Source organism: Salvia splendens, chromosome 7 (genome assembly GCF_004379255.2).
Source record: "Salvia splendens isolate huo1 chromosome 7, SspV2, whole genome shotgun sequence".
Taxonomy (NCBI): Eukaryota; Viridiplantae; Streptophyta; class Magnoliopsida; order Lamiales; family Lamiaceae; genus Salvia; species Salvia splendens.
Window position 1 is genome coordinate 25,815,101 of NC_056038.1, and position 72,089 is coordinate 25,887,189.

The 72,089-nt window shown below is 38.3% G+C and overlaps 2 protein-coding genes, 1 long non-coding RNA gene and 2 pseudogenes across 3 annotated transcripts; 2 read left to right on the plus strand and 3 right to left on the minus strand.

Annotated features, from left to right (window-relative positions):
- Window positions 1–2,598: 2,598 nt before the first annotated feature.
- Window positions 2,599–6,611, minus strand: LOC121811272 (annotated as a pseudogene).
- Window positions 6,612–9,725: 3,114 nt separating this feature from the next.
- On the minus strand, window positions 9,726–11,091 carry LOC121741444. The gene is made up of 3 exons (XR_006037869.1): window positions 11,045–11,091; window positions 10,909–10,958; window positions 9,726–9,861 (listed from the first exon to the last, which is right to left on the minus strand). It is a non-coding gene; the product is annotated as an uncharacterized LOC121741444 (long non-coding RNA).
- Window positions 11,092–34,442: 23,351 nt separating this feature from the next.
- LOC121810627 lies at window positions 34,443–42,094 on the minus strand (annotated as a pseudogene).
- A 4,051-nt stretch (window positions 42,095–46,145) lies between these two features.
- Window positions 46,146–47,079, plus strand: LOC121810628 (B3 domain-containing protein REM1-like). Its single transcript, XM_042211385.1, has 3 exons — window positions 46,146–46,211; window positions 46,302–46,566; window positions 46,646–47,079. The coding sequence occupies exons 1-3, from the start codon at window positions 46,146–46,148 to the stop codon at window positions 47,077–47,079; spliced, it is 765 nt and encodes a 254-aa protein (XP_042067319.1).
- A 2,978-nt stretch (window positions 47,080–50,057) lies between these two features.
- On the plus strand, window positions 50,058–50,687 carry LOC121810629. Its single transcript, XM_042211386.1, has one exon. It carries the CDS (start codon window positions 50,058–50,060, stop codon window positions 50,685–50,687), a length of 630 nt encoding a protein of 209 aa, XP_042067320.1.
- The last annotated feature ends 21,402 nt before the right edge of the window (window positions 50,688–72,089 follow it).

The window sequence follows — 72,089 nt, forward strand, 5'->3', positions numbered from 1 at the left end:
TCTGGCGCTAGATAGAACTTCTGGTTCGATCTGCTAAGTTGGAGGAGATCTCTATGGTTTTTGTTGTGAGTTTCGATAGTTTACTGTGTTCTTGAGTCTTGACTCTCGGGTGTGATTTTGATACGCGGTGTGATTGTGGGTTGAGTTGACAATCATGTGCAACATTACTGTGAAACCTTGCGACTAGTCGGTGCTAGTGCGAGCTTAGGCCACATTACAGTTGCATATTCGTGTGTGGTTGTGATGAATCGTTCCTTACTTTCTTGTTTAACTGCTGTCTTGATATCTACTAATTCGTGTATTAAATGTGCAGGTGATATCAGTGAATGACTTGACGTTAGATTAGTGATATCTAAGTGTAGATAGGGTTCTTGTAATATCTTGTACTTTCAATACTTGTTTCTCTTTTGTATTGGCACGTTGTTTGAGATATTGACCATCTATCACCACTCGATTGAAAAGAGGTCTCGATAATTAGTGAATCTTCGGTGATTTGATCCTTAAAATATACTTCCTCCGTCCCATATTACTTGTACTTGTCATTTTAAGTCGTTAATTTGTGATTGATTTTTTAGTGTAATTAAATTAGTATTTTAAGTGTAATGAGAGATCACTTAATAATGGAACACTTAATTAACTCTAATTTAGTATTAATTAAATACCCTAATTCTTACTTAAAATATAAATAGTGTAAGTAGTTTGGGACGAGCCGAAATAAAAAAGTGCGATTAACATAGGACATAGAGTATTTCATATGCTATAAGCTTCCTAGTGTGACTAAAATTATGACTCTCTATGTTTGGCATCGCTCTAAACGTAGATACACATTGCATTAAACAGAATAAACAAATTCGTGTGTTTATCTCTTCTATGTTTGTGATATTTGTGTTTATTTTCCAAAACAAGGAACATAATCCAATTCAGAACAATATAAAGCTTCAGTTGAGTCACAAACTTCAATCAAATATTTCCTCATCCTTCGATACTATGTATGATTTTTTCTAATAAATACTGAGAACTAAAAATTACAACAGTATACTATATATTAATTGGCTGTTTGGTTTGTTAGATAAAATAATTATGAGATATAGTCTGAGATTATTTTAGTTAGAGAAGGTGGTCATGACTAATTTTTATATAATTATCCATCTAGGATTGAGTATGAGATTTAATCTCATGAATTAAACATAATACATATTTAATCAAGATATAATCTTGCAAAATGAATAGTACTAAATATAACTATAAATTGATAGATTGTCAATTTCGATTAACGTGTTCACATTTGATGTTTGCCATTTTAAATAATTTGACAATCGATTGAAAATCAAAACCATCTTAGTAATTGTATAAATATTATTGTCAATTTCGATTTAACGTGTTCACACTTGATGTTTGCCATTTAAATAATTTGACAATCGATTGAAAATCAAAACAACTCTTAAATTGTATAAATATAAATGAATATAAATAGATATAGATGATATCACATAGTTCAATGTTACTGTGCTTCTTCAATGCTCTCACTAAAAAGTAAATTCAATATACTACCTCAGTGTTATAGGGCTTCAATGCTCTCACTAAAAAATAAATTCAATATACTAATACGCGAACTAATTTAAAGTTACAACGTACATACAATCTCGTGCTGTCACGTGGCACGAAACATGCAACATTATAAAACATTAAAATGCAACATTTGTAAAAGTTATAAATAGTTTTCGGCATATTGCATTTTAGTTATAGACAGATTGCATTTTTTATTGTTGAGTTTTGCATTTTAGATATAAACTATTTAATTTGTATTTTATATATAGACGGATTGCATTTATATATAGTTTATTACCTCAGTGTTATAGGGCTGCAATGCTCTCACTAAAAAATAAATTCAATATACTAATATGCTAACTAATTTTAAAGTTACAACGTACATTCAATCTCGCTGCCACGTGGCACGAAAATGCAATATTATAAACACTAAAATGCAATATTTGTAAAAGTTATAAATAGTTTTCGGCATATCGCATTTTAGTTATAGACAGATTGCATTTTTTATTGTTGAGTTTTGCATTTTAGATATAGACTATTTAAATTGCATTTTATATATAGACGGATGCATTTATATATAGTTATTTTGCATTGTAGACAATTTATGTTAAAATGTAAAACTTAACAATATAAAATGTAATTTGCGTATAACTAAAATGTAATTTGCAGAAATCCATATACAACTTCACAAATGTATATTGCATTTTTGTGTTTACAATATAGCATATTTCGTGGCACGTGACATCAAGAGATTGGATGTACGTTGTAAATCTAATTAAGGATGCGCCCTAATGCTCCCCTATAGATGATACTCTCCTTGTCTCAATAAATGCAACATTTGGTTTTCGGCACGAGATTTTATGCAGGGTTTTTTTTAGAGTTAATGAAGAGAGAGTAAAGTAAGAGGAAAGAAAAAGTAGAGATAGTGGTGTTTCCATTTAAGGAAACGTTTCATTTTTATTGGGACAATCTAAAAAGGAAAACATTTCATTTCTAATGGGACATAGGGAGTATTATACATTTCAATGTTATTGTGCTTCTTCTATGCTCTCACTAAAAAATAAATTCAATATACTAAAATGGTATTACAGGTGTAGAAGTTTATATGGATTTAATAAATAAATGATAGGAAAGAAATGAATAAAGAATAAATATACACGGAGCAAAAAAGAATAATCGAACAATATTAAGCTTCTGTAGGTGAAATCCAATGCCTTCCATTGACAAAACTCTTGGCAAGAAATGGATGGGCCGTATCGTAGTCCAATTCTCGGGCCCATGACACTCCACGTACCGCTGCTGCTCCCGGCCCAGAACACTTGTACACTCCGAAAATACAGTCCTACAATTTTTTCAATACCACAAAAAAAAATGTAAGTACCTTTTTTATAAAAATTATAACACGTATCTTTGTGACAATGCATTTAACACAAAGATGAACAATCTAAATTAGTTCTTAATAGCTTACTTGTTTTTGTTGCTGACGTGATCCCAATCGTCCCATCCCCCGCGAGCGACCACATCCTCGAAGTAGGTGTACGAGAAGACAATCCGGGAGTACTGGCCCATTGCACGCCCCACATAAAGTGGACCAGTTCCGGTGACCCGGCAATTTATAAATGCAAACCCGGTCTTTTCATCGGGCAAGTTTCTATCTTGGGCCGCTATGGACCCGAATCTCGTTGCAATAGAATGTAGCTCACAATCCTGTTGCAACAATTATATAGCATAATTAATTTAGTCTGTTTTTTAAGCTACACTTAAGACACACATCCGAAGTGACTTGAACTCTCACTCTATTGATAGGAGGAGAATATCTTACTTCATCGTCTATATAAATCGTAGTTTCTAGTTTAGTTTTTCTACTATATAGAAATGTTTAGTTAACAAAAGAGTATGCTTTGCAAAGACTTGGAATGAATCTAATAATACAACTAGATCCGAATATAACCCACCTATACTAATCATACCACAGGCTCATAGTAAAACATAAGATGACCAATCATAAAAGTTAGGACTAATAATGGACTACTACTTCTTTTGTGAATGAACAAATAAATTAAATGTCTAACCATAGACTCCGACTTATAACTTTATATTAACCATACTACTACCTCTAGACCAAAACAATTGAAATAACTAACATACTATTTCGATGATTTATATTTATGAGATATGAATTTTCAAGTAGACCTTGTACATACTTGATACATGAAATTATTGTACTCCTAGATGATTTATATTTTTGTGATATGAATTTTCAAGTAGCCCTAGTACGTACCTGATACATCAAATTATTGTACACCTAGTATATAGTTTGATAACCTGAGATCTTTAATAAGAGATAACCTACTGGCATGGGATATTTGCATAAGAAAATGGTTTGAACTTTGAATTCAATATACAGACGAATTTGAATTTGAATTTGAATTTGGACTGAGATTGGATATTCCATTTTTTTGGCGTTCCCTCCTAAAGTTTTTAACATACTGGATATTTCAATTATTTATTATATGGGGTTCCATACATACAAAACTTATTTGGAAAAATACAATGTTGAGTCCATTAATGGTTTGTCAGCCTACTCGGAAAAAAATAATAATAGTTCCATCATCAAAAAATATAGTGGTCCGGCTACATGTAAGATGATTTTAAAGATTTATGGAGTTTTAAAACCAATATTATCCATAAGATGGTAATCAAGGCCATAATGTATATGCTATTCTTCAGGATAAATAAAGAATTAAATATGCCCATCCATACATGCTGTGGAGTGCACGCATTCAGCTTAATAGTTTTAATAATTTATGTAAAATCTCAAAAAGTAAAAGCCCTTTGAAATTTCTTATAAAGATGCAAAGACAAAAAGGGACCAGACAAGTGAAAGGGACAGTACACATACAGCTTTTTAAATATCAAAACAACTTTTTTCATATGTTAACAAGAAAAAAGAAAAGTGTGTTTTCTTGGAGAGTTTAAAAATTTTTGTTGGAAATTTGGAGAATTTGGGACACTCCATTTGGATTATAGTTAGAACTTAGATAAGACAATCATGAATTGAATTCCAAAACACTCAAAATGATAGTTATAAAAACGAGATAGTACTATATTGCTTCCAAATTAATTAATCGGTAGCAATTAATTTTGTGCGTGACTAATCATATCAATTTTAAATAAAAATCATAAGCTAGTTAGTAAGCCCTACCATATTCATCACATCCAAATTAGACTTAACATCATTTAATTAAAACTAGACTTCACTTGTAAACAAGTTAGGACAGAGTGTTAGTAAACACTTACTTTGTACATAGACCTTCCATTGCCAAAAATGAAGTCTATGGAACCCTCAATGTAACATTCCTTGAAATAATGGCGGCCGGCGTCGTCGCAAAGAGTATCCTGAGCTCCATAGAAACCGCAGCCGGAGAAGAAGGCCTTGTCGCCGGAAATTCTGAACGCCACCGCCTGCCATCCTTGCATCCCCGGCATTGGCGCCGGTGCAGTATTCTACAATTTACAACTCTATTAGCATTTTTAAAAATTATAAAAATAAATTCCTCTTTATTTTACTATGTTAGATCGGTTGGATGTGCAATTATATTTAAATTATCAAAGGAAAAACATTAGTATGTTGCAAAATATCAAGATTAGAAAAGAAAAATTATTGGACCAGTGCCCTAACATAAGAATATTATTATTAATATAATTATGGTAATTATCATTATCTTTATAGGTTATTGTTAATATTATTAACTGAAAAAATCTCAGTCTGTGAACGGCTATATATAATATATATCTGACTAAATCCGAAATCTAGTAAAGTTAGTCATGCCAAGACAATATGATACAAACAAAGAAAAGAAAAGGTTGAAAATGAGGACAAAATATGTGAGGACAGAAACTTCTTGTTAGTATTTAACAATTAGTGCAATTCTAATTAATCTCAGATGCAAGTACTGTTAATTCCATGAATTATAAATAAATCATATTATATCGTAAAAAACACAAGGAAATAATAATGTATGATATATTACCTTGAAGCTAATATTTCTGGCAAAAAATAATTAGCAAAAACGGATACAGAAGCAGTGTGATAAGTCCGGAGCTGCTGCCCATCAGCTCCCTTATCGCTTGCTCTATCATGCCACTCGATCACCGTCCTCTCTCTTCCCCGCTCCTTGAAACGTTATGTACGGTTTGGACGCCGGAACCACCACCTTTTCTCTGCCATTTGGTAGAAAAAATAGATAAGACAAAAACATGATTATAACACACATTTTAGGTCATATAACTCCTCCAAGACACATGAATTTATCTAACGTAGCAAATATACAGTTTCACTTGTGTGGTAAATTCCTAAATTAAATAATACTCTAAAACATTACTTATCTAAGAAATCAAAATTTATAAACCCTAATTTAGAAAACAAGTAATACTCAACCCTAAACCAATAAAACACAAACATTTGAGTTTAAAACAAGAAGAAGAAAAATAAAGTGAAAATAGTACCCCCCTCCGTCCCCTAACAAATCTTCTCTACATTATTCTCTCTTGCTTGTCATTTTTCCAAAACGAGTGCAAAAAAAAGTGTGACATCTGCTATGGGGCAGAGGAAGTATAAAAGTGATGCTAAAAAGTGGGATATATATAATTATGCAATTTTGTTTAATGATTGCTATATTATTGTGATGAATGAATAATTACATGTAGCAACCAGCAGCGATGAGAATGAGGACATTCTTCATGTTATTATGAGGGACGGCGTCCACCGCCGCCTGAACCGTCGGGTAGTCCGCTAGGCCGTTGACGTCGACTGTGATGACACGGTGTCCGGAGGGGCCCACCCATTTGTGGTGGTGCTTGCCGGAAGTTGAATTGTCGCTAGCTGAATTTCCTGCATTTAGAAAGAGAGAAAGGATTATGAGAATAGTAGTAAAATTAATTAAATTAAAATTGAAGGAGTAGAGCAAGTTAAGAGAAGCAGCCATTTTTATTGAACTTAATTCAATAAAATGGCATGTAAGAGAATGTTTTCACAGAGAGATATTGTATTGCAGGATAAAAAAAATTGTGTCTAGAAAAAATGGTGTAGTTTGTATTATATATATAATATAAGTATACATGTGTGATGGCATGTGAGCAAATAGGGTCACGGCAACGGTCATGTTTTGGTGATCTTACATTTTAATGTTTTGGCAAAAATATAATAGTATAAGGCTAGCTAGAGACGTTATTGCTTGATCTACAGGGGAAAAGAGTGAAGCGAAATTTGATATTATCTGAAGTAATAATTAATTAATTATTACAAGAAGGAATTATTGTGTGGTAATGTAAATGATACAAATAATAATGCCATAATGGCTGTGTCAGTATGCGAATTTTGTACTTTTGCTGGAATGAAGTAATTTGAATTGAAATGTTATTTATTACAGCCACTTCCAGATACATAAATAGGAAGGGTCCAAGTTCAAAAAAATTGTGTACCAACTTATTATTAATTATATCAGAATGGGAAAGTACTAGAGTGATTTATTTATCGAAATTATTTGTGAGAAATTCCGTTGTTAAATACTCCTACTCCGTACAAGATAAATAGTGAGGAAATTAATATTGGAATTATTGTTGTTATGATCAGATGCAAAACTATAAAAAAAATGCAAATCAGTTCAATAATAACAAATGATTACCAAATGTTTCGAAATTTTTTCTGCTTTAAATATCTCTACATGTTTATTTCTCTATTCCGTTGATGTACTATTAAATTACAGTTTCTATAATTATGTTTTTCATTACAATTATCACACATTAGGAGTGTAATACCTAATCAAGCACAGGTGGATAATGGATAGCCTATCATTCTTTTTCACGGGCTTTATATAACTATCAAACATAAAAATGCTCTTATAATCATTTGGTAGACTATTCAGATTTCGGCTTGATAGAATAATGATCATGATGGTAATTTGTGCTAGTTAATTATGTACATTAAATTTGTGTGTTTGGTAATTTTATTAAAAGTTTATCCTATTTAATTCATTTTTGGTCTCCCTTCATCCCTTGCTAAAAGATACATTTTTTTCAGCACGAGATTTAAGGTTATAAGGTTTTGTTAGTAAAGTGAGAGAGAATGACAAAAAAAAAAAACTCACTTATCTTGGGACTTCCTAAAAAGAATATGAATTACTTAGCAAAGGACATATGTAATATAAAAGATAGAATACGATGTTAATTTTTACGTGGACTAATATAGCTACAATAATATATCTACTTAAATAGAGTGAGAAATAGAGAACGGCATTGTACATTCATCCCACTAAGTCCAACGTTTATCTAAGTCTAACTTTTAAAGCTGCTAGTCTAATCCATCAAAACAGAATTAATTAATTTTGTAGGCTGAAACCTGGGCTTCAGTGTGGGCTTTCTCCGCTTATAAAATAACATGGGTTATATATATATATATAGGACTATGATCAATACCAAACCAGTCATAAACCTTAAACGCCGAACAACATCATTATAAGACAACCTGAAGTTCATTATAATGAACTAATAACAAACTTATAATGAACTTCAGATCTTTATATTATGCTAGATGATGTTATTGTTTTTATATATTTGAATTCCCTATAATGAACTACAAATAAAATTGTAATGAACTCCGTGTTGTTTTATAATGATGTGTTTGGTGTTTAGCGTTTAAAATTAGTTTGGTATATAAAACAACCCTATATATATATATATATATTATACCAAAGAGTATATTGAGAAGCTATATTTTCATTACCTGTTCGAAAACGCAAATATATAAAACTAGTGAATTCTACAAAAAGAAGATAAAATAAAAAAATAGTATAAAGAATAACTACTACACATATTTACATTTAGTATATATGGAGAAAAACTAAAAATACATGATAATTACATGTCTCTTATTTAAATTTTGTAAGACAAATTCTTACGTGTATTGTTGTGGGTCAACAAACATTATCAATGACGTTTCTCTATTGATTTGTATCCAGAGTCTTGTAACGATGATGCACATTCTGATGTATTGAAGACTATCAAAATTACGATGATTAAGTATCTCCAATATTGCAAGAGGATCGCATTGAGGCCTAACTTTATGGGTCTTCCAATTTATGATCATATTGTATATTTTGGAAATTGATTTGATTTTTTTACCAGATCATGAGCTGTAGTGGTCAGTGCGATCCACACGCATCATAAATACTACTCCATCCGCTATTACTTGTCTTTAGTTTTCTTTTGATCCTTCCGCTAGTACTTCTCACATTTACTTTTAGTATTTTTGATAATGTACCTCACATTTCACTAACTGGTCATTTACACCTACGTCATTTTATTAACAAAATAGGATTACGTTCCACTATTTTTTTCTACCTACTTTCTATTATATTTTTTAAATCTATGCCCGGTCAAATTATGCCAATTAATGGCGGATGGAGGGAGTAAGAGTTTTCATTTTGATGTGGATTTAAGTTCTCGTGCAAGATTATTGGTATATACTACTAAAAAAAGGTCTTTCATGGCACTCAAAAGTGCAAGTATAAATGCACTTTTTGACATTTTACTTGTTATGGCACTTGATAAAAGTGAATTAATGTAATGTGTATTAATAAATTTAGTGCCAGGATATACCTTCTATTGATTCACCTAAAAGTGTCACGAAAATCCTTGCGTAGTGGCATTAGAAAGTACCACAATATGAGCTTTACAACTACACCTACGTCTAGAATAAAAAATTTACAAAACGTCACTTATAAATATTTAAAATTATAATTTCATCCTATATTTTATGGAATTTACATTTCTAACACCAAATTTCTATAATTTATATTTTGATCCTTCAAATATTTATAAATTACAGTTTCAACATTTAAATAATTTTATAAATATTCAAAATTACAATTCCCCCATGTATTTTATGGAATTTACGTTTCCACCAACATATTTCTATAATTTATTTTTTGATCCTTCGAATATTTATAAATTACAGTTGTATCATTAAAATACTTTAAATTTACTTGTTCCTTTTCAATATACAAAATTTATAAGCATCCAACAAAATTTTTAAAAGCACTTTCGGAATAAAAACGTCAAACTGAATATATATCAAAATTTTAATATGTCAAAAGAACATAACATATTTGTAGTTACATTGGTTCTACTTCAACTACATAAAACATCATTAGTACTAAAATTATAAAATTCTAATCCATCCAAAAGAGCATGGTACATGTGTAGGTACATAGATTGTCTTGTGCTTCTTCTATCATGTGAACAATCTGCAGCCTGTAACAATGAAATTTCATAATTTTAAGAAATCACTAGAGAAAAATGTAAAAAGAAAACAACTGTCTTAACTTATACAAATCCCAAATTCTAGCTACGTATATGAAATATCAAAAACACATTAAAATGACAAAAGTATTGAATGCATAAACAAACTATTTATAACTCCAACATAGCATTTTCCATCATGAACAAAGAAAAGTATAGAAAATACAAGACTAGAAACACTACAAATTAGAAGGATTGGTCACAAGTATAAACTCAACAACAATTTACTTAAGTATACAAGTAACAATTTTTTCAGCATAAATTCAGAAATTTCCAGAATTTTGACACCAATTTGAAAAATCATTCTGAACTTATACAATGTCCAAAATTAATAAAACCAGTGGCAAATTAAATCTATACTTGTCTATGTTATAAAGTTTAAATTTCAAAATCCAAATCATCACCTTGGAGAGGTTATCCATGTTTTAGTGTAGACTGCCAAAAACTGAAAACTCAGCAGAACAGTCATGTTGTAAAACTCATTCCGGACTCATACAATGTCGGAAATTAGTGAAACCAGTGGCAAACTAAAGCTATACGTGTACATGATATAAGGCCAAAATTTCAAAATCCAAATCTTCATCGTTTAGAGGTTATCCATGTTTTATTGCAGACCGCCAAAAACTGGAACTCAACAGATCAGCCATGTTTGTAAAATTCATTCCAAACTCATACAATGTCAGAAATTAGTGAAACCAGTGGTAAATTAAAGCTATACTTGTCGATGTTATAAGGTCTAAATTTCAAAATCCATAGCATTAGCGTTTAGAGGTTATCCATGTTTTATTGCAGACTTGCAAAAACAAGAACTCATTATAACAGAAAGAAGTCACCTATGAGTATCATACTTAGGCTAGTTAGTACTTAGCAACCATGTAAAATGCCACAAACAAAAAATATGGAAATACCTCAAATTCAGTCTATACTATAACATAATGAAAAGCACAAACCAAGATTGATCATATAAACAATATAATTAGTTAATTTAGTTTAGAGTACCTGGAATCCAAATGTAAATCGAGAAATCATCAGTACTCAATAGGCGTCACCTACATATACAATGATGATATCCAATAAGAATAAAACTAAAATGCAGTAGTAAATCATTTGTTGGTAAACCATTGATAAAATATACCAAAGAACGTGGCCAAGCAATCATATGACCAACTGTTTGAGACAACTCTTGAAAGTTCTCGTAGGGCTTGATCAATTGCTCTTGAGGTTCAACTACAACTTTAACATTTATTTCACACCAATTCAATCCTAATGCTTGTCCTCCAACTTTTGCATTTGGATCGATGCTATAAATACATCCTTTAGCAACAACTTTGTTTGTGAAAATACTCCGGAGAGAAACATACGTTCCAACCTCCAAAAAACCAAAATAGATTAATAACCATTTTTAATATGTAATATATTTCAAAATTCTATAAAATTAAAAGCAAAGATACCTGATCAACTTCAGTTGAAGTAGGATTCAGTGAGCTCGACTCAGAAACGTTTCTTACATCTTGCCCTTTGTGTACTTGCGAAGCACAAATTCTTTGTTGTGTCTCAAGCATAGGCTCTAGTCGAGCATTTTTTTCTTTGTATTCCATTAGCAAACGGTTAGATGTACTCTTAGAAGTTCCATTCCATATATCCGAGGGGCACACTCCTTTACCCATCATCCTTACGTGTCCTGGCTTATCTTTCCCCATGACTTGTGCAAATACGTCATTTGGAGAAATTGCATCGTCGGAACCTTCAGGAAGCTGATCACTGCATTCTGCCATTTCTGTCTGTTTACAATGATTTTAAAATTAATGCACACATTAAAATTTCATATATATTTCATAAAATGAACAAATGTATCATTACATACAAGTTTGCTTGAGACATCTGTACTTGAGTTTTCATTCTGAGACACATAACATGAACTAAATAACTGAACACGCGATGGGCACTTTCCATGTTCCTTTGTCTAGGAAAATGTAAATTGTCTGTTTACTAACATATTGTAAAACAATTATGAAATGAAATATATAAGAAAGAAAATATTACTAATTTCGCTTTCACTAGAGCAAATGACGTCTTTCCGGTTCTCTGGTTCATTAACTTCTTTGCTCGAGCGTTTTTGTTTCTCTTGCTTGTTTTCTAATAGCAAGTAAAAAAGTGAATGCATAGCATAAATTGAGTTATCAATATATAGGGAAGATTTTGAATAAAACTTTGAATCTTCTGTTTTCCAATAAGAAAGAAGTTGAATCCATTGCTCTTCTAGAACTCTATCATCCATGTCATGTATTATATACTCGATAGGTACATCATCCCAATACCTCGTTTTCAGATAATGCTTCCAGTTCCTCCATTTAGTCCCAATGGAGGTCAATACCCAATTCTCAGCAATGATGGGAACATCAAATCGTAACTACAATACACAAAGCCCGCCAATATTAAAAATATCAAGATATAATTGACAAACATGTTGTCATTGAAAAAGGTATAATCAATCCCAAAGCATTATCAGACCAAAAAAGCATGATAAACTAAATAACCTTAAATGTTTAAGTATTATTACCTTTACGACTTCAAGCATCTCATCTTTTTTTCCTTTGGCATATCATGCCAATTTTTAACATTTAGTGGACAATGCATACCACTTCTTGCTATTGAACCTAAAAAATGTGTAAGCTTACTATGGTCACCACCTATAGGTTGACCAAATTCATTATATTCAACAGAAATGGGTGGTAGATTTTGTGGGCGGCCCCAAATATCAGTCATATAAGTAGGGCCTCTAGTTTTAGCTTCAGACGCATCACCTTGAAGCACAAAAACCATAATATGATTAGTCCAAACATTAAAGAGTTTATGCAGCTTATTAGAGTGTTTAATTGCTCATTACCTATCTCTTGTTCTTGTTCGGTGCCAACACTCATATCCCCAATTGGCAATGGTAGAACTCTCTCATGACTATGATCCGAGTGCCTGACCGTGTTAGAAGCTTGTTGATGCATATTTATGTTATATGTTCTTCTGCCCACTGCTGTCCTACTTGTGAAGCCTGCACATCATTATTAAACACCAACTATGTTTTGTTGTGAATGCTGAAAACCAACTATGTTTACTTGAACTCCATATCACCATAATATGCTATAATTCTAAGAGAAGATTATATTGTGGATACATAAAATCATAAAAGACGAACTATGTTTCTGAATCTCATCAAGTTATACACAATTACATGAACATCATATAACTAAACGAAATTGTTTTTTGCCTTCACTAGTCGACCTTCGTCCTTTAGAAGCCATAACTGCATACATTAAAGGAAAAGTTAAGCTAAAACAGCCTGACTACTAGTTAGTAAAACGAGCTATACTTTGTCCATTGTGCATAAATAAGTTATGAAACTTATTTATCAATGTTGGAAAAAGTGAATTAGGGTTTAGATAATAAAAGTATACAAGTATAAGAAGGAAATTAGCATAATTCAATAGGTCCTAGTTTCGGGAATCTAAACCTACACAAGTGCTTAATTAGAGGTGTATGTAAAACTATTGTGATTTAATCAAATACTTGGTGGGGAATGGGGATGCAACAAATTTTACAATCAAATACGCAAATTCAACAAGCATGTACAAAAAATTCCGAATTCCATAAAGATGACTCACCTTATAACAGAGTTGGAGTTTATAGATCTCAAATAATATGGAACGACAATAGCTCTTTTCTTCTCTTTTGGAAATACCTGTAGATTACAAGATTAATTGGGGGAGATAATTATGATCTTGGCTTAGTTGTGGAAGTGGTGGACGGTTTTAGCTTTCAATAATTCTACATTTGGCGCTTTAAAGTTGCCGCTTAATTTATGGAGTAGAGTACCTGCTACTAATTCAACTAAACTGTGCATATCATATTACATACATGTTGTAAAATAAAATAATAATATAAGTATTCAATAAAATTGTTACTAATCCTAACAAACATACGTATGCGTACCAAATTATAATTATATACTCCTATCTATCAATAAAATTTATATAGATGATTGATATGCTACATACTTTATGTGAGCATCATTCTCGTTTAACGCACATTTAGTGTCGTTCGTTTTGATTTATATATCTAGTTTGATTCCAATACATTAAAAAATGTTATTCAAATTTCTATTTTCACAATATTCTTAAAAATCAAAGCTTGATTTATTATTTTATTAATTTATTTAAATTATAGAGAAAATGAGCAAATCGAGCTTTGATTATATGAATTTTGTGAAATAAAAAATTTGAATAACATTTTGTGAAATCGAAACGAACAATACTAAACGTGCGTCAAACATGAGTGGTGCTCATATAAGGAGCTCAAATAAGGTATGTAGCATATCATTCCTCAATTTATTTATAGGGAGATGATCAAAATAAGAATGCATTTAAATCCAGAAATGCAGCCCAAATCTTGGCCCTATGATTATATGATCTAATGATCAATAATTAACCAAAAACACAAAAGGTCATAATGAAGCAGTTTTAGGTCATATTATAAGATTTGAGTTTAATGTCATATTAAGATCATTTTAGGTCATACTCTGTTAGAAGACCTAAAAATAAACTAACTACGACTTCAAAAGGTGCTACGCATGATATTGTTTAGCGTTTGTGTATTTAAATATGGTTTTGCATAGATCAAAACAACACTACACAAAATCATGTCCTGAAAATCAAACGTTTCATATTTATTGCGACATAGGGATTATTTATATAAGTATAGTTGTATTAGTTCAAATTGAGCTGCAATTGTTACTAAATCAATATATGATGTTAAATTAGTGTATTTCCCTTTTAACTAATTATTATTACGAAATCATGTAAATTCAAATTATTTTGTCAATAGAGAAAAACTAAAATGAAAGAATATGAAATAATAGGTAGAAATACTCATGAAGCCAATAAAATTTTGTTGAAGTCAAATTGATCTCTTTGTTGGAGGGCAAATGAGATGATTTTTTTATAAAACAATACTCATAAAATCTGTTATAAAAAGTTAAGAATGACAGTAAATAGTCGAGGCATTACATAAATTAGGGGTTAGAATTAAGACTGTTAAATCTTCAAAATTAAGAATGACAGTAAATAGTCGAGGCATTACATAAATAGTCGAAATTGTGTAGGACTGTCAAAGATCGTCTTAGTCATGAGTTCAAAATGCAAGTCTAAATCTATAGTTCACCAAATTTTTCACTGATCAAGATCTTCATCTGTTCTTTCATCTGCTCCTTCATCATTTCCATTTTCCTATCCGACTCTTCCTCAATTTTTCTAACTTTCTCATTCAGCTCGACATGCATTTTCTCATGCTCTTCTTGAAGTCGTTCTTCAAGTTGTTGCTCGATCAGCTCGTCCATCTTGCTAGGATCGCTGCCGGTCGAGCGTACAGATGCATATGCTGAAGTAGCTGATGGGAAGTATAATTTTGTTGCACTTCCTGCGCCGGGAATCTGCTCTCTCTTCTTCACCTTCCCATGAAGCTCCAAGAAGATGGTATCTAAATCCGGATTCTCTTTCACTTCGGCTCTTATATCTTCTGCCCTTATTCTAATATCATCCTTCCAAACGAACCATATGAAACCAACAATATGCCACATAACATCGTACACTCAATTTCTACACACTTTACTGCCAAAAAAGAAACAGTATCTCCACAAGACAAGCCACCAAAGTCATTGTTCTGTGTCAACCTCAATGCCATCGACATCGTCACGAACCCAACCAAAGTCATCAGCATCTACACTATCCGGAGGAACACAGATATTACTTTGTAAGTAAGTATCGACATCAATAATTGGTTCCATGTGATAATTAGCTCGTGCTGTAGTAGATACAACTACTCTCCATTGTGAATCGGTAGGATCCTCTACATAGAATACTTGCTCAGCTTGGGATGCTAGAATGAATGGTTCATCATGACGTGTCATATTTGAAAAATTAGCTAATGTAAATCCATCAGCATCCGTCCTCAATCGTTTACCTTTCGACACCCATTCACAATCAAATAAGACAACTCCACGTCCACGACCATAATCTAGCTGAATGATATCTGTTAGAATTCCATAATAGTCCAACTCACTTAAGATTGGATTTTGATCTCTAGTACTTGAAAAGCTTGACGTTGTGGCCTTCACACGCACTCCACAATTTTGTGTTTCTTCGTACTCTCCAAATCTTTCGTGTGAAACCTAAAACCATGTACAATATACTTTTTATATTTCACTCCAATGAAATTGGGCCGACGAGAAAGTAATTTCAAGTCTTTGAGTGTTGGATTTTCCCCATGGATTGTTAACGTTTCAACCTATTGAAAGAAGTAAAATTAATAACAAGAAACACTATATTCACCATTACTATATTTTTGGGCATATATATGACTTACATGCTGAGCAAACCAATCAGCAAAGGTTTCACTGTGGTTGCGTTCCAGTTGATGGCATCCAACACGAGGATTAGATTGTTCAACTATTGCCCGATGTTTCCTGAAATTATACATTAAACCTTTTCAAAACAAAAAAGTACAAATATTACAATAAATAAAACCAGGTCAGGTAACATACTCAATATATGGTGGTACAGCCTCGGAATTAAACAATACATATTGATGTGCTTTCGTCAATGTTGCGACATCTAATCTCATAGCATCTCCTTTTCCAAGAGAGCGACCTGTAATGGTAAATACATCTACTCCATTTCTTGCATTATCATTCACAGTTTCGTTCCTCAATGATCGGTTAAACTTCGATTCCACATAGTCAGCTAAATACAATGAGCAAAATGTCAAACATTCTTCTGCTAGATATCCCTTAGCGATCGAACCTTCAGGTTTGCTCCTATTCCGCACATAGGATTTCAATGTGCCTAAATATCTATTTATGAAATAAAAACAATATGTATTAGAATTTTCAAATAATTAAAACAGATTATCATGAAAAATCTCATTAACTATATAAAGTTCCATAAAAAAACCTCTCTATTGGATACATCCAACGATAGTGAACAGGCCCACATAACCTCATTTCTGTAGCCAAATGAACAGTCAAGTGCACCATTACATCGAAGAATGAAGGGGATATGATGATTTTGCAGCTGCGGATTTTGAAAATGATTATATCAATTATCAAAACAATATTGAATTAGACGTTTACACAAACAAAGCACAATATTTCTTAAGCTAAAACCAACAAAACAATTCATACAAAACAAATTTCACATAGAAAAACAGGATAACAAACCATTAAATTAAGGTGCATTAACTATAAGAATGGCATTCAAAAACAAAAACAAAATCCAATACACAAAAGTGTAGCGTACTCTGCTTTGCCCCAAATTATAAACATCAAACATAAAAAGCGTTGAAATAAAATTGAAAGGGAGATGATGATGGTGATGGTGATGGTGATGATGATGACGATGAGTTCACCTGAGACAGAGAAGATAAAGCACGACAGTGGCGTGGCGGCACGACAACCCTTCGGCCGAGATAGAGCACAAGAAGAGCGAGATTGAATTCTTTCGACTCAATGGCAATGTGGAGAATGATAGAGCAGCAGGGGAGAGAAACGGTGGGGGTGACGAAGTGAGCTGATTGTTTTGACTCACGTTTTTAATGTAATTTTGGTAATTTGCCGTGAAGCCAAATATTCAATTAAAATGAAATGGCTTACACTAGGTGAAACTATGAAAAGGAGTAAAGTGCAAATATAGAATTACATTGATGTGGTATGAATTTAATAAATAGTCGTGTATAGATGAATTTCATATCAACTCCCTAATTTACGAACGTGCCGTGATTCTGTAAAAAATTTAATCATTACTTTTATTTTAAAAAAATACAGTACGGTAGTTGTTTGTGATTAATTTTTAACTAATTAAATTTAATTATTTTTTATTGAGAATAGATACAAATCTATTTCTATTACGTATAAGAGGCTTTTTTTTATTGTAACAACATTCTATATAAAATATAACACATGCAATTGATAATTTAAATATATTATATTTGTTATATATCATATAAAAACTAATCAAATTTGGTATTTTTCGTCGTGATACATATTCATCTAATATTATACAAACTCAAATATATTTATAGTACTTATTTTATTATCTTACAGATATTTGCAAACATACTATTGTATATTAAAATAATACTGTGAGTATTATATTAAAACATTAAATAAACATTCTTATATTCATATCATTTTGACAATAAAATTAATTTTATGCATTTTGCGGAAATAATGATTTTTAAATAAGAGAATTAACGTAGCATTGATATGGCATTTCATTGATATGACATTTATTAATCAACGTTATGCATTTATAACGTAGCTTTAATAATTAGTTTTATGCATTTATTAATCAACGTTATGTAAGTAAACGAGTATTAATTTGGCATTTTTTGAACATGCAGTATTAGTATTTGATACCAGTGTCATAACATATAAGTGTATAGACAAAGAATTTATGCTGGCATCTTCACCGAAGTGCCACGAACTGAATGTAGTGAAAGACAATTATTCTAGTAGTATAAATTGTGTACCAGTTATTTCTGATTTTGGAATACCGCCCCTATTATAATTTATTGTGCCTTCATGAATTCATAATTTGAGCATGTATCAATATTTATGGGTTTTATGTGAAATCCCTCCCTCCAATTATTTATTATCTGTATTTCGATTCAACCCATGTGACGCGAGGTAACTCATTTACTTTATCACTCACGCAACTTTAAATAATAATATAAGCTATTCATATCATTTTATATTACTTTTAGAGTGATGCTAAATGGCCATAATGTGGCCGGCCATAAAAAGTTAATTTAGTTCATTTACATGTATAAAAAAATTAGAATTACCGATATAAACCTATATGTGTGTGAATGGACTTGTGAGTTGATACTTATCTTTGAATTCCATTACGTAAAACACATTAATATCACGAATTACTGTATACGTTGAGCAACAATCAAGAAATGACAGTAGTAATAAGTTGAGCAAAAACTACGAAAGAGCAACACTAACATGTTGAGCAACATATAATGAAGATGATATAAAAGTAAAATCAAGTAGTATTAAACCAAAAATTTGAAAAAAAATCAATTTTTTTTGTTATTTAATTAATTTATGACTGGCCATAATGTGGCCGCATAGCATTATTCTTAATTTTAACCATCTCAAACATTTGTGTCCAAAAATGTTAATTAGGCATTATAATATGTTAATGAAATTGAGGGAGTATCTTCTTGTGTATTAGCATTTTATTTCAGAAAAGTAGGATGGATATTTTTTTTATTAATCAAAATGCTCAAGCCAAGAGAAGCGTGCTATGGAGTACAAACAGAAATAAAACAACACCAAGCAATAGGAAAAGGAGCAACAAACTCCTCCCCAAACAGAGTTTGAAAAGAAAAACTACGACAAGTTAAAAGTACCAAACACCGCTGTCAAGAAGGCCACGAAAAGCTTACCACCTAGTCTCAATATCACAAGTGTAGGAGAAAACTAGTTGTTAGTTGAAAATAGTAAAAACGGTGTATTCTTTACGTTTGTTACCTTTTAAAAACAGCCAGTTTGCGATCTTATCATGTCTCGTAAGTAATTTTATAATTTTGAGTCATTTTTTTTGTGATTTATTGTGCTAAACCAAAATGCATGTAGGTCTAACACATTGCCCTTCTTTAGTCTCTACTCTCTAACACTCTTTCAATGATATAAGAAAGAAAATATTTTATGAGATTGATAAATTATATTTGTGGATGTATTAAGAGTTATGGAATGGGCTGTGATAATGCAGAACAAATTTCTAGTGTTGAATGGTCAAAGCAAATTATAGTTCATTATTAGATAACACATAGTTCATTTTACATTATTTTAGTTCAGTCTTTCTACAATAAGTAAAATGTAAAATCACCTGTTTGAGTTATTTAGGCTATATATATATATATGGAAGCTATTCCACTCGCTAACTCGTCAGCCTAATGAAAGTCCGTAATTATTGAATAAATAAATGTGGTATTACTAGCAATTAATCATATTTACAAACACCATTCTAAATTGATAGCTATCCATATCGATATCTCTTTTTGTTGTATTCAATCCATCTCTGAATATTACTCCTTATGTCCGTCATTAGGAGTCCCACTTATTGGCGGCACGGGTTTTAAGAAATGTTAAGAAAAGTGGGTGAAAAAAAGTTAGTGGAATAGAGGTCTCACTTGTATATATTAATTTTAAATGAAATGTGAGTGGAATGAGTTAGTGGAAGGTGAGACCCTATTACCATTTATGGTAAAAGTGAACCAGGACTTCTATTCGTGGACGGACTAAAATGGCAAAACGGGACTCCTATTTGCGAATGGAGGGAGTATTAGATAACACCATGCTATTGTTAATGTGTTGTATCAAAATCATAATCAAATGGAGTAGTATTTGCTACAAATGGAGACTAAAAAAATAAAGAATAAAAGAAAAGTAGACGTGGGTGGTAAGTGGTGTGGTGTGATTTATAATTAAGTATGGCTGAATAAGATTATTTACTATGTGACTGTTTTTCTCCTCTGGTAAAATTCCCAAATAATAAATACTATATGTATTAATTTGGTCCCTACTAAATGGGGTAGATCAATTGTGGACATGTATTAAATATGTCTGTATTTTCAGAACGTTGTAAGAAGGAACACATTTTCGAGGAAGTGCTAACGGATGGATGAGACAAAACAAATTTTGTATTTTCCTCAGGCAAATGGCATAAACGATCAATTTCAGATCAATTTCCATTTATTTTAATAATAGATTTAAATTGTTCTATGATCTTAAAATTTGTGAATAATTAAGTTTGATGTGGCAGATAGAAAATACATATAGTCAAAATAATGTCAATTAATACACTTATCCACATAGAATTCACACATTTTAAGGATTAAACTTGGTTTGATTTGATTGACCGATTTTAGTAAGCTTGTGATTATTAGTTGTTTGTGATGGGTGGACGAATTTTTGATGGTAGTGAATGCGGGTAAAAAATATAGATCACGACACAGGGAATTACGTGGTTCGATTTACTGAGGTAAATCTACGTCCACGGGAAGAAAGGAGGGCAAGATTGTATTGCTTGATCTGGTTTTCAGCTTACAAATACAGACTTGCTATATGATATTTGATGTCTAGAGCGCTCTCCCTCTAGTCTATCTGATCTAAGTTCTATTTATACATTGAACTAAGATCGTGGCTTGCATCACCACTAACTAGGTCGTGGCTTACATCACCACTAACTAGGTCGTGGCTTACATCACCACTAACTAGGTCGTGGCTTACATCACCACTAATTAGGTCGTGGCTTACATCATCAGTAATTAAGTCGTGGATGTCGTGGAGGTCATGAGATCCTGCATGGGTCCACTATCTCTTTGTTTGGTCCGCTATGAGATCCTGCATGAGTTGACACCACTATCTCCCAGTTCGGTCGAATAATGAGACCGAACTGCTGAACTATTGCCGAGCAGCTTTTGCCAATCTGAGAGTAGAGCTTGATTGGTCGGCTTTTACCGAGCTGTAGGCTGGGGCCGAACTCTTTGGTAATGCCGAACTGATACTCTTCCTTGGGCTTTGGGCTGATGGGCCGTCACTGCTATTGGGCTTGTTTAGTACGTACCCCATCACTACCCCCCCCGAAAAGCGAAGTGAATCACTTCGGCGAAGCGAGTCACTTCGGCATTCTGGATAAAGGTACGGGGAAGGCTGACGTCAGGGGACGTGCCTTGCGCGTGACTGCATTAAATGCGACAGTAAAATCCGGCCGTTGAATCCTGAAAAGGTGGGATTCGAAACGGTGCGATGATTTTGAAATCTTCTCCGAATCTGATAAATACGTCCTTTCTTCATCATTTGAACACTTTTGCTATTGCTTCTTCTGCATTCTCTCTCTTTTGCGTAAAAATTTCCTTCCGCTTTCAAGAATTTCTTCGGAATTTCTTCAGACTTTCAAAGAGTAAGAACTATGTCTTCTTCTTCTTCTTCTGAGTCAGGTAGCGGTAGGAAAGGGGATAAGGGGTCTTCTAGCCGGAAAGAATCCGGGGAGAAGACCGTAGAGTATTTTCACAGCATCTTGAGTAAGGATACTGTGATATCCCTACACGAAAAATATTTTTTTCCTGGGGGGAAGGTTGCGATTCCCGACGACCTTCATAGGGCTGACTCGCCGCCGGAGGGTTACGCCACCGTTTATGAAGCCGGCTTGGAATGCGGGCTTCGTTTCCCTCTTCCCCCTGCCTTTGTAGAGCTGCTTGATTTTTTTCAACTCCCTTTAGGTCAGGTGACTCCGAACTCTTGGAGGCACTTATCGGCCTTTGCTGCCGAACTGCGTAGGTTAGATAAGGATCTGTCTCTGAGGGCAATCCTTAATTTCTTCCAGTTTAAGAGAAAAGGATCTTGGTTTTACTTGATCCCTTTACAGCCTTTTAGGGCCTTCTGCAAAACCAAGTGGCCAAAGTGGCAACATCGCTTCTTTTTTTATAATAGGACAGCGGCTCCGGGCTTTCCCTGGAGAGGGCCGAAGTCCGTGATTCCTCATCCTCGGTTAGAACCGTTGGACGAGCTCGAGGGCGAGCTCAATAAGATTCCTATGATTAGGAAGCAGTACCTGGAGTCTGAGCTCGTCAAGGGCGACTTCGTGTTCGACTCCTCGTCTTCGGACGAAGAGACCGAGGGTGAGGAATTCTTTTTTGTGCCTTACTGCTTTTGTGGCGAAAACTAACCTTGCTTTCTTGCTTTTTGGCAGTGAACATGCTAAATAAGATTAGCCGCAAATCCTCCGAGCTTAAGGAGCCGGAGAAACAGAAGGCTACCAGCTCGGCGCCTGATGCCGAGAAGAATCCGAAGAGGCAGAAGACCTCTTCTTCGGATCCAAAAGAGCCGGAGTCCACTTCGGCAAAGAGGAAGGGGAAGACCCAGAAGCCCCCAAGAGCGCCGGAGAGAGACATCGTCTTGGCGCCCCCTTCGGAGCATGTCTGTGAGCCTTTTGCATGGCCAACGGACTTTGCCGAGGTAACTTCTCTTCTTGATTCTTTGGCTTTGCTTCTTTCCTATGTTTTTTTGGTGGCCCCTCTGTTGACTCTTTCCTTTTTCCATTTTCAGAGGAATAGCATGCTCAGCAAGCTCGTCGCGGTCGAACTCTCTAAAGCGTCCAGCGACTATGCTGAGATGCAGAGGAAGTTGGCGGCTGCTCGTCACCAGGCCGAACAGGCTAAGGCAGACTTTGAGAAGGCCAGAGCTGCTAGGATCTCGGCCCAGGATGAAGCCCAGTTTGCCAAAAACCAGCTCGTCATCCAGCGAGAGCAGACGAAACGGAGGGATGCTGCCGCCGTGGTTGCCCAAGGGGAGGTTCTCCGTGCTTTCGCGGAGAAACTCTTTCTGAGCAATCAATTTTCGGCCTTTGTCGGTGATCTGCTGAAACTGATGACCGATAATGCCGAGCAGGGGCCCGAAGTCGTCCTGCCGTTGTACGGCCGAGAGATAGCAGCTCGTCTCCAGAGTCTGCCGCTCCTTGAGGAGCTTGCTTCGTCCTCGGTCCTGCTTTCTGCTGACCGAGTTCGTAGTTGCCGAGCTGACCGGGACGAGAATATGGAGGCTATCTTTGCCTCCTTAGGGCCAGTTTCACCCGCTCCAATTTTCCACGGAGAGGGTGAGACCGAGCAGCTTGATCAGCAGACCGGAGACAGGCAGGCCGAGCAAGAGGTGCTGCTGATCGGTGATGGGGGCACCGAGCAGGCTGGGGGGAGCAGGGAGGCCGAGGCTGAAGCTGAGGCAGACAAGGAGAAGGAAGCTGAACCTCACCGAGGAGCCGGAGACGAAGCTGGCGGAGTATGATTTCGTCTCCCTTCTCTTAGTTTAGTTTCTTCCTTGTTGTAAAATGGCCTTGAAGCCCTCCTTGTGTAAAATTTTTTTTCTTATGAATGAAAAAATTCTTCTTTCTACACTTGTGTCTTCGTATAGCTTTTCGTACTCTCTTTTACTCCTGTTGTGGTTTACTACCTGCTCAGTAAACTGAAATGCCGAACTGACATAGCTGCTTTGTATTCTTAACTCTTAAGGAGCTGGAGGTACTTCACTGGAAGCGGCTGTACTCTTCCGCTTTAGACGAAGCTGAGAAAAAAGCCATAGCTGACCAGATGAAGAATGACGAACTCTTGGCTTGTTTAGTGAAGCTGGAGGCCGACAATAAGGACTTAGAGTCCGAAAAGAAAGATCTGGAGGCCGAGCTGAATACTGTCCGTCGCTGAGAGGACTGCGTATGAGGATTTCATCTGCGGACGCGGGGGAATGAGCATATCTGAAGTTCAGAATCAAGTTGATGAACTGTGGGAGGAGCTTCATGTACTCCGGAGGAACAATGCGCTGGAGAGCTCGGCTTACCAACAAGTTGTGAAATCATTGCGGCGCTGGGCTTCTCGGTACGACATCGTTCTTTCCCGGCGTCCTTCAATCTAGAGATTCCTTAGGCATTTCCCGCCAACAGATGCTCACACTCCAGCTCAAACCTCTGATCCACTTGCTCAAAATTCTACTCCAAATCAGCAACGAACTCAGGAGCAACCGGAAACGTCAAGACGAGAACGGACTCAGGAGCAACCGGAAACGTCAAGACGAGAACGGACTCAGGAGCAACCGGAAACGTCAAGACAAGGACGGACTGAAGTTCATAGAGGAGCTGTGATTATGAGTGAGCAAGATCAACAAATGCTTCGTGAAGAGACTCTTCGCCGCCGAGGTGCCAGAACTTCCCGGACTCAAGGAAGAGGCGGTAGGTCGATCAGAGCATCTCGTCGACCTGCTTATTCTTCAGCTGCCCGGAACACCCGAACTCGGCTTCACGAGGATTTTTTGAATAGGTGGCTCAACTTTAGCAACCGTGGACAGTAGAATAGTCCTTTGTAATAGCGTAACGCCTTCTCGTAGGGCAGCGGAGTTGTATGCCGAACAAGTTTTAATAAATGAAATCTTCATTTCGCTTCTATCACTGCGTATTTACAGCTCAGCGAAAAAATTTCATCGTGCTCGTCCTCGGTCTTATGAAGTAAACTTCTTTGACCGGACTCGTCCTCGGTCTTATACAGTAAGCTTCTTTGACCGGACTCGTCTTTGGTCTTATGAAGTAAACTTCTTTGACCGGACTTGGTCCTCGGTCTTATGAAATAAACTTCTTTGACCGGACTCGTCTTTGGTCTTATGAAGTAAACTTCTTTGACCGGACTCGTCTTTGGTCTTATGAAGTAAATTTCTTTGACCGGACTAAGCTTGTGTCCTAATTTGGCGAGTTTTATCGCTCGGATCGGACTTTCCCTTGTCCTAATTTGGGGATCGGACTTTCCCTTGTCCTAATTCGGCGAGTTTTATCGCGTGGATCGGACTTTCCCTTGTCCTAATTCGGCGAGTTTTATCGCGTGGATCGGACTTTCCCTTTGTTGCAGTTCGTTTCAGACGAACTGCTTATTTCTTAAGCTGAATTGTGGTCTTGTATCCTCCTTAGAAGCTTGGACTCACAATCGTTGGCTTATATATGTTCTAAAAAGGGGATCAGCCTTCGAAGAACAAGATACCTCAGTAACATTTGTAAGAGACGACACGCACATAGACAGACAAAACGCACATAGACAAATAAAAAGGACGAACAAGATTTTAAACTTTTATAAAACAAGCACAAAGAACAAGTAAAAAAAAAAAAAAAAAAAAAAAACAAAGAAAGCACATACCTCTAGGACCGAACTAGACACAAGACTGACTGACCGGACTGTCTCTTACAAATGGAACTTCTTAAGGTTGGAAACGTGCCATGTTCGGGGTACTTGTTCTCCTGACACGTGAGTCAATTTGTAAGACCCTTTGCCGAGGACTTCTGACACCCGATATGGACCTTCCCATGTGGGTTCGAGTTTGCCCAGCTTTTCTGCTCGGCTTACTTCGTTGTTTCTCAAGACGAGATCTCCCACTTGAAATTGCAGCCTTTTCACCCTTTGGTTATAATACCGGGCTACTTGCTCCTTGTACTTGGCTGCTTTTATGCAGGCCAATTCTCTTCTTTCTTCGGCCAGATCTAGTTCGGCTCTCAGTCCGTCATCATTCATTTCTGAGGAGAAATTTAGAGTTCGGGGACTGGGTACGCCGATCTCAACCGGAATCACGGCTTCAGTGCCGTACACCAGACTATACGGAGTTTCACCGTTGGAGGTTTTGGGTGTAGTTCGGTAGGACCATAGGACTTGAGGGAGATTTTCTACCCATTGTCCTTTGGCTTGTTCTAACCGAGCTTTTAACCCTTTCACCAAGATACGGTTTGTTACCTCCGTTTGTCCGTTTGCTTGTGGGTGGGAGACCGAAGTGAACCGCTGTTGAATATTCAGCTCTTGGCACCAATTCTTGAATGTCTTGTCGGTGAACTGAGTCCCATTATCCGAAATGAGGATGTGGGGTATGCCAAATCGGCACACTATGTTCTTCCAGACGAAATCCAATGCCTTCGAGCTCGTTATCGTAGCTAATGGTTCAGCCTCCACCCACTTCGTGAAGTAATCCACGGCAACGATAAGGAATTTCATTTGCCGAGGAGCTTGTGGTAGTGGTCCTACTATGTCTATGCCCCATTGCATAAAAGGCCAAGGGCTTTGCATAGCACATAGATCGGTCTGCGGCATCCTTGGGATATTTGCATGGATTTGGCACTTCGTACATGTCTTGACGAGCTGCACTGCTTCTTGTACCAAAGTTGGCCAATAATATCCCCATCTCAGAACTTTTTTAGCTAGAGCTCTAGCTCCGATGTGGCTACCGCAAGATCCTTCATGAACTTCTCTAAGGATGTAGTCCGTCTCTTCTGGTCCTACACATCGCAATAACGGTTGAAGGTAGGACTTTCTGTATAGGACTCCTTCATGAAGTTCATACCGAAGTGCTCGGCATGTGATTTTCCGAGCTTCTCTCTTATCCTCGGGCAGTTGTCCTTGATCTAGATACTGTAAGATCGGCGTCATCCAGTTCGGCGAGCTGGTTACTGAATGTACCTCAGCTTCATCAATGCTTCGGTGTAGTAATTCCTCCACCTTTGAGCTCGGATATGAGGCCAACTTACTTAAAGTATCTGCTCGGCTGTTTTCCGCTCTGGGAATGCGGATTATCCGAAAATAAGAGAAACTTCGGCTAATGCTTTGCGCTTTGTCCAAGTATTTTTTCATCCTCTCATCTCGGGCTTCACTTGTACCCAGCATGTGATTCACTATGACTTGTGAATCACAATGGATTTTGAGAGATTTGACAAATAGACTTTGCGCTAAGTGAAGTCCGGCAAGGAGGGCTTCGTATTCGGCTTCGTTATTAGTAGTTGGGAATAAGAACCGAAGTGAATAAGTTACCTCGTGTCCGTCGGGAGCGATAAGTAGAATACCAGCTCCACTTCCCGTTTTATTCGAAGCTCCATCTACGAATCCACTCTAGCAATCCGGCGGCTCTACTTCGGATTCCAGGGGCTGTGCTAGTTCGGTATTGGCAGAATTTTTCTGTTCGGCAATGACAGGGATTACTTGATCGAACTTTGCCTCTGTAAGAAAATCTGCCAAGGCTTGTCCCTTGATGGCTTTCCGAGGTAGGTATTCGATTGAGTGTTCTCCCAACTCTATGGCCCATTTGGCGATTCTGCCTGATGCTTCTGGCTTGGTCAAAACTTGCCGAAGTGGCAGATCGGTTAAGACGCATACCTTGTGAGCATAGAAGTATGGCCGCAGTCTCCTTGCTGCATTTACTAACGCCAGAGCAATTTTTTCCAGAGGTTGATACCTTGTTTCTGGACCTCTTAATGCTCGGCTTGTAAAGTAGATGGGAAGCTGCTTTAGGCCTTCTTCTCGTACAAGCACCGCGCTAATGGTTTGATCTGATGCCGCTAAGTATAAGAATATCACTTCGGCATCGGTTGGAGCAGAGAGAATTGGAAGCTTGGCTAAATAACTTTTGAGCTCGTCAAAAGCCTTTTTCTGCTCGGCTCCCCACTCAAACTTTGGTGCCTTTTTCAACACTTTGAAGAACGGCAGTTGCTTTTCGGCTGCTTGGGAAAGGAATCTATTCAGTGCGGCTAGACATCCAGTTAGCCTTTGCACATCATGTATGGACTTCGGCATCGCCATGTTCTGAACAACTTGAACTTTTGAGGGATTTGCCTTGAGTCCGTCCTTTGAAACCCAACAACCCAGAAACTTTCCCGAATCTACCAAAAAGGTACATTTTTGGGGATTGAGTTTGAGGTTGGCTTTTTTGAGCACGTCGAGGGTGGATTTGAGGTTGTCTTCGTACTCCGAAGTGCTTCTGCTTTTGACGACTATGTCGTCAACATACACTTCAACCTCTTTTCCTATCAAATGCCGAAAAAGCTTATCTACCATCCTTTGATATGTGGCTCCGGCATTCTTTAAACCGAATGGCATCTTTTTATAAGCAAAGATGCCGAAGTCAGTAATGAAAGCCGTTTTTGAAGCATCATTCTCATCTATTAAAACTTGGTGGTAGCCTTTGTATAAATCAAGAAAACAGAAAATTTCGAAGCCGATCAAAGCTTCTACTTTTTTATCTATGTTCGGAAGGGGATAGCAATCTTTAGGACAGTGCTTGTTTAGATCGGTAAAATCTATGCACATCCGCCATCCTCCTTCTTTTTTCTTGATCATCACAGGATTGGCCACCCAAGAAGGATATTTCACCTCGAATAATACATCCGCTTTCAATAATTGGCGGACTTCGTCATGGATGACTTGATTTCTTTCTGCCGCAAAGAGTCTTTGCTTCTGTTTTATAGGCCGGACTGAAGGATCAATATTTAACCGATGAGTGATTACCTCAGGGGGCACTCCGGTCATGTCCAACGGAGACCATGCAAAGACATCTTTGTACTCCTTGAGGAGCTGGATGGTCTTTTCCCGGAGTAGAGGCGTTCCCGCGAAACCGATCTTGACCGTTCTGGATGGATCATCTTCGTATAACTGAACGGTCATTGAGTTCGACTCTGGTGTGACTTCGGTCATTTCGCTTGCCTCTGACTCCGGCTGCTGTGATTGCTATGCTTGATGATGCCGATCTGATTGCTCGGCACTTTTAAGCGCAATCTGCAGACACTCTTTTGCTCTCTTTTGATCACCTCGGATGACCGCTATCCCACCTTTAGTGGGAATCTTGATGGTGAGGTGATAAGTAGAGCAAACGGCCCGAACTGCGTTGAGCCAGTCTCTTCCCAAGATGATGTTGTACGGGGACCGAGCTTTTACCACAAAGAACTCGATCATCGTACTGGAGCTTGTAGGCGCTTTTCCCACCGTGATCGGAAGGCTGATAATACCTTCAGGGCGGGTGTCCTCCTGGGCGAAACTTTTCAGAGGAAGTGGAGCCGGACTGAGCCGAGCTGGATCCACTTCTAGTTTATCGAAACATTCTTTAAAAAGAATGCTGACTGACGCTCCGGTATCCACAAACACTCTGTGGATCAGTTTGTTTGCCACTCCGGCTTGGATGACAATAGCGTCTTGATGAGGAGAGATGGCCGGGACGGGATCTGCATCTGAAAATGTAATCACTTCGTCCTGCTTCAGCCTTTTATGCGTTGGCTCCTCTCGATTGAAGCCTCTGCGCTCTGACTTCAGGGACGATTTAGTCTTCCCGGCAGGGAGAGCATCAATAGTCAGGATTACTCCATCATATTGCAGCTCGTCATCGTCTTCGGGGTCCTGTTGCTTTTTCAGATCCTGAAGAGCGCAGTTTGCACCTCTCTGCTTTTTGTTCTTTTTCGGCTGCTTGCTTTGGTATTTTTTTTAACGTCCCTGCTTTCACAAGAGCATCAATACCTGCAGCCAAATGTCGGCACTCCTCGGTATCGTGACCGTGGTCTTGATGGAAGGAGCAATATTGATCCTGAGGTCGACGCGCGGCCGATTTCGTCATCCGCTTTGGTTTTTCGAACATATCGGAATGCAGTTCGAAAATTTCCGCTCTCGACTTGTTCAATGGTACGAACTGAGCGGGCGGCTTCTCGGGATTGAGACGTGGCCCCAATCGGTCTTGCACCGGAGTCCTTTGAATCCTTTCAAAAGGAGTTCGGCGAGGATGTCCCTGATCGCCAAAAGGAGTTCGGCGAGGATGTCCCTGATCGCTATGATCGGGCTTCCTCCTGTCTCCTCGGGATGAGCTGTCTAAAGACCGTTTGCGACGGTCTGCCTCATCGGCACGGGAGAACTGGTCCGCAATGTCCCACATCTCTTGAGCTGTTTGCGGACTGCATTCCACGAGCTTTCTGTAGAGAGCTCCGGGCAGGATTCCATTTTGGAATGCCGAAATGACAAGTAGATCATTGAGATCATCTACTTGTAGGCATTCCTTGTGGAATCTCGTCATAAAGTCGCTGATCTTTTCGTCGCGACTTTGACGTATAGAAAGCAGCTGAGCCGAAGTGATTCGGGCTTCCGCTTTCTGAAAGAACCTCCTGTGGAAAGCATCCATTAGATCTCGGTAAGATCTAATGCTGCCTTGGGGGAGGCTATCGAACCACCTTCTTGCGTTCCCGATAAGCAGCTCGGGAAACAGCTTGCACATATGGACCTCATTGAGACCTTGGTTCGCCATGTTATACTGATAGCGTCCCAGGAAGTCATGAGGATTCACTAACCCGTCATAAGTCATCGACGGAGTTCGGTAGTTCTGTGGCAAGGGAGTTCGGGTGATATCGTCCGAGAACGGAGTCTTCAATGCTCCGTACATGGCGAACCCGACATCTCTTCGGTATGGAGGAGATGGAGTTCTCCTGTGATTCCGGTACCGAGGAGGAACAGGAACATGTCGGGGTTGAGGATTCTTCTTCCTGGAAGACACGGCACTACTGCGGTAGTGACTTTCATGTCTGGATGAGGAGGGAGAATCCACCGTTTTCGTCTCCGGCTTTTGGCCCTTTTGCAGGAAAATTAAGAACTCTTCCTGCTTCTCGGCCAAAAACAACTTGACAGCCTCGTTCAAATCGGGCTGCTGGGAAGACTCGGGGCGATGAGTCTTTGAGCGGCTTGTTCCTTCTCCGTGAGAACTGGAAGTAGATTTCTCCCGAGGCTGTTTTCCAGACCTGCGGGCTGGACTAGCTTCCTCAGGGTTATCACGAACGGTATTATGGGTGTTATGTGATCTGGTATGCATTTTTTTTTTTTTTTGGGGTGGAAAAAGGGTCAAAAATTCGCTTTATCACAAATTTGGTTCTCTGTTTCCCACAGACGGCTCCAGTGATGGGTGGACGAATTTTTGATGGTAGTGAATGCGGGTAAAAAATATAGATCACGACACAGGGAATTACGTGGTTCGATTTACTGAGGTAAATCTACGTCCACGGGAAGAAAGGAGGGCAAGATTGTATTGCTTGATCTGGTTTTCAGCTTACAAATACAGACTTGCTATATGATATTTGATGTCTAGAGCGCTCTCCCTCTAGTCTATCTGATCTAAGTTCTATTTATACATTGAACTAAGATCGTGGCTTGCATCACCACTAACTAGGTCGTGGCTTACATCACCACTAACTAGGTCGTGGCTTACATCACCACTAACTAGGTCGTGGCTTACATCACCACTAATTAGGTCGTGGCTTACATCATCAGTAATTAAGTCGTGGATGTCGTGGAGGTCATGAGATCCTGCATGGGTCCACTATCTCTTTGTTTGGTCCGCTATGAGATCCTGCATGAGTTGACACCACTATCTCCCAGTTCGGTCGAATAATGAGACCGAACTGCTGAACTATTGCCGAGCAGCTTTTGCCAATCTGAGAGTAGAGCTTGATTGGTCGGCTTTTACCGAGCTGTAGGCTGGGGCCGAACTCTTTGGTAATGCCGAACTGATACTCTTCCTTGGGCTTTGGGCTGATGGGCCGTCACTGCTATTGGGCTTGTTTAGTACGTACCCCATCAGTTTGTTTTGACTAGTTTGCTGAGTTTTGAAGAGAAAGACTATAACTTGTGAATTCCAATTAGTCTATAAAGGACCTGAGTCTCCGTATTCGAAAGAGTTTCACATGTATATTTTTCACATATCAATCAGAGTTCGAAAGAGTTTCACAAGTATATTTTTGACATATCAGTCAGAGTTCTGTGGAGAAATTAAGTTATAATCATTTTACAAAAGCTTCTCAAACCAGTCAGAGTTGATGAAATTTTCACAGATATGCATGCCTTTTAAAGCTATCCTATCATATAAACATGCCTGCATAATCTGTTTATTGATCTAGCTTCTGCTTAGGGCCTATTATTGTAATTCATAATATTTTCTCATCTAGTTTTCCACCATCATCTGGTAGTTCTAGAATCAATCAAGTAAAACAAGACAAAGATCCAAAAAAGATTGAAGTAGACGGAATTCTCCACGAGGGATAACTTACATTATGTCGAACATGTTTTTTCTTATGAGTGATTCGGTTTATTTTTCTCTGTAAGTAGCTAAACAGTTCAAATTCTATGGTTTTAATGTAATTGACATTGAATATTTTTCTAGTTATTTATCCTTATCTAAACCTTTGTTACTTTAATAATTGTGTGCTACTATTATTCTTTAGATTATTTGGCTAATATATAATTGGATGTTTCAATGTGCTTTTAGACAACTGGTGAGATGAGCCTAACGTTTTAACATATAAACATTAACATCAAGTCAACAATATTCAAGGATGTTTGAGATTAAGTATGGGACAATATATATTTTAGGAGCTGTTAGGAGTTATAACCTCGTGATTTGGAATTGGATCAGCTTTTTAATCACAATCTAGTGATAATCGTGATCGTCATAGTATAACCCGAGTCAAATTGGATGTTGAATTCATAATTGAATTACTATACATTTAATGAAATGAAAATCCTAGAATTTCTTCTTTGGCTAATTAAACCTGGTTTATGCATTGCTATGTCCATAGTTTTTATTTATCTTTGTTCATTAGCTATAAAAACTAACCAAATTTATGTGATCTAGATTGTATTTGATATTTATGTTGCAGTTCTTGTTAGGATATATACTAAAAAACATGTTTTACAGTTTACACTTTTTTTTATTATAAATCCTAATTTTCAAGCCTTTATGAAAAGCAATTTATTTAACACATATTTTATTACTCTCTCCGCCCATAAGAATAGTCTTCCTTTTTTATTTTGGGATGTCCCACAAAATTAATTACCTTCTACTTTAGCAGGTTTTTTCTCTCTTATAAGATAAGTCTCATTTTCCACTAACAAAACTCTAATCACTTTTTCTTTCTATCTCTCATACTTTACCAATTTTGCATAAAACCCGTGACGCCCCCAATGTCCCAATTTTTATGGGACGAAGAGAGTATTTATTATTATTTATTTATTAAATTCATATAAAATAATACTCCATATGTCTCATCTCAAGTGATTGACTGCTTTTCGGCACGTGTTTGGGGAAAATGATAATAAATAGTTAAAGTTGAAAGAAAGAGAATAATGTAGATACAACTCTCTTCTATATTATTTTTTCTCTTACTTTACTTTCTCTACACTTTAACTATTTATTATCGTATTCGCAAAACAACGGCCAAAAGAAATCAATCACTTGAGCTGGGACAGAGGGAGTATAATGGAACAAACGATTCTTCTTCTAAATTGCATACTGGTCGGTAGAGTCATGATTGCAGAAGATATTTCAGTCGGTAGTAATCGATATTCTCGACCCGTAACATGTGGACAATCTATTGCAAACGGTTGCTAGTGTTGATTTGAAGTCACTTCCTATCCTAGATGACTGATGACATTGAAGTATGATATAACATTGAATGAATCATGTTGGAATAAGTTCCTCTTGTTGGTTAAACCAAGTACGGGGTCTCATTGATTATTTAACGAGTAGACTTGACTTGTAGCTATAGTACTCCCTCTGTCCCTTATTATCTGTCCCACTTTTTTCATTTTGGGATGTGCCAAAATATATGTTTCATTTTACTTTACTACTTTTTGTAAACGACCCCACATTCCATTAATTCAATTCACTCACATTTTATCTCACATGACACTAATTCAATTCACTCACTTTTTATTACTCCATCCGTCCCATAAAAATATGCACTCTTTCTTTTTTAGTCCGTCCCACAAAAATATGCACTTTCTAATTTGGGAATCCCTCTTCTCTCTAATGAGGTGAGACTCATTCTCCACTATCAAATTTCTTTAATCTTTGTATTGTACAAAAATTACAATTGTAAACCTTGAGATTACTAAAGAATGAACTTACCCTTTCAATTATTATTATTCAGCTAAAAAAAAAGTAAAATCTGATTGTTTGTCTATAGAAATTTACAAGAAAGAGAATGAAGCAAATCAAGCACATACATTGGAAAATCCAATTCCACCACCACTCTAAATGTGTGTGAAAATCCAATTCCACATTCCCCTCCAATATTCAAGCATATATTTGGCAGGTCACAAGCTTTTTTCATGTTTCAACGGAGCTTGCTCAACCCAGAGGGCAATGCACTCTCGCCCAATCTAGGCACGAAACCTTCCCTCTCGAGCGAAACTTGCAACGAAGACACGATCCTCATAAACGCTACATACAAAAAGGACGAGCTGCAAAACGCATAGCCAAACACAGATAGCGCCCTAACGACGCCATCTGAATACCACGGATAGGCCATGTCAATAAGAGCACCTAAGAACCCGAGCCACGGCACCAGAACAGGCAGCATTGGGAGCAAGAAAGCATTGACCGCGACAATCGAGAGTGAAATGGATCCAAGAAAGTAGAGGCTCCATCCTATCACTGGATGAATCGTGCAGGGAATGAAGAGAATTGGGACTAAATAGGCAGCAAGAATCGACCATAAGGCGATACCCAGTTTGTATCAAGAAGACACTCTTCTCTTCGCTACGGCAGAAAAGCTTCGATATATTAGGCCGGGCTAGGCGCGCCACAGCCATTATCTCCAAGTAGAATACTACCTGGATCAACACAATAGGCATCTCTGCACCGTATCTGTGGTTGACAAATAATGTAACCATGAATAAGATTGATTATTTTAAAGATTATATAACCCATAAATCTTATTTGATAAGAGTAACTAGTGTGTATGATATATTTATGACACCATAATATTTTGTTTACAAAAAAAGACACTACTTTTTTCCATATAACTTCAATATATGCTACCAAATGATGGACTGCATATTATGGATAAATAAAAAGGACATTTCAGTCTCTGTCCCACCATAAGCGATTCATATTCTTTTATGGGATGTCCGACCTAAAATGAGTTATTTCCATACTAGCAAAAAACAACACATTTACTCTCTCTCTTACTTTATTCCCTCTTCATTCTACTTAACTCTTCAAACATTTTCTTTAATCCCGTATTCAAAAGAATGCCTCATTTATGACGGGTAGAGGGAGTACTGTCTTTATCTATCCAAAACTATCACACAAAGTAAATAGTGAGAAAAGAAGGCAATGGAAACGAAGAAAAACTAACCCTATAGTTTGAAGGCGCTTCCTATGCCAATCGATGCCCAACGGGAGGACTGGCCACGACCACCAGTACCACGGCTTCAACCACGAAGCTCCCGGGAAGGTGATGACGCTGTTTGGACCATACGGTACATTCCACCAGAGTTTGAGATCTAAATTAAGCCAAAGAAATCATTATCTCAAAAAAAGCAAGGTGAGCAAGTAGTGCACGAATATATTCAATTGCCCCAAATCAAGAAAAATGAAACATAAATAACTATAGCAAAATGTAAGAAGAGAACTAAAACCATTATATTATAAGTTTAATAAGCTATTCTTATTTTAACCAATTGATTTTAGGATGAAATCTATCAATTACAGTACTGAAGCATCCATTTGGAATCCGAGTGGAAGGCGGTAGGTCCCATCCAGCTTGGTTCCATTTGGAGGAGAAAGAAAGAGAGGTGAATTGAGCAGTTCTGGGAAATAGCTTGTGAGAAATCCTTGATCCGCGACATCAGGATTACTTCTCCCGATGTCTAACTCGTGGATCATGTCGTTGAAAACGGCCATCGACGGCTGCAAAACGAAAAGGCCAGTGTGGAAAATGCAGGGATTGATGAAGACGGCACAGAACTGGCCACATTGGAAGAGTTCGTCGGCTTTGTGGAGGAAGAGGTTGTCGGCATCGAGCATCACAACCCGATCGTATTGTAGGAGCTTCCATGCGTATAGTTTGTTCAGTGTTAGTTTGAATCTCCAATCGAATTCGGATTGCTCGCTGTATGGATTCTTGATGTTCTCAACACTCACCACCTTAGCCCCATCTTCTTCTTGTCTGCGCGTAAAAAATGATGTGTTGTTCGATTGCCATAACTCATTCTCATATGAAAGAAAACAAATTTGAAGATTATATGTCTTGCACTACTAGATCAAGGATACTTCTCAAATTCAATACTACCAAGTACTCTCTCTGTCCCAATAAATATGCAACATTTGGTTTTCGACACGAGATTTTATGTAGTGTTGTTTTATGAGTTAATGAAGAGAGAGTAAAATAAGAGAGAAGAAAAAGTATAGATAGTGTTGTTTCTATTTAAGGAAACGTTTCATTTTTATTGGGACAACTCAAAAAGGAAAACGTTTTATTTTCGTATGACATATCGTCAGATGGGGTCTCCAATCAGAATCGGAGAAAGAGAGAAAAATAATAATTTATGCAATTATGATTTGTACGTGTCATTATTTTCGGACAACTGAACTTTATTCAACTGAGGCCATTTAAGGATTCTACAACTTGATATTTGCAACCCATATCACAATCATGAATTTAAACAATGACTATATAAATTGATAGTTTTAAATAATTTAAATATATCAAAGAACTAAAATCTATTCATAATAACTTACTAATGCCGTGTGATTTACATTAAGTAGGAGCGTTATAAGTATATTAACAATTGAATTAACACGCAACTGTCCAACTACGCAGTTCTCCAAAAATCATCAAATTGAATAAATTTAAATAAACTCAGTTGCATTCAGATTATCTTAAAAGATAGGTATGACAATCATATAGTGACATGCAATAAAGATTTTAATAAATGCCTTAGACATAATAAGGTGAATTCACATAGGAAAATGCCGTCTACGTATGCACAAATGATATATGTATAAGCTCTTCATTCATATTTATAAAAGATAACAATCCTATATAATTAGGGATGTCAATGTAACCCGAACCCGCAGGCCGGCCCGAATAACCCGATAAAAATACAGGGTTAGGGTTGTAATTTTGCAGCCCGAATTTAAAATCGGGTCATTCGGGCTGACCCGTTCGGGTTGTCGGGTTAGGCGGGCTGACCCGTTCGGGTTACGGGTCGGCCCGTCGGGTTGAAGGCTTCTGCACAACGAGCAGTTTTTGTAACGGTCATAACTTTCTCTACAAAGCTCCGATTGAGGCGTGCAATATATCCACGGGAAGCTCTTTCGAAGACGAAGAGAATGATATGTATTAGAGGTTTATCAGACTTCAAAATCGCGAGAAACATTGACTCAAACAAGGCTGCTGCACATCCACATATTTTGTGTACATTTTCTAATCCAATTTCTATCATTTCTCAACAAAGATATAAACATACCAAAGTATAGAAATATAATCAAAATCATCCAAGACAACCCTCTAAAACCATGCAAAATCCAAATACGTCAACCGACTATATAAGATCACGAAAAAAATCACTATGTGGTTCATGGATTCATAAATACTCGTATATAAAAGTTTTTTTTAGTATATTTCCAATATAATAGTGCAAAGTGTTTTAACCCGAATAGCCCGTACCCGAATGGCCCGACAACCCGAACGGGTTGACCCGAACCCGAACGGGTTGGCCCGATTGACATCCCTACCTATATATAAATATCTTTGGATTTTTTTTATTAGTGGACTAAGAATATTTATCGGCATACTCAGAGACTATTCACATGATGATTTATAGTTATTTCAATAACTAAACATCATGCAAGGATTTAAGGCTGCTCATATCCAGTAGTAGGAATCAAACTTTAGACCAAAAGAATTGAAGAATACAATGCATTCAGATATCCATGATTTTAAGGCTGAGGCCAGGCTAGCATCTTTAATGAGTCTATATGTTTTCACATATTTCCTTATTAATAATAAGTGGGGCATCACTCTTTTTCTACATTAGGGTGTCCACTATAAGGCGGACACCCAAATAGCCCCGCCCCAGTTTTGTTCATAGCTCCAACCTCAAATTTTTATTTTCGCCGCTATGATGGCCACCAATAGCCCCAAAATTTTTATTTTAATGTTTCAAGCAATTATGAATAAAATTATCGGACTATACGTAATTAGAGGAAAACGACTATACGTGAAGAAATTAAAATCAAAGTACAAATTTTCGTCGTATTAAAGTACATGAAAAATTATACAACGAAAATTTAATTTAGTGCAAATCACAAAGGTGTTCACACTGCGCCGCCACCTCCCCTACGTGCCGACACTTCTTCAATCAAATCGGCCTGGAGTGTGGTATGTGATGTGGTCCTGCGCATATCAGCGAAACGTTGGATCAAATATTCATTGCTTCGTGGTACGCCCATCTGGATCGGCGCGGAGGCAACACCGAGACATCCTGAATCTCTGGCGGAATATCTCGGGTGGATAACGGAGGTTATCCACAAGTAATCAGCCATTAGACGCTGGTGCGCCCCGACGTGGTCTCGTGCGATGGTCCGCCGATGATTAATCACACGAGGGATCGCAGCCTCCGCCTCCTCCGCCAAGCGCGCCGCATCCTCCTGGGTGGCCTGGTGTTGCACCTGTTGAATCAGAGCATTCCACGTGTCTCTCCACAAATTGTCCATTTCTGACCAAAATTCTAGTGAGAGAAAATTTTGAGTGATGAAGAGTTGGAATGGTGTGAAAATAAAGAATGGAATGGGGTGTATTTATAGGTGAATTAAATTGAATTAAAAAAAATTCACCGCCTACCGCCGTGCCGGGCACCACTCCACTATAGGAGCCCCGCCTATCCGCCGCGTCCGCCCCGGTGTTGCCGCATGCCCGTCTGCCGCCTACCGCGCCCACACTCCTCGTCCGCCCCGGTGTCGCCGCATGCCCCGCCTATCCGCCGCGGCTATACCATAGTGGACACACTCTTATTACATTCATTCCTTTTCTAGTGTTATTCATTAAAATATTCCAATGAAAGAAAATGGTAACTAATAAATATCATACACTATTAAATTACTAAGAATGCATATATATTCTTGAAATAAAATATTTCCTTACAACGGATTCTTTTGGGAAGATAATAAGATATTCGAACATAATATATGAATCAGATATATCAAGGGTGAAAAAAATTGAGGACTATTGCCGTGAATAATTAATTAATTATATTCAGGAAGCTATAATTTCGTAGTGAATTAATAATAGTTCTATAGATATAACTTTTCGAGTGATGTGGTCAACATTGAATTCAAATTATATACGACTTTTTTACATTTTACTATATCGATAGGAGTAGTTGGTTGGGGATTTCCTTGTCTACAACAATAGCTAAGATATTCATAATTACTATTGAATTTTAGCTTATGTCTGCGCCTGAATCATCTTATATTTTTTTTATATTATCAATAAAAAATATATTCATTTATATAAATATTGAAAAACATAAAATAAAAACAAAAATATCCAACCTAGTCAGAATTGGGAAAACCACCCTTTTCTCGACAATCCACTTTGGAATAATTGCCTCAATCTATTCCTTCGTTTTATTCACTTTTCTATTTATATGTTCATGTAATAGCAAGTTGCATATATGTGCCCCTTCTTTAAATAGTCAACTCCTTATAAATAAATCAATTAATATGCAACACGTAAAAGCTATCTATCATAGTTTGTCACAATCATTATAAAAGCATAAAAATCGCATTCTTCATAATGTTTTAAACACAAAAAAAAAATCCTTGATCTAATTAAGTACTATATGGATTTTGTAAGCGACCTATATATAACGATGATATATCCTTGTAAATATAAAATCCCTAGAAAATTGAGAGATGAATGGCAGAATAATTCCTAATTAAGTTGGTCGACCGACCTTGAATTCAAATATTAGCTGACTGCACTACCAAACATAATTTAAATATACAAAATAACACAAGTAAACAAAAAATATTTTTAAATAATAACGATGAGATCAGCAATATATTTAGAGATTTAAAAAATAAATCCGCAAAAACGGCAAGAAATCATCAAATAGAGTTACCATTTAAAAAATAAATTAGATACTAGTAATAAAGAACAAATTCAAGAAATAAAAAAAATGGGGGGAAGTGGACTTACAGAGATTGAACCCAGCGGGAAGGGACATCGAGAGATGCTATAACGACGAGATCCGTATTGTCTTTAAGGTGACGGAGCAATCTGAGCATGACACGTGTGGTGACGTAGAATTCGTAGTCCCTTGGCGTGCCCATATACATCATGGTAGCATACGCATTTCTGTGCACCCACACAACTTACTAAAATCACCAATCCTAATAAAATCAACCTCATTCTTTGTGGGGTGTGTGTGTGTGTGTGTTATTCTGCGTGAAAAGACAACGAGAAACACTGTATGTGTGTATATATGTGTGTTTGTGAGGGGGAAAGTGAGAGGAAACATGGTCTTTTAAAAGCGGAGGGGGGTCAAATCTAATTCTTGAATTATTCTTTCTTTCTATATTTTTTTTCTCAAAAAAAAAATTCATTATTTCTATTTTTTTTTCTCAAAAAAAAAAATCTTTCTTTCTATTTACTCCGTATTTGTTATCAAGGGCGTGTTTTTCCAAATTTAATTAATTTCCAATAGTTTTGAACTTATCGAAAATATGCTAATTCTAACCAAAGAAAATACAAGAGAATTTTAGTTGACTTAATTTTAAGGAGCAATAAATTGTATGCATTTACTCTCATGGAAATTTACTTGCACGTCTATATATCGTTTTATTAATGCATTTTATTTCATTAAATTTACTTATATATTTTTGGTATACAAGTTTCTTGTATGGTATTTTGCTTGATTAGGTTATTTTATAATTTTTTTATTTTACTAGGTTCTTATACTAATGCATCTTGACTTAAAAAATTTTATACTTTTATTTTTAATTTAGTTGGATTTTTATTAAATGAAATTTAAATTTTAATTAACCTTTTTTAATAACATTTATTTATTATTCTTTCCTATTATTTTGAAATTAATTCCGTTTCAATATTGACGCAAAAGATCATTTGAAAAATGAAAACTTTATTGATATTGTCTGTTATCAACTTCTAAATTTAACATTTTTTAATGATAATTCTTGAATAGATATTGCAACTAAATCAATCTTAAAATAAATAAATTTAACTAATACAAAAAAAGTTAATTAAATATGAATGGCAGTTAAATACTAACCAAAGAACCTTTCAAATCAAAATGCTTTAGTATAAGGACCAAATAAAAGAAAAAAATTGTATAATAATCAAATGAAATAAAATAAATTGGTACATGGACCTAATGAACCTTATATTTATAAAAGAATCCAATGAGAAAAGATATATTGGTATAAGGATTTCAAGATGTGTGTTTTCCGTACCTTAATTAATTATAAATATTTTGAGCCATAAATATGATTTAAATTTATTATAAAGATTTTGTGCCATAAATCTGATTTAAAATTGACTGATATGAATTTTTCAAAAAAATTGCTTGATATGAGTTTAATTATTGTTGCTGGTATCATACATGTCTGATGTACGACTTATTGTATTTTATTTTTAAATGTATATAATATCAATTATTATGTATTTAAAACCAAATTTATGTGTTTATAGTCTAAAAAACATTAGCTAGGTTCCTTTACTAAAACCTTTCACTTCCACCAATTATGATAAGAATTAATAAAAAAAACTTAACTTTCCAAAGTTTAAAACCTACATAAATTTATACTTTATACATCTATAAAATATTTTAGTCATAAATGTTGAAAAATATATCTGATTGTTTTCTATAATAATGAGAAATTAATATGCTTGCCGCACTAATAAAGTGGGAATATTAATAGCTAAATTTTAGTGATTGCACATTTGACTTCCATTTTCGATGAAAGTTGTCCATATTTACTTTAAGAACAACCTAACCCTTAAAATAACCCTATCCATCCCAAGATAAGCGAAGTACTTCTTTTAGACATGAGATTTAAGAAATTGATATTTAAAGAGGTAAAGTAGAGAGAGTAAGTATGAGAGAGAAAAAAAGTAAAAAAGTAAAAAAAGAATAAAGAAGGTGGTTAATAAAGTAAGAGATATGATTTTTTTGCTAAAAGGGAGATAACTCGAAAAAAGAAAAACTAATCAAAGTAAGAGTCCACCCCACCTCGGCACGTCAATAGTCACAACCCCCTTCACCAAACCGTCCTCTTTTGTCTCACCAAATCAGATACAATGAGTATGTGTACATGTAAGGGTGCGTTTGATTGCCCTGAGAGGGTGAGATGAGATAGGGCAGATGTATTGGGTTTTGCATGATATGGCTGATAGGCCTTATCTCATTCGGCCGTTTGATTGCCCTAAAAAAGTTCGTAAGATACGTTATCTTTTTTTTGATTTGTCATTTGAGAACTTATGATAACAGGCATATTTGCCTATTTTGTCCTCCAAAACCTTTTACATTTCCAATTTCTCCCTTGAACCCTAAATCATCCGTATATCGAATTCAATCAGGCGCCCAAAATGTATTTCCTGCGCCAGTCATTGTTATTCCTTCATTAAGCTGAAGATTTCAGTCACCCAAAACCTTCTGCGAAATCCCCTCTTCTCTACCCGAAGATTTCCAGACTTCAGGTGTGTATTCCTTTCAACATCATTTTATAGAATGTATGATATAAGCCGATTGGTTTGACTATATGAAATTAAGTTTCCCGTGGCCTAAATTCTGTATGATTTAGTCGGTATTGGTGTCGGTTTACCTCACGGATTCAATGACAGATTAAGCATAAATTTTACCGTGTAATACCTGCAGTTGTGTCGATCTTATTGGTATTGGTGTCGGCCTAAATTATTTTGCCTTGTTATACCTGCAGTTGTGTCGATTTGATTTAGGCGGTATTGGTGTCGTCCTAAATTATATTGCCTTGTAATACCTGCAGTTGTGTAGATTTGATTGGTATGGCCTCTCCGCTCAATGACGGTAGCGACAACAATGGTAGTCCAGATGGTAATAATGTATTTGTTTTATGTAGCTCTTACTATGCATACAATTAAATTAGAAAGTCAGTTGATTAGTGCATTCCCGCAATAGGTAGCAACGATTTGTATCCGAACAGGAACTCAAAAGCTGATAGGTCGAGACGCATATGGTCGGTTCGTGAGGAGGAGATCCTAATGGCAACACTGAAAGAGTTGGCAGCTAACGGATGGAAATCCGACAACGGGTTTCGCTCTAGGTACCTCGTTCGCGCGAGGAAGGCGATAAAGAGTGAATTTCCAAATACCGATATCATGCCACACCCCCACATATACTCGAAAATTACCACTTGGAAGAGGAATTATGGATCACTCAAGATGATGCTTAACCACAGCGGCATTGGCTTCAATTCGGATGGTACATACCGAATTGAATGCGATGATGAGCAGTGGGCTCTATTTTGCAAGGTATGTACTGTGAAATTGGATGTAATTTTTGTAAACGGTATTTTTCATGCGTGCATTCGATCTGGAACAGATTATATCCACTTGATAATGGACTCCATAACTTTTGATATGTGTGCTGTGATCGTTTGTATCCAGAAAGATCGACATGCCAAGTACATGAGGAACAAATCGTGGCCTCAATATGAAGACTGGAAGGAGGTTTTTGGTCAGGACCGTGCCGATGGTGAACGTGGTGTAGACGTTGCTGCTGCTGTGGGCACAATATACGGGAATACAAATGCAACTCTAGTCGATGATGTCATATCCCCCCACATGACCTTTGCAGAGCTATTTCCTGATGAGCCAATCCCGGACGGGATCCTTCCAGAGATGATCGATGACAGCCAATCTGTCACCGAGGGTGGAGTACCTGGATCTGCTGCTAGTGTTGATGTCGGGCCAGGAGCAGGGGCCGGGGTGTGTCCAGCACCCGCGGTGGGGGCTTGCTCTGGCTCTGCATCCGGGGCAGGCCTCAAGGTTACCAATAAGGTTGTCAAGAAGCGAAAAGTCGAAGACAAGATGGATGGCGTGCTAACTCTCATGGGACAGATTCACACCACACAAACGAGCGTTTGAAAGAAATTTCCAAGAGGATAGGCTACGAGTTCGATCTAAGCAACAAGAGGGCTGAGGTATATGAGCAATTGAAAGGTATTCCAGGCTTATCTCTTAAACTACAGTTCTATGTTTGTAAGAAGCTTGTTAAAGAAACCGAGCTTCTTGACCTGTTTCGGGGTTTGCCTGAAACTGCCCGTGCAGCGTTTGTGTTCGATCTCTTGGAAACCGACAACATGTTGTAAAGCTGCTCTGACCGACGTTATGGTTGCTGTTGTTTAGTATTTTGTGGTGTAGAAGTTGGTTGTTATCTTTTGCTAATAGTAATGTTGAACCTCTTGTGTATCTGGATTTCTATTCCTTTGGCAACAACCATTCAGCATCTGCTTTTGTATGGAACATGATTTTTACTCTACGATTCCTTGTGGCAAAACGGCTCTTTGATTTTCATATTTGTAATATTAGACTATAAATTTTGTTATGAACGCAAACATCCAAGTTCCACATAAACGCTAACCGGAGACATAAACGCAATATCGAACATAATCATCAAACATTCGACATCCGTTCAAGGATTGTCTTTATATTAGATTTTAATGACCCATTGAAATCTTACAACCATGCTCTGCATCGTGGGTGAAAACACAAACTTCGTATATCAAATGGCATTGAGGGTGCAATGTAACATCACTTCGGCAAATGCCGCCACGATGGTGCCGGCATCGGGGATGTGACTTCATCGGAGTCGGAGGGTGAATAAATTGGCTGAACCCGATTTGGTGCGTCTGGGACGTCGGAATCAGAAAGCACTATGACCTCCGCACTATTGTCTGAAATTGCTATTACCTCTTGAGGGAATTCTACCTTGACGTCGAATTGGCCAAAGAAGCTTGCAAGAAGGCTGAAATCTGGTTCGTCCCGATAAAAATATGCCGCGGCCGAAGCATCCCGCTGCCATGCAAGATTACGAAAGAAGATATAGTTACGGTTTCAATAAATTCGCTCAAGTTCAGAAATAATGTTACAATTATGTAGTAAGACCAACCTTGAATATAAAATTCCACGTCGAATCCGAGGCAACAACGATCCTGTGTTGAGGATTCCACTGGACACCGTTTGTCTTCACCAATTTTTTGAAACTTATGTACCTAGCCTTCAACAATTTAACACGACCTGCTATGTCGTCCGTTGTAAGATCCATTCCAAACGGATGCATAATCACATCACGGACATTGCGGAGTACATCTTCAGGCACATTGCCATCTTCCCATTCACGTCCGCGCCTCAACGTGATTAGCGTTGAAAGAAGCATGGCATCCATCTCTGGCGTCCTCTTACCCTTGTAGAAGAACACTGCTTGTGGAGGAATTATGAAGTTCATTGTGTATAGTGTTTTAGGCTTTTCAATGGATGATGATAATGTTGTAGAGGCTGGTTCTTATACGTTTTACACAACCATTATCAATACCATTTACATCCGACAAGTGTTTATGATTTATGGTTGAGCAATAAATAAATTATAGCTTGCCTAGCTTAGTTTGTAGAGAAGATATGGAGGCAGGTATGAAGATTTTAATGTGCCCCACTTGTAATAAATCTAGTATAAGCAAGTGTAATGCATATACTTCCAAAGCAACCGCCCCAAACTCATTCAATACCGTCTGCACCCTCTGCAAATGTACTAGCTATGGCGTGAGGGGTTTACCATTGCAGTCAATGCATGGATATAACCAAAAGCTACGGAGCCTTGTATTGTGTAAGAAGATGGCAGCTTTGGGGCAGTGTAGTGGCTAATCAAATCCAATAACAGTAAGCAGTCACATGCGCGGTTGAGGGGTGTTAAATACACTACTTCAATCTCGTCAAAAGCCATCCGAATATCAGCATACATTCCCTACATCCATGGATTACTTCAGACTTCCTTCGTTCATGAAGAAGATCTCTATAGAGCACTGCTTGACTGAGTTGGTATATTTTTCAAACTTATGTTCTGTTCAGAAATTTATGTCGTCGTTGGTTAGACCAAAAATTAAGTAGTTGTCTCTTATATCTGTGTAGCGCATTCCACCCAAATTTGTGGCTCTTCATGCAGCGCAACTACCTTTCGACTGTCGTCTCGTCATGCCTAGTGGACAGAGCTGGCAGGTGAGGCTGTTAAACATTGCGAGTGGTTGCCATTTTCACACTGGCTGGTCGGAGTTTCGGCTCGTTAACAACATTATTCACGATGACGTGCTTACATTCACTATGGTCGACGCGGGCATATTTCATGTGAAGCGGTATAACCCCAGGACGGGATGTCCTCGATTGAGTGATTTACAAGGTGCGTTTACGAAGATCTCGCTTAACCTATATTGTTGTCACTGACTTTACTTTGTTGTGATATATTAAAATATGAGAAGAAGACAAATACGGCGGCTCCGACCACAGTGATGCCCCGGACGTCAATACGTCGGACGACTATGTGCCATCAGACACGGAGGGGGGCGACTCATCGGAAGAGGACGATTATGCGCCGGATCCCGGGGTTTTGGATGATGGTTGCCCAACTTTCACTGTAACCATGGACAGGTCGAACATCTCTCGATCTTTGGAGATTCCGATGGCCTTTTGGCGCCGCCACATTCGGATGAATTCTCTGCAATACCCGGTTTACTTCAACGTGAACGGAGACTCTTGGTTCATCGTTATCGACCACAGTGACACAAACATTTGGGTGAAACGCGGTTGGAGACGATTCAAAGAGGCTAACAACATCGTGGTTGGTACTTGCTGCCACTTCAAACTCATTGATCGGAATGAGGTCCAGTTTTATGTGTGGTTTGATCGGGAATAAGTGTTGGGAATGATTTGGAACTGCAGTACGTATGTAGTAGAACTCTGTTTTGTGCAACGTGCGATTTAGCTTGTTGTAGGCGATTATATATCGCCAAGTTTTCTTGCTCAGGTAGTTATTATATTGGATGTTAGGTAGCTATTGTAGTTGATTATGTTTGTGATTGTTTTGCTTCAAATATCACATTCATAATAATGGATATTATGGTTGTTATAATGGTATATTTTGTGGACTACTACAAGCTGTAACCTGCTTCATAAAGGATAGTGCAATTCACAGTTCAATGCAAGACTCCAACGGGTAGTACTAATATTAAGCAACGCAACATAACGAGAATTTGATGACTTCCTTATGTGAAAAAATGTCCTTAGGAAAAAACAATACAAAATTGTCTGGAATACAAGCAACATAACGAGCAATTAATAGAAGAATGTATCTCTAATACAAACTGAAAAAATCAGCATGAATGAGGAACCATTTGCACAACGGGACGAGAAATCATCCATGATTTCTGTCGGCCCACATTTCACATGCAAGATCATCCCTTTTTTTATTCCATATTGTCGTTGGTTCCACGGAACTGATATTATCAGCACATAAAGGAGGTTCAATATCAATATCGTCATCTAAATCAGCCTCGTTTACCAACTCAGCCTCAACGGGATCAACCACCATTTGACTTCGTATGTAATTATGAAGCAGGAAGCATGCGATTATCAGCCCGGTTTGAACATCTACCGGATAAAAGCTTGCTGATCTGAGGATACCCCATCTCATTTTCAGCACCGCGAATGATCTTTCGATGACGTTCCTCGCCTTAGAATGCCTAAGGTTAAACAGCTCAGCCGGATTCTGGGGTGCTTGCCTTCCGACCCCCCATTCCTTAAGATGGTAACGGAATGATTTGTAGGGCGTCAAGAAACCTTCGGCGTTGGGATATCCATTGTCACAGAGGTAGTAGCATCCTGAAATTGAAAACCAACTTTAATCACTAAACAGGACACTTGAGCTTAACCAACTATGTAAAACTCACCTTTAGGAACTTTGAGACCTAAAGGCCTGCTGACAGCATCTCTTAAAATCCTCGAGTCAGCCGCTGAGCCCTCCCATCCCGGAAGGAGATAAATGAATCTTAGTTGGGGGTCACATACGGCCAATGTGTTGGTAGTGATGTGGCCTTTTCGATTACGGTACCGGGGAACATCAGCAATGGGCACGCGTACATTGATATAAGTACCATCTAAAGCCCCTAGACAACCCTGTTAGTAGAACACAATAAACAATCATGCATTATATCGAATATTTAGGGAAGCAGTACAATCTGTCTGTACCTTGAACCATTTCCACCTACGGTCAGAGCAAGCTTCATCTATTGGTGTTGGCTTCACCAAAAAAATACTATGCAGTGTGAGAATTCCACGGAGCACAATATGTATATATTTTGACACGGTCTAAGAAGAGCGCATGAAATTATGGCCAACTATGCGAGATTTCTTGTGATGTGCTAGCACACAAAGGAACATGGCTACTTGTTCCTCCACACTGACTAGTTTTTTATCTATTAAGCCTACCCGGTCCCGGAGAATGCGACATAGACGCCCAAAGGTGTTCCTATCCATTCGTAAATTGTCCACACATTCCCTATCTGTTACACGCACTAGTCTATCCAGCTGACATACATGAGCCGGGATAGCATCTAGAACCGCTGACTGACCTAGACGATCCCAACGTTTACGCTTGCGCTTTTGAGGGCGGAGTAATGAGATCAGAAAAGAAATGACCAGCAAGTTAATTTGATAGTTCCGTATAACCTCTTCAAGCAAAATCAACACGGCCGTCATGTCATTCTGTGGACATGAAACCTGAACAAGCATGCCATTACACAAAATGCAAACTTCGATTCCAATAAAACAATTTGTTTTCTATGTATATCACACAGCAATTCTGAGAATTGGAAAATAACATAGGCCGACATACATCAATATAAACCGGCAGATTAATCTGACCCTATGAGGGGTCTTTTAGACAATAAAACGAAATTCACACAATCGGGAACGACAGTATGAAGCTTATCGGAGCCGAAACCCCCGATACGCGAACACACCAAAGCTAGTGTGGTATCTTAATGGGGACCGGGTCGGTAGTTGTATCCCGGGTCCTTGTGCAACACTGTCAGGGCAATCACAGACTAGATACGCCCTAGATAGGAGGGCTTATCTGATGATATCAGGGCAATCAAGCACGCCCTAAGAGTAAATTGCTTATCAACTAAGCGGGACTTTGTAGAGATATTTAGTCACTGTGCATATCTAACTGATTCAAAATAATTAGTTTTGTTCCATGTTACATTCAAATAATTAAAGCCAAGGAATTCGATTTTACAAAAGCAATCAAAATAAAGTACTTTATTTCAACGTGCATTCATTTATGGTTGATTATTTTAGTATAATTGGATTAACTTGATTGATCAATATTATCATAATGAGACATCATATAAGTTTGGAAGTGCGAAGTGCACACTTGTTTGAATTCATTATGATTAGACGGGGTTCGGAGGCAGCGCCCCCAAGTTGCGGGGTCCAAGGGGCAGAGCTCCTTGAAATTTTTTTATCTCCATTAAAGTTGATGTGTAGAAAATTCATCTGGAAATATAATTTCTGATAGTCGAAAGACTGGTTTGCAATTTTTGAAACTCTTTAATAACTGTTAAATCAGTTAAGAAAAGGAAGAGACACAATGCTTCGTGAAGAGACGCGATGTTTCGTTTCAGGCCTCTTCTTATTGATCTTTTTCGGTTCAAAGTGAGATGGTAGAATCAACATATGAGACTTCTAAAAATATGAATTGTATCCGATCAAATATTGGTAGAACTACCAAATTAATTTGATCTGAAAGTGTTGTTCACGCCTTTCAGTATATCTAGTTGTTCATGTTTCAGTAAATCTCCATAACAAAGATCAAATCAACTTTTTCTGAAGATGTCGAACAAGGAAACAACAAAGGAAGCAACGAAAGGTTTCGCAAAGTTGGACAAGTTTGCTTGCCAGGATTTCAGACGCTGGCAAAAGAAGATGCATTTCATGTTGACGAATCTGAAGGTCGTATATGTTCTGAGTACTCCCATGCCCGAGGCTGTTGAGAATGAAACTCTGGAACCAACAAGGAGGCGGATGAAGTGGGAGAACGATGACTACATATGTCATGGTCACATCTTAAACGGTATGTCTGATTCCCTGTTTGATGTGTATCAAAACGTAGAGTCTACTAAAGAGTTGTGGGATTCCCTCGAAGCCAAATATATGGCAGAAGATGCCTCTAGCAAGAAATTTATTGTTGGGAACTTTATTAACTATAAAATGGTGGATTTGAGGTCTGTCATGGAACAATACAACGAATTGTTGAGGATATTGGGACAGTGTTCCCAATATGATATGAAAATGGATGAATCCATTTCTGTTTCTATTATTATCGATAAACTGCCACCCTCCTGGAAGGATTTTAAAAATAATCTGAAACATAAGATGGAGAAGTTGAATCTGGTCGAACTTGGAACTGACTTCCAAATCGAACAGTCCATACGTGATATGGAAAAAATGCTCTGTCGGTAATGGTAAAACAATGGTTGGTTCTTCTGTGAACATGGTGGAAGAGGGTGAATCCTCCAAGGCTGGTAAAGAGAAACGAATATTTCAAGGGAAATGAAAGTTTCAAGGAAACAACAGTAAGGCTAGGAATAAGAAGCCTAAACTGATGTGCTAGAAGTGCGGTAAATCCGGGCACTTCAAGAGGGATTGTAAGTCTGGAAATAGTGGAAGGTAAAGGAAAGAACGAGGTTGGTACAAGTGGATCCAAGGATCCTGGAAAACAATCAGGTTCATTTTCTGTACCTAATGATCATTCTGTTGAGAATTATTATGCATCAATAATCTCTGAAGCACTCTATGTGCAGGATGATGATCTTTTAATGGTTCAAGGATTTCAAACCAATTGAAGATGGATCTTCATTGAAGATGGGCAATGTTGTAACTAAACCAATCAAAGGAATAGGAACTGTTAGCCTAGTATTTATTTCTGGAAACTCTTTAGTTTTAAAAAATGTTGTGTATGTACCTGGTATTCGTAAAAACTTAGTTTTTGGTTTGTATTAAATAATTGTGGCTATAAACAAGTTTTAGAAAGTGACGAGTACATTCTGTCAAGACATGGTACTTTTATTTGATTCGGTTATCTACGTGGTATGTTTAAGTTGAATCTAGTTGTTTCTTTTGTTAATAATTCTAATTGCATGACTTCTACTAGTTCTAGTAATCATGTTAGTAAATCAGAATTGTGGCATGCTAGATTAGGACATGTACATTACAAGAGATTGAAAGATATGTCGAAAATGAGTTTAATACCATTAAAGTTGCTGTGTAGAAAATTCATCCGGAAATATAATTTCTGATAGTCGAAGGACTGATTTGCAATTTTCGAAACTCCTTAATAATTGTTAAATCAATTAAGAAATGGAAGAGACACAATGCTTCGTGAAGAGACGCGATGTTTCGTTTCAGGCCTCTTCTTATTGATCTTTTTCGGTTCAAAGTGAGATGGTAGAATCAACATACGAAACTTCTAAAAATCTGAATTGTATCCGATCAAATATTGGTAGAACCACCAAATTAATTTGACCTGAAAGTGTTGTTCACGCCTTTCAGTATATCTAGTTGTTCATGTTTCAGTAAAATCTGAGCCGAGTCAAACGAACTCAATTAATCGTGGATAGAGGGAGGAGTACTGCATAAAATCATGTGAGGAAAAGCAAATGTTTCAAATTTAGTGGGAGGAAAAAAGTACTACCTCGTCTTTCAAAAATAGAAACTTTTGAAATGACATGGGTTTTAATGCATAATTGGTAAAGTAAGAGAGAAGAATTTGTAAAGTAAGAGAGAGAGGTGAAAAATGGGTGAAATAAGAGAGATGAAAAGAAAAAGTAGTGGAAGTAGTGTTAGTGGATTGTGGGGTCCATGTCCTGAATTGAAAAGTTTAGAAAATTTTTATTTTTAAGGGACGACCCAAAACGAAAAGAATTTCTATTTTTAAGGGGACGAAGATAGTATATGTTCTCCGACATATAGTGATAATAAAAAAACTCATCATGATAATGTTACTTTATCTCTCTTGGGTAAGAAGTAGATCTCGAGTTACTCGTATACACTAATTTCAGTCTTGTATAAGCACCATATGTACCCTAAATATTTTTTAGGGGCTATTCGGTTTGCAAGATTGTATCTCAGGGTTAAATATGTAGTGTGTTTGGTTCATGAAATTGAATCTCATAACTCAATCCTAGATGGATAATCATGTACTCCCTCCGTCTCATAGTAGATGTCACACTTTCCTTTTTAGTTTGTCCCACAAAAGATGTCACATTTCCTTTTATAGAAAAATCTCCTAATCACATTAATATAAATTTACTATTTTCTCTCTCCATTTAACACATAAAACAACATCTCCTAAAATCTTGTGTCATTCCCAGTGTGCCATCTACTATGGGACGGAGGGAGTAATAATTAGTCATAACCAACCCCCTCCAACCAAAACAATCTGACAACTTAATCCTAGATTATATTGTGGTACTATTTTATATAGCAAACCGAACACCACCTTAGTATATTAACCCTAAGGCCACCCGCAATGGGGTGCCCGATGGCACGCCCGATGGCATCCATCGTCCTCGGGCGCGGACGATGCCCACATTGTGGGTGGCCGCCATTGTCCGCGCCCTATGTGAGCGGCCGATGGCCAATCGTCCGCACCATCGTCCGCGCCATTGTGGGATCGGGGGACGGTGGCGCGGACGATAGGCCATCGTCCGTGCCATCGGGCGCCCCATTGCGGGATCGGCGGACGATGGTTGCGGATGATGGCACGCATTTTCGATGGCTATTTAAATCTCGTTTCTCATTCACTTGTTCGTACGAACATCGCACCTCTCTCATTTCACTCATCTGTCACATTTCTACCTCTCTCAAATATCAAAATGAACCACGACGATGACGCCACTAGTTCTAGCTCCTCGGAGTCAGGTAGTTCGACCTCGGCCACCTTGGAAGCCTTAGATGCAGCCGTTGAAGAGGCCATGGCGGAATGCTTAGCCCAACTGCAGCGCTATGCGGCGGCGGCGGCAGCGGAGCAGATCCATAGGCCTATTCGACGTCGGAGGTCTGTCCGACGCGACCACGTGGCAGCTCACGAACGTCTGATTGCAGACTATTTTGCCGATCAACTACGGTGGGGACAGACTGTTTTTTGCCGTCGGTTTAGAATGTCACGTTACCTTTTTCTCAGCATTGTCCGGATGTTGTCATCATGTGATGAATACTTCATGTATCGGGAAGACGGCGTCGGCAGACCCGGCCTTACACCGTTGCAAAAGTGCACGGTTGCACTCCGTCAGTTGGCCTATGGCACCACGACGGACAATTTCGACGAGTACCTCCACGTCGGGGAGACAACAGGCCGGGAGTGTCTGAAGAGATTTTGTAGGGGAGTTGTGGAGGCCTACTGTCACGACCGCCCTTACTAAGAATAGTGAAGACGGGGAAAACGTGACGAGGGGAGGGACTAAGGAGCGGGGAAGAAAAGGGGGAAAGCAATGAAAGACAACATCTTAAACACAGCTTCAAAAGAAAAGTTTTAATCGATTAAACAATTAAGCAGCGGGTTAATATCTCAAGGTAATTAATGTCAAAAAGTAGTGTAAAGCAAAATGAAAGACTTTAACAAGAACGATTCGAAACACGGCAGCGGAAAAATAAGTATCAAAGGAGAGTCATAGGATGACGCCCATGTATGAAGACATGATGCATCCGGGAATTCCTAAAGCTCACTCAACATCCATCGCAACATCCCGCTCAACCTGCACATAGGGAAAACATATGCAGGGCTGAGTACTTGTTGTACTCAATGGGCTCATGCCGAAAACATTTTATAACAGTTATATCATCCATACCAGTGAACTCGAGTTTTACATGTAGTTAAGAAATATCATCGAGAACACAAAAATATTTTCATAGTCTGGCCAGACAAAACAATCTCCCCATTTTCTCATCAATCAATCAATCACATCATCTTACCATAGTGCGACGAAAGTGTTGCCACACTATTCGCCCACGAGACCGGCCGACTAGCAAGGACGACTCACGATCCCCTCTGTGTACACAGCCTGATAGGGTTTGCGGCCCTACTCAGACCCGAATTCGTTTATCATAGCCCTATAGCCTAATGGAGCGAACTCACAAACTAGGCATCAAGCACAATCTCAACATAGCCCTATAGCCTAACGGAGCAAGCTCAAACGAACTAGGCACCAGGCAACAATCTCAACATCAAAACAATCATGGCATGACATAACACTTTAAACCACCCTTATAGCTCCAACATCATATTTCGAAACATAAAAGAATTTTAGTAAAAGAAAGCCAACCTCGCTTGCTTTGACAACACAATACATAACTCAAAAGCAACCCTCGTTCCTTATGCTCACGTACGCACAACAACCCTTGTCAACACCACAACACAATCAGCCTTCCATCAATACAATTTAACATGCATGCCCTATAGTTCCTTTCATCGTTTTCTTAAATTACCCATCCCAAACGTTCACCAACATAAGAAAACACCATAGTATATAGGGGTGTGCATTCGGGTTTCGGTTCGGTTTTTTGCCAAAACTGAACCAAAACCGAAAAACCGAATTTAGTTCAAAATCCAAACCGAACCGAACCCGAAAAACCGAAACTGAAAAACCGAAACCGAACTTAAAAAACCGAAAAACCCGAACAAAACCGAAAAACCCAAAAAAAAACCGAAAAACCTGAAAAAAATAAATATAATATAAATATATATTTATATATGTGTATTTTATTTTATTTTATATATACTAATAAAATATTTATATATAATATAAAATTAATAATACATATAATATATATTATATAGTAGAATATATTAAAAGAATATATATTATATATAATATAATATATTAAATTAATAGAATATATATATAATTTGATTTTTCGGTTTTTCGGTTTTTTTCTTCGCCCGAACCGAACCGAATCGAAAAACCGAAAAAACCGAACCGAATTTCAAAATTTCGGTTTGGTTCGGTTCGGATATTCGGTTTTTGGTTTTTTTGCTCACCCCTAATAGTATACATCAACGTATAACACATAACCACGCCATAAGATACGTTCCTTAATCACACATGCATCATGTAATTCATTCAAACTTGACAACAAGTATTATTTTAATATGACAGAAATCTGGCAGAATTACGCAATAGTTTTGTAAAATTCATTAAAAATCCATCCAACCTTCGTTGGGGCTGAAATTTAACCAAAACACAGTAGACACATCAAAGATCATACAGTTAAAATTTCACATCAAAATCACATCTTTAGGTCGGTCAAATAAAAAATGAAACTCACTGGACGAGAATACAAATTCTGACAAAACTGCGTAGTTAACTTCAAAAATTCATTAAAAGTTCATACTTTGTCAAAAAAGGCTGAAATTTATACACAACACAGAAGACATCTCAAATATTGTGCAGTTAAAAATTCGTGCCAAAATAAGATCGTTTGGTCGGTCAAACACACATCAGAATCTACTGTCCGAACACCACAGTTTTCATATTCACAAATTCGAATTAGGGTTTATCTAACATTCATCCAAACACATATATTCATGCTTCCAACACATAATCATGCTTCAAAAAGATCTCACAACCATGTTCTCATATATTCACAGAGTATTCGGCAACGAATCATCCACAAACTCATTCATACACATCAATAAACGCATATAAAAATACTTCCTCATGCAACCATCAATCCGAACCGATTAATTTTTTAGATCTACGATTTCTACACTCACTATATGCATGAGAGGTTAAAAAACTATGGATTCAAAGGTAAGAATGAGAAGGATGAATCAAAGTATACCTCTCTCTTGAAAAACAATCTGTAGAAATAACGAATGGCTCGATTATTCAATGATTCTTGGGTTTCCAACTCCAAAACGAAGCAAGATTGGAGAATTTGTGAAGGATTGGTGGAGAAGGAGAGGGAGAAAGGGAAAAACGTGTGGGAGAGGTGAGGGAGGAGGGAGGCGTGTAGAATATGGGGGCTAGGGTTAGGTTTTCTCCCTTTTTTATAGGCTAGGATTAAACCATTACTTAAAAAAAACAAATAAAAAAAAGTGAAAGAATTATAGAGGAAAAAGGAAATAGGCATGTAGTTGAGGGAATATGGTTGTGGGATTTTTATATTAACTAATTAAATAGAGATATGGTGCAATTCAAATTTACTTGGGAAGAAAGAATCCCATAAAATAGGAAAAAAAATATTTATTCCTTTAGAAAAAGGGAGTGGATCGAAAATTTGGGGATTATTTCCACAAGGAAATAATTTAAATCCTAATTTAAATAGGCCATGAAAAGATTTGGCAAGATATGGTAAGATTTAATTGGATTTAATTTGGATAAATATCCTAAAACAATTAATTAAATCCAAGAAAGCAAGTATTATTTCCAATGAATAGGAGGGCCGAAAAACTTCAAATAAAATGACTAGAATAATTATGCATGATCCCATTTAATTTAATTTAATTCACACATTGGAAATTTAATCACATTATTTCACACAACTCACAATAACTAATTTCACATAATTAACTCAATCACATAGAAATTAAATTTCATAAAAGCATTTCCCATTCAACATCCACATCAATGAAGATGCACGAGATGGCGCACGGCTTTCCTGGGATGCTAGGGAGCATCGACTGTATGCACTGGCAGTGGAAGAATTGTCCGACGGCATGGAGAGGCCAATTCACAAGTGGATACAAGGGCAGCCACCCGACGATGATCCTCGAAGCCGTCGCTGACCATCGGCTCTGGATCTGGCATGCTTACTTTGGCGTAGCCGGGTCGAACAACGACATTAACGTCCTCAACTCATCCACCCTCTTCACCGAGCAATGAAATGGCAACGGCCCGGCCATCGAGTTCACTGCCAACAGCCGTCAATACCACATGGGGTATTACTTGGCCGATGGCATATACCCACGGTGGCCTGTTTTTGTGAAAACGATCAGCTGCCCAATTGGTGAGAAGAGGGCTTTATTTGCGCAAAAGCAGGAGTCGGCGCAGAAAGATGTCGAGCGGGCATTTGGTGTGCTCCAAGCACGGTGGGCAATTGTGAAGGGGCCGGCTCGTCTCTGGTTCAAAGAAGTCATCGCCGATGTCATGTATGCTTGCATAATCATGCACAACATGATAGTCGAGCATGAGGGTGGGAGCATCACCGACTGGAACGATGATGACGGTGCATCTAGCTCGTCCAGCACGGCAACCGATCCCCCCGCTAGAGGATTACCGCCAGGCTTCAATGAGGTTCTAGCTAGATAGGCCTCAATGCGCAACCAACAAGACCATGTTCAGCTCATGAACGACATGATTGAAGAAATGTGAGCCCGTAACCGCCGTCCCTGAGTTTGCTTATTTTTTTAATTCGTATTGTAATGTATTAATTTCTATAAATGAAATGAAGTTTTTTTCCAATTTTTGTTGTTATTTAAATATTCAAATAAAATAAAAATTCATAGGGCGCGCCTTAGGGCGCCACATTGCAGATGGGGGTAGGAGGATAAAACTGATGACGTAGCGCGCCATAGGGCGCGCCTTAGAGCGCCCCATTGCTAATGGCCTAACACTAGTATTTTACGATAATTATGCTTGTGCGGTTGGATTTGACTCTTGTTCGTCACCTCACGTCACCGGCCTCTCAGCTGCCGCACAGATGAATCTGAATTACATTAAAATAGAAGTAATAGGCTATATATAATTAAGGATCATCGTCCAATAAATAATTGTATGGAATGGGAGTGCATTGAAAGATATCAACAAGAGATGAAGCCTTTGTATTTTTAAATACGTATTTTACATTTTAGTAATCCCTTACAATGCCAATGAAAGCACCTAATATAGTAATCTAAGAAAGGTCTAGTAATAAAAAATAGATAAACTAGAACACAAAAAAACTAAGATACTTACTAAACAGTGTTACTGAAATTTGGATGTTTGTTCAACTACTTCTCATTGACCAAGCTTTCATGCATTATTTGATTTTGATTTGTGGTTTATTGTCCCATATTTATTGGAGACAATTTATGATTAAGGTAAATTGATATTTGTATTTCTGTGACAGACCATATCCTATAGTACCAACTACAGTAATTTCTTAATAAATCAAATTTATCAAAAGGAATAGTAAGCTTCAGCTAGTGGTTTGCGAGTGGGACTATTTCAATATATTTATAAAACAGTTTTCTTATTAATATAGGCTAAAAGTGAGATCCGCTCACGCAAAGTTCTCACATATATCATCTAACTTACGACTGCGTCAATATGCAACGAACTAGCATACTATATATATATGAATTTTAAAAGTATTGCTAAATAAATGTTATGATTGATTTTTGCGATAGATAATGTTATAATTGGTCAATTTTTATGAGAATAATAGATTATAGATCCAGGACGATTTTTACTCCGTTAGATGCATTCATTTACTGATATACGTAATCCATTCCGACACTATATATCATTAATCATTATTTTTATTTGGGTGTTGTAATTCATCCATTTGCATCAAATATAATTTATATACGTCTCTAGAAACTTATACACTGGGGATTGTAAGCCCATCTCAAACAATTAGTAGTTATGATAACCTAAAATATATACTTCCATATAGAAACTTTCACAATTAGAAGTATATGTTTCTCATTAATTAGTTGTTAAATTATATTGTAATTTCCATAACTATGAAACACATTTCACACTCAAAAAACACACACACACAATCTTTTGTATTCAAATTTAATACTACTATTATTGTTGTAGTAATTCAACACGACCTGTCAGTTCAACCGATTTTGTCGTGAAGCAAAAGTTCATGGGTATGGCCATAAAGTATACAAAAGCACTGAAACGGGGGACTGCTAGGTTTTTAGGTTTCTGCCTTGCAGAAATCGCTGATTTCTTGAGTTTTACCCGTCGGAATTCGTTCCCGTTTGTTTCATTGAATTCCTCGTGTCTTTTTCTTGCTTTCTACCGTTTTAGTTTTTGTTTTTGTCAAGTTTATCGCGTCTTCCCGTCGTTTTTCCGAACCTGCTGTTTCCCCGTCGGGTTCTTGAATTTTCTGGTCACCGGACTTCTTGTCCGGCGGGGTGGAGTCGTGGTTACGTCCGGGGGGACCTTCTGGGTCGGGTGGTGGCCGGGGATTGGACGGCGGAGGTCTGGGGCGGCGGCGCTATTTAGGGTTTTGTACGTTTTTCTATTTTCTCTATCCCGTAGGTCGCCAGAACTGGTTTGTCCGACCAGGTCCGGTTGTTTCTTGGTCAGGCCGGAGTTCTGTGAGTCGAGTTGCTGGGGGAGGTCGGGGGTCAAGGGTGTGGAAGTTGCGGTGGCTAGGGCCTTGGCGGCTAGGTTTCTTGGCGGCTAGGTTTTCGGTATTATGGCCGATCCTCACGGTGGAGGGGGTGAACAGGACGGTGGTTTGGCGGCGAAAGACGAAAGGCAGGCGAGATTGGTCGATAAAGAAGAGATACTCGCCGGAGAAGCTTCCTCCCGAATTGTGGGAGAGGTGGCTGCTCGCGACCCCGACTCTTTTACATCGCACGAGTTATCTGCTGCGTCGGGGGGGCTGAAATAGGGGCGACAACGGAGGAAGAAAGAGGATTGATCGTCGCTGATTGTCTTGATACTTCACGAGAGCTGAAAGGCTCCACAATGACCTTGTTGAATATTAACTCCCTTGATCAAGGATTACATGCTGCTTATGATTTTGAAGAGTCACAAGTTGTACAATTTAAAGATGGAAAGGTCTCGGAATCTGTCGAGATCAACCGTACCATATCGACCATGGTGGGACCCAGTGTGATTGAGGGACACTCTGGCACGTGGAAGAAAATTGAGCTGATCCTAGCAACCATCCCGGGGGCGAAAAACGCACACAATGCTAACACGATATCTAAGCTAAAGGCGTGTGACTTTCGTAAAATTTATATCCAAGAAACCCTTAGCATTAACCCGTCCTCTTTCCATAAATCCCCCAAACTACCGAAATCCAAACTTAACTCCAAAGCTGCCCACCTCTACGTAACTACTTCCGACTCTCTTACCTCAACTAAATTCCCGCATAGCCCTAAGCCCTCCCGGCTCCGTCCCTTTCGACCCCCAAAAAACACTTTAACCACCAAATACAATTCCCAAAAATCCAAATCCAAAGAGACAGATACCCTCCCCACACCCTCCCCGGAATGGATGGCTATGATGGATAGCTCCTTGATACAAGAGCCAAGTCAGGAAGGCTCGTCCCGTTCTTCGAAGGGATCTGATGAACATAAGTCAAACCCGGTGATGAAGGCAAACATAACCATGGCAGATATGCTCAAGGGCGGTCAGCCAAGGATGGCGAATGAGCCTTTCATTCTGGATCCCAAAAGAGTACAGCAAAGGGGCACGACAACCCAGGAAGACGGTATCCCTTGCCTTCATATACCTGACACTGATAATACTGAACTTGCAGGTCGCATGGGGCTCGCTCTGATTGGAAAGTTCTCACTCTCCATCCCAACCCCTCCCTCGATTCGCAACTTCAAACTGAAAGGTACGCTAGACTGGAAATTTATTAATGCTAAGCATATCCTCGTTACCCTATCTGGGATTGATGATTATGTGAAAGTTTTATGTGGAGCTAGCAACAATAATACTTGGTTTATTGAGCATCATCCGATGAGAATGTTTAAATGGACTGCTGATTTTGATATATATTTTGAAGCTCCCATTGCTGCTGTTTGGTGCAATTGCTTTACCCATTCATCTATTTGAGGAATCTATGTTATTTTCCATTGGTAAATTGTTTGGTGAGCCGATTCATATTGATCATAACACTATCACACGTGCACGGTTGTCATATGCACGCATTTGCATTGAAATAGATATCTCAAAGCCTGTTCCAGAGAAATGTTTGCTTCGACTCGGGGGAAAAGATGTTACTTTGCAGGTGAGGTGGGATAAGATCCCACACTACTGTTCAGCCTGCAAGTATGTTGGCCATTCAGAGGACCATTGCTATGCTTTTGGAAAGAAACCAGCCCCACCCAAGAAAGATTTCTCCAGACCGGCACAACATAAGCAAAATGAGATGAGAGGAGAGCAAGGGGATCAGCCCCGGGGGGAAACAACAAACCCTGCAGACATAGGCAGAATCTGGTTGGAACCGTGTGGGTAAGAAAGGCACAGTTTTGAGGGATTCGGCGGCACATGATCAGATAAGGGAGTTCAGGCACCATGGTATAAATACAGAGTAGTAGCAAGCCGAAATGACAACCCCAGAACCAGCCTACAGACTCGGGAGCCTACTTTTGCTCATAACTCTGGTATGCTTGACCAGCACCCCTCTGAAAAGGGCAAGAACAAGAAGAAGAGAAGCCCAAAGAGCACAGCTAGGTATAGAGAGAAAAGGAGGTTGAGGAGGTTAGAAGAGTTGGAGGGTCGAGCCATGTCCGAGACGGAGGGATCGGAGTTCGAGACAGACGATGGAGGGAAGTCGAAGAGCAGACCGAGATCTCTATCACCTACAGTTAGAGGGAGTCGCTTGCCTGACCATGAGGACTACACAGGACTTGGAGTGCACAGTAACAGATTCGATATTTTGGAGGATGAGGACCCAAAGACAGAATCGTCCATGGCCTTGGTTTTGCATGATGGGACCACAGAGGCTCAGATTATTTATGAGGCTAGGAGGGCAAAGGGGGTGCGGAATGGGGCTGCCGGAAATGGGAGCTCGCCGATGGAGATCGCCAGCGATGGGGATCGACGCCCTATGATTAAAGCACCGATGAAGAAAGCGAGGGTTTCTACCTCGCTTATAATCTGATTTGTTTCCTCATGACGAGCCAGTTCCTAGTGTGGAACGCATAGGGTGTGGCGAATGCCCGCACCAAGAGACATCTGAGATATTTGATCCGAGAACACAAGATTTTGTTTGCTGCAGTGATTGAACCACAGAGGACACCGCCAGCTGTAGGCCGGAATTTCCAGGGACTTCGGTTTGCGGGATCTAATGAAAGTGGTCACTTTTGGATTCTTGCCCATGAGGATTGGACAGTGGAAGTGGTAGATGACTTGAGACAGGCTTTACACGTTAAGGTTTCTGCTGCAATCTTCCTCTTCCCGATCTATATTACCATTGTCTATGGGCGACACACGAGAGAGACGAGACAACACACTTTGGGAAAAGTTGGGAGATCTCTCGCTGGTCATGGAGGACAGACCGTGGCTAGTGGGTGGAGACTTCAACATGTTCCTAACCAATGATGAGAGACATGGGAGTAATACAGATAGACACAGAGACATGATGGAGTTTGCCGATGCTATTACCGAATGCCAGCTGATAGACCCGGGTTTTGATGGACCGATCTTCACGTGACACAGGGGGCGCTTTGGGAAAGGTTGGACCGCATCTTGATTGGAGAGCACTGGACTTCCGTTTTTTGAAACTACTCGAGGGACACATTTGGCGAGATTAAGCTCTGATCATGCGCCTCTCTTGGTGAGATGCCAATTTTCTGTCTAGACCACGAGACCGGTTTTCAGATTTCAAAATATGTGGGTCAGACATGAGACTTTTAGGGGCGAGATTGCCAGAATCTGGGAGGGAGAGGCAGGGTACAATGGCATGATGAACCTCCAGCTCAAGCTTATCAGGGTCAAGAAGTTCCTCAGATTTGGAATAGAGAGGTGTTCGGCAACATCCTCCAGAACCTAAAGGAGGCGGAACAAGCAGTACTTGAGGCGCATGTCCTATATGATAGAGACCCAACGCCCGCGCGTAGAGCTATTTTCAGTAGAGTGTCTGCAGAGCTAATCATCACAGCCAAGATGGAGGAAGAGTTTTGGAGGCAAAAGGCGGCAATTAGATGGGCTACTGATGGAGAAAGGAATTCCAAATTCTTCCATGGCTGGGTCAGACAGAAGAGGGTTAAGTCGAGGATACACACGGTTGAGGTTGGGGGGCAAGCGCTGACGGAAGAAACAAAAATCAGGGATTCGGCGGCTGTATTCTTCCAGCAGCTTCTGACCTCGGATGTTGGGGACCTAGCACAGCCCGATTTATCTCTTATACATACACTGCCGGATTCGGTAGATCAGGAGGCTCTGTGTTCGCTGTCGCAGGAGAATGAGGTTAAGGATGCAGTTTTTGGGATCAGTGGAGATAGTGTGTCCGGGCCGGATGGGTTCACTTCATTGTTCTTCCAGCACTGCTGGGACACTGTGGGGCGTGATGTGATTGCAGCCGTTGGAGACTTCTTCAGTGGGGCGTTTATGCCCAGAAGCTTCACGGCGACCATGATCGTTCTCATTTCGAAAAAGCCTAATCCGGTCACTGGGGAGATTTTAGACCAATCAGCCTCTGCAATGTTACGAACAAGATCATCACAAAGATCCTGTCTTCGAGACTTGCACCTCTACTTCCCCTTGTCATTACGCCGAATCAGAGTGGGTTCATCAAGGGCCGCCTGCTTAGCGATAATGCTCTTCTGGCTCAAGAGTTGATACATGACCTGGGGAAGGAGCTCTCGAGTAGAGGGAGATCGCCCAACCTGGCTCTCAAGCTGGATATGGCGAAGGGGTATGATAGAGTCCAGTGGCCATTTCTATTCAAGGTTTTGGACACGATGGGATTCTCACAGACCTAGGTGGATATGATCTGGAGATGCATCTCGTCATGTTGGTTTTCTGTCCTGGTGAATGGTGGCCCGGCAGGCTTCAGTCATCCAGGGGGCTGAGGCAAGGAGACCCCTTATCCCCTTCCCTCTTTGTGTTGGCGACATACTACTTATCGAGATGTCTTGATAGATTGATCAAGGGGGATAGAGAGATGGTCTATAGATGTCGGAAAAAGCCCCCGTTATCACTCACCTCTCCTATGCGGATGACATCATCTTTTTCTTGAGGGCTCATAGAGAGGCGATGGAGAAGTTGGTTGGATGTCTGGATCACTACATAGGTGTATTTGGTCAGCTGGTGAATAATGGGAAGACACACTTCTTTTTGGCGAATGAGCACATGGAGTTCGCTGACGTTGTGGAGGAGGTTGGAGGATATCAGAGAGGGGTGATGCCTTTTACATACCTTGGGGTGCCGATTTTCCGAGGAGCGAGGAGGGCAGGCCATCTGTTGCCCCTTAGGCTGAGGCTGATGGACAGGATCCACAGCTGGTCCCACCGACATCTTACTTTTGGGGGTCGTCTGGCTCTGATTAAGAGCACCCTGGCCGCCATCCCGCTACACATTTTACAGTTTATGAACCCTCTGCTTGGATTTCTAGACGAGTTGGAGCTGATTTTAGCTAGATACTTTTGGGGCATAGTTGGAGAGAAGAGGAATCTGCACTGGATTTCTTGGAGACAGATTTGCTTGCCTTTTGATGAGGGTGGCTTGGGTATTCGCCGCTTCAGGGAGGTGGCAATGGCTTTTGGGTTCAAGCTGTGGTGGAGACTGCTAGCTCAGGACTCTCTCTGGGCCCAGTTCATGACCCAGAAGTACAGTATCCTTCCTTGTCATTTGCATACATCCCCTTGTTGGTCACATGATAGTCCTACTTGGCGTCGTTTGCGTCGTATTTGGTCATACATGCATAAATATATTCGTTGGTCCTTGGGTGAGGGGAAGATTATCTTCTGGGATGATGTCTGGCTTGGGACTAGCTCTATCCGGAGTCTATGCGTCCCGGGAAATGATCTTCCCCAATCTCAGGCCGTTGCATCATATTGGCATGAGTATGCATGGGATGAGGATATGCTGCATAGTTTATCTTTCAGGTTTGGCGTACCTCTCGGTGTGATAGACCAGATCAGAGCCACGCTGATCGAGTTGGGGGTGAAGGATGTGAGGCGGTGGAGTCTGACTAGCCATGGCGAGTTCTCTGTGACCTCAGCCTGGGAGAGCATCCGGACTAGACTACCGAAGAGGGAAATTTTTGGTCTTATTTGGAACCAGGGGTTGACTCCTACCATGTCGGTGTTCATTTGGAGGTTACTTTTTGGTAGGCTGCCGGTAGATGAAAAGTTGCAGAGGAGGGGAATTGAGTTAGCGTCTAGGTGTCAGTGTTGTAGGTCTCCTTCGGTCGAGTCTCTCAGCCATGTCTTTTTTTCGAGTCAGTCGGCGATTTCTGCATGGGAGTACTTCGATGCCTGGTTTCATTCCTCGCACACATCGATTCACACGAGCACCGATATGCACTTAGACTAGGTCACTGGCGGAGGTCCTCTTTCCAGAGGGCTCCCGCCATGCATATTAGTTTTCTTGTTTGATTGCTTGGTTTCTTTGGAAGGAGAGGAACGGCTGCAAGCATGGCGGTCGTCCTTTTCGTCATTCGCATGTTATTTGGCAGGTCACTCATCATCTGCATGTGCTAGTTTTGGCCGACAGGATCACCTCAACTCATTGGAGGGGATGCTCGTCGTCGGTTGATTTCATGCCTTTCTCCCCCAGACAGCGTGTTCTGTGGTCGCTCATGGTCCTATGGCATCCCCCTGATGCACCTTGGGTGAAGCTGAACACAGACGGCGCCTTCTCTACATCGACACTGGCAGCGGGGGAGGGAGGATTGGTTCGTGGTTCTGATGGAGGCTTTCTGCTGGCTTTTTGTGCTCCGATAGCTGCATCCTCGAGCTTTGAAGCGGAGCTTTTGGCTATGATTCGGGGTTTGGAGATGGCTATGGAGCTTTCTACTCACATTTGGATAGAGCTGGACTCAGCGGCCCTGGTTAGTTTGTTGTCATCCAGACACTTTGGCTCCGCGGATTTTAGACACCATATGGCTTTGATCCGGAGCATGACAACTCAGCGGCATGTTCGATTCTCACACATCTACAGAGAGGGAAACCGGGCTGCTGATTTTCTGGCATGTAGGGGGTCCAGACCCCTGCCCCTACATATTTTGATCCAATCTCTGCGCCTCGGTACCTGAAGGCGCTAGTTAGGATGGACCAGCTGGGATATCCTAACTTCCGTTTCCGACGTAGAGATGTGGGTTGATCTAGCTCTTCTGGTGGTTGATTTTGGTCCTTTTTCATTTCTCCATTTAGTGTATTTAGTCATCTTCTTTCCACTTGATAGAATGGAGTATCTCGGCTTTGTGGGACCTCTACTTTGCATCTTCATGTTCTTGTTTAGATCTTAGTCACTTTTGGGCTAAGATCATGCTTTTGGAACATTACATTTTGATCTTATTTACGGGTTCGGGGTCTGCCTAAACCCCCTGCCCACAAAGAGCGTTTTTTGTAAAAAAAAAAAAAAAAAAAAAAACCGATTTTGTCGTGAATCGGTGCTTAATGAAGTCTGGTTTGCACAATAAAATTAGTCATTTTTGAGCTGTTTTTTAAACAAAAAAAAAGGCTAAATCGACCGTGAACTGGCCCCGAGTTGAATTAATTTAACCAATTTTTTTATTAGTTCATTAAAATCATATTTTATATAAAATTAATACTTCAATTTCATATGACCTTAACTTAAAGTTGGGCCCATACAATGGAAAAGATTATACCTAAAAAACGGCTTCGTGGTGTCCTTTAATAATGAGATTCAACAATGTTTTGTGGTGTTTCTCTAATGTGAGATAGAAGTCTTTGTCTTTTGGTCGTGTTCTACGATAATTTTTCCTTTATTTTTCTATGTAGAATACTACCTCCATCATTGGAAATAGAAACTTTTAAAACGACATGAATTTTAATGCATAATTGATAGAGTAAGAGGGAATAATAGGTAAAGTAAGACAGAGATTTAGAAAAATGAGTAAAGTAAGACAGATGAAGATAAAAAATAGTTAGGGCCTGTTTGTTTGCCAGGAAAGTAAAATTGATAGGGAAAGTGATTCATGAAAAAATGATTTTAGCGGAATACGATTTCTGATAACTTTACTTTCTCCTGTTTAGAAACATTTTAAGATTTTGGTCAGAAAGAAAAGAAGACATTAAATGCGATAGAAATCCATGGGTTCCATCCTAAAACTAATTGGTGATTGGATGAGTGGCCTATGAGATTTATATACTAGTTTCAGTTTTCTTTTTAAGACCGATGTGGGACAGTTATATGTTATTTTTCTTGTTTCAATTGGTAACACCCTCCCTCAAACCCTTCAAGGTGAACTTGGAGGGGTTGGACTTTTTTCTGATCGATTGGACAACTGGCCCAATTATTTTTCCGATCTGTTGGACCACTGGCCCAAATTTTAAGCCCAAATATAATGTTGGGTCAGTCATTTTTTCGGTTTTAGCCCAGATATACTGCTGGGTCAGTTAAATTTGACACACAGTCGGCGACCTGCTCAGATACCATGATAGAAATCCATTGGTTCCATCCTAAAAACCAATTGGTGATAGGAGGAGTGGCCCATGAGATTTATATACTAGTTTCAGTTTTCTTTTTAACACCGATGTGGGACAGTTATATGTTATTTTTCTAGTTTCAATTGCCAACAAAATGGAATAAAGAGAAAGGTAAAACCCAAACTGAAAAATTACGAATCATCTTAATCGAAAATCAAAAGTTCAGCAACAATAATGTTCACAATGTAATTATCGATTACCACAATAGATAGGCTAGCATTGTCAAAAAAAAATTCCAAGACTTCTGATTCTACCTTCTAGATGAACTCAAATTTAGTTTTGTTTCGTATTCATTAGACTGCAACTTATCTAATTAGATGCAGGCAATTGTGTAAGAATTGTACAGCTTTAGGTGGTTGGGTTAAATATTTTAACATAGATCGACTTCATGTTAATTCTCAACAGCAAAGATTCAATCTTTTTACGAAAATTGCCGCTTTATGACAAATTAAAATATAATATGAAGTGTGAATCAAAAAGCTTACCTGTTAATGGAGATAACAACAAAATTAAAAAATCGAATAGAAGAAGAGAACGATAGGTGTAAGTTATGGAGAAGAGAAATCGGTAGAAATAAAAATAAGATAAGTGAGAATATATTTTTACGTATATTTTTTCCTTAACTTTTAAAATCCTCAAATTAGGGAAAAAGAATAACTTTAGGCTGAGGAATCAGAATCCCAGTATTTCCATTAATTTTCACTAATTTTAGGAATCATATTACTTTCCTTGTTTTCTTTTTATTGAAAAAAACACATGTTTTTAAAAATCCAGGAATAAGATTACTTTCCCGGAGAGAATCCTGACAAACAAACAAGACCTTAAAGTAATGTTAGTGGATTGTGGGGGGTCCATTTCTAAAATTAAAAAAATTAGAAAGTTTCAATTGTTAAGGGACATACTAAAATAGAAATAGTTTCTCTTTTTAAAGGACAAAGGTAGTAGTACAAGTTTTTTTGTTAGTTCCGCAGCTTCATTTTCGACAATCATGTTGTGCATTATGATACATGCGTACATGACATCGCCGATGTTGGGAATATACCACTGCCGTGCAGGACCCTTCACTACCGCCCACCGACTCTGGAGCACACCAAATGCCCGCTCCACATCCTTGCGCGCTGCTTCCTGACGGCTCGCAAAGTATGTCTTCTTTTGTCCGGTCGCATGCTTGATTGACTTCACAAAGACAGGCCAGTTTGGGTATATCCCATCTGCCAAATAGTACCCCATATTATGCTGGTTGCCGTTGGCGACGAAACTGATGGCGGGACCAACGCCATTGCACTGATCGTTGAACAGGGGCGACGACTGGAGAACGTTGATGTCGTTGTTGGACCCGGCGACTCCAAAATAAGCATGCCATATCCACAACCGGTAGTCAGCTACAGCTTCAAGGATCATCGTGGGATGCTTGGCTTTGAAGCCGGTAGTGTACATCCCCTTCCAGGCGGCGGGGCAGTTCTTCCACTCCCAGTGCATACAATCTATGCTGCCCAACATCCCAGGGAACCCGTGCACCGACCCATGCATATCTATCAGCATCTGGCAGTCTTCGGGGCTCGGACTCCGAAGATACTGCTCCCCGAATATCGCTCTCACGCCCGCGCAAAAATTTTGCAGACACTCGACTGCTGTCGACTCGCCAATGTGGAGGTACTCGTCGAACATGTCGGCCGCGCCTCCATACGCCAGTTGTCTGATTGCGACAGTGCACTTCTGCAAGGGCGTGAGTCCGGGTTTGCCAGCTGCATCCTCTCTGATCCTAAAAAACAGGTATCTACTCTCTAAAGCACCCACGATGTGCAGAAACAGCGGACGATGCATCCTAAAGCGTCGCCGGAATAAGGCTTCCCCAAAACGCGGTTGCGGAGCGAAGTAGTCCGCATACAACCGAATATGTGCAGCAATGTGGTCACGGGGTACTTGAGTTCGACGATGGATCGGCCGAGGTACCGCCGTAATATATTCTCCATATATATATTACATGTTACTTGAGTTACTTTTTTTTTACACTCATTTGAAAAAATTATTAATAAATATTTAAAATGGAGAGAGAGAATACAAAAGAGAATACTCCCCTCTACATTATTCTCTCTCTTACTTTACTATTTTTCTACTTTAACTATTTATTACTCCATCCGTCCAAAAAAATAGATAAAGTTGTAAATAACACAAGTTTTAATGCATAATTGATAAGGGAGATGAAGGGAAAATGTGGTGGAAGTAGTGTTAGTGGATTGTGAGGTCCACATTTAGAATGATGTATATGGTTAGTATTGGTTTAAAACTTTCCATTTTTATTTCCGTTTAAGTCTTTGACCAAATTTGTGGCTTGAGTCGTAATAAGGTATCCAAACCATTTACACTAAATTCGAACTCATTTAATGTAAATACTATATTAAAATAATTTTATTTTAACTATTTATACTAAATTCAAATTTAAAAAAAACATTCATCATTCATTATCTTTTTTACTTATAAAATTTTAAAAAGTGTGTTTTAGTGTAAATCGAAAAATAGGTAGTACATATTTTTACTCAAAAACTTAAAATTAGATGGATTTTGGAGTACCATTAAAGCTATAATTGACTACTTCATTTTTTTTGTTTTAGAGTACTATTAAAGATAGGTTAAACACATTTGTAAAGATAATGCAATAGTTAAAACACCAATATATGGAATAACTAAAGTACATAATCGATTTATAACAAAAGCTAAATATTAGAAGCATTAAAAAACTACTACAAGCTAGACAACAATGGAACTTGTTCGTATCATCTCAATGTTCATGTCTCGAAGCCTGAAAAACGTCTAACATGAAGGAAAAGTCTTACTCCCTCCGTCCCTCTGTAGTAGAAGCATTTCTTTTTGGCACATGATTTAAGAAAAGTTGTGTTACGTGAGTTAAGGAAATGAATAATAAAGTAGAAAAGGAAAAAGATAGAGAGATGAAGAGAGAATAAAGTGAGAGAGAAGAAAAGTTGTTGCTTTTTGCTAAAAAAAGAAAACGTCTCAGCTAAAATGGGACAACTCTAAAAAGAATACGACTCAGCTACGTAGGGACAGAGGGAGTACAATACAATAGTGTGGGTGTGGTGAAAAATACAAAATATAGCACAATGGATATATGCTGATTATGTGGGTGAAAAATCGAGCCAACATGTTAACCTACAATACAATAGTGGGTGTGATGAAAAATTGAAACTAACAAAACATATAGTATGAAAGTAATAAAATCGTACTACTATCTTATACTACTCCACAGTAAAAAAAATTAAAATCACGTATTTATTCAACAAAGTGATTAATTCATCATAAATTTTCAAGATATAGGGTTGAAAATAGTTTATAGAATTTATTATAAAAAGTTTTTATTTAAATCAATCCGTATATATATATATATATATATATATATATATATATATATATATATATATATATATACGTTATTCTCCTATTCATCTCTTAGATAATTTATTCTTCTTAATATGAGCCGTTAGATCTCATTCATCCACGGTCTAGATGATCTGCATTATTACACTATAATGGAGCATTATTAGTCGGTGTGCATTATTCAACTGAAAATCTGCATTATTACACTATAATGGTCCATTATTAGTCGGTGTGCATTATTCAACTGAAAATCTGCATTATTAAATGACACGTGACACCAATCTAACCGTCGGATGACAAAATCGTGGGGCTGAGATTAAAAAGAACAAAGAACAAAAGATGCAAAAAGGAAATGAATACAACCATATATATATATATATATAATAGTGATCTATGGCAAATACCCCTTAACCATATAACTAGAGAACAAATAATAGCCACAAGATCAAAAAAATCAAGGGCTAGTATTAATTTTCAAATTTAATGAGATATTAGCTCCCTCAATCACAAATTTACTCCATAATAACAAGTCAGGGGTATTATGGTCATTGCACAGCGAATTAACTCCAAAATCAGGTTAGGTTCGAAAATTGAATTTATAATAAGATTGATGTGTTTTGTGAACAAGAGTGAAGTAAAATCAGAGTAAGAGTGACGTGTTTTGTGAACAAGAGTGAAGTAAAATCAGAATAAGAGTGATGTGTTTAGCAAACAAGAGTGAAGTAAAATCAGAATAAGAGTGATGTGTTTTGTGAACAAGAGTGAAGTAAAATCAGAATAAGAGTGATGTGTTTTGTGAACAAGAGTGAAGTAAATTCATAATAAGAGTGACGTGTTTTGTGAACAAGAGTGAAGTAAAATCAGAATAAGAGTGACGTGTTTTGTGAACAAGAGTGAAGTAAAATCACAGTAAGAGTGATGTGTTTTGTGAACAACAGTGAAGTAAAATCAGACTAAGAGTGATGTGTTTTGTGAACAAGAGTGAAGTAAAATCAGAGTAAGAGTGATGTGTTTTGTGAATAAGAGTGAAGTACAATCAGAGTAAGAGTGATGTGTTTTGTGAACAAGAGTAAAGTAAAATCAGAATAAGTGTGATGTGTTTTGTGAAC

Bases quoted from the DNA above. Each gene is read 5' to 3' on its own strand.
- LOC121810628 (XM_042211385.1), top strand. From the start codon at position 46,146: ATGGATTACTTCAGACTTCCTTCGTTCATGAAGAAGATCTCTATAGAG. The intron at 46,212-46,301 runs GTATATTTTTCA...ATATCTGTGTAG, and splicing joins AGCACTGCTTGACTGAGTTG to CGCATTCCACCCAAATTTGT. The intron at 46,567-46,645 runs GTGCGTTTACGA...AAATATGAGAAG, and splicing joins TCGATTGAGTGATTTACAAG to AAGACAAATACGGCGGCTCC.
- LOC121810629 (XM_042211386.1), top strand. From the start codon at position 50,058: ATGTCGAACAAGGAAACAACAAAGGAAGCAACGAAAGGTTTCGCAAAG.